Raw genomic sequence first — 72,089 nt, forward strand, 5'->3', positions numbered from 1 at the left:
TTCTGTGATTTTAGTCGCAAGTGCTTGTGGGTTGTGGGTGTGTGTGTTATATAGTGCTGTGTATGGGTGTGTCTGGTGTGTGTCAGGTGTGGGGTCTTCAAACCGTGGTGTTGTGTTCTGACAGGAGTATGTTCAGTCCACAGTGGGTCAGACAGCCATTGGTTTTCCACCAGGGAAGTACTGGTGTGCTGATTTGTGAATCATAATATGGTGGGCGAAATGTTGTTGGTGTGGTGGTGCTGGAACCTCATCTTTCCCACCTGCCTGTGTCCTGGCAGTGTCGGATTTGTGGTTTCTTGGCTGTCTTCATTCTGGCCTCTTAATACGGTGGGTGGGATACCGTCAACCCTGGCGGTCTTTTTTTGTCGCCTGCAACCGCGGCGGTTTTGCCTAAAGACCGCCAAACTCATCATGAGGGCTTAAGTGATTTGCCCAGAATCACAGGATGTCGAGCTGATGCTGAAACCTGAACCTGGTTCCCAGTTGCAAAGTCTGCAGCTCTGGCCAAAATTCCACATCCTCTCCCGTAAGTGAAACATATATTGAAGTGCTCGACTGGATAAAAAAAACATAAAGATAGCAAATAATTTAAAAGTGCTTTGTTAGTATTTGGGAACTCAGACAAAATGTCCTCATTTTAGTTTTTTAGAGCACTAACCTTAATGTCTATGGAAATAAGACACTCTCATTTTTATTATTTCTAAAGGAAATGCTTTAGGTATTACAATTTTGATTACATCAAGAAGATGCCAGGCATGCCACACTTTTGTAATAAATATAGAATGTTAGCAATCTAGTTGTTCATTACAATACTATCGTGTGACAGAGGTTAGGGGCACAAACTCAGATAACTGAGGGCATGGAGGCGGGTACTGAGGCAACAAGTTGACCACCATGGGCAGGCAGGAGGGGCAGTGGCGCCACCCCGACCATGGAGGGCAGGTGAAAGGGTCAGGGGCAACAAACCAACCATGCAGGATAGGCAAGAGAGACTGTGGCAATATAATAGACCACTGAGGGCAGAAGGAAGGGGCACTGGCAGTACAACCATACATGGCAACAGACCCGATTCAGACTGGAGACTCCTGATGTTTTTAAGTCAAAAAGGGCTTTATTTTATGTGTTCCACTCTAAAATGTCCTCTTTTTCAATGTAAGTCAAGTTCAAGATGTTGGTAAGTATGGTACATTGGATCACAGAGGGAAGATGGAATGGGGTCAGGACATGGACTTGGATAACAGGGGGCAGGAGGGAAATGGGCAGGGTCACAAAACTGACATTACAGGGCAGGTGTCAGGGATTGCAGCAGCACAATACACCACACGAGGCAAGCAGGACTGCGGTGCATGGAAAGCAATAGGGAGGGGACAGGGCCATGCACATGGACATCAGAGAGCAGAGGGGATGGAGGGAAGGGCAGGAAGCTGCCCATACCAGGTAGACAGAGGGACAGTTGTAGCATAGTGGACTATGAAGGGCAGGAGGGAGGAGACAAAGGCATGACAACAGACCAGACAAGGCAGGAGGGAGGGTATAGGGGCCGACACATGGTAAAAGGAGGGATGGGGTAATGAGGCAGGAGTAGCAAGCTGACCATGGAGGGAAGGTGGGTTGGACATTGGAAGCACAACGCACCTTGGAGGGCAACAGTGAGACTATAATGGCATACACGCAGTCAACAGAGGGAAGGTAGAAGGGTTCAGTGGCAGCAAGCAGACCACACAGGGCAGATGGGTGGGGCTCTGGCAGCTCAGAAGACCATGAATGGCAAGCGACAGGGGTAGTTGCAGCACAACAGACATGGTGGGTAAGAGGGAGTGGGAAGGGGCATGCACAAAGGACCATGGGGGACAGAAGGGTGGGGGTAGGGGCTGGACATAGACAAGAGAGGGCAGGCGAAGTGGCTTCCCAACAGACCACGCAGGGTAGGCAGGAGGAGCAGTTGTCACACAACAGAGCATGGAGGGCAGAAGGGAGTGGCAGCAAAATGGATCATGGAGGAGAGGAAGAAGGGGCTAGAGGCATGGAACACGGACCGGCAGGGTAGTGGTAGCAGGGACAGGCAGCAGCCTTTTGACCATGCTAGGAAGGTGGGAGGAGCAGTGGCAGCTCAACAGAACACTCAGAATAGATGGGAAGAGCAGTGGCAGGTCTAGGTAATATGGTGGGCAAAAAGGAGTGAGCAGGAGCATTCACACAGACATCAGAGGGCCAGGGAAGGAGGGTAGGGACAGCAAGCTAAGTACAGAGGGCAATGATGGGGCATAGAATTGGGCAATAAAGGACAGGAGGAGTGGGCAGGGACATCAAGCTAAATGCAGGACAGTAGGGCCAGGATTAGTCCTTTTCAGGGCAGTAGGCCTGGATTTGTGGCCCTTAGGATTGGTGACAGTGCTGTGTCTGTGTTTGGGCAAGTTTGGCATTGTGTAGTGCCATTCCATTGCTGTCATTGCCATGTAGTGGTCCTCAGTCGAAGCATCAAGTTGTTGTAGCTAGCGCAATAGTCATACATGCAAGAGGTGTGATGTGACATGCCCATTGCAGGTTTTGATGAGGATGCACTAGTGCATTGTGGGAGTCATAGTGATTGTACTTGGCAATGCTATCTGTGCACATGGAAGGGAGTGTGTGGGCATTGGGGTGGGTGGTGGTTTGACATCCAGGAGAGGGGCATTAGGTGACTGGGTTGGGGGTGCCGTGGGAGATGGAGTGAATTGGGGAGTGTTTGGGTTGTGAGGAAGCATGCTCGACAGGACGAATTAGTGCCATGGGAGTGTTAGTTACTCGCCAGAGTCCAGTCCTCCAGGTGTTCCAGTCAGGCCCTCTGGATGCAGAATGTCCAAGACCTCCTCCTCTCAAGATGTGAACTCTGGGGGAGGAGGTACCGGCCCACCGCCAATCTTCTTTCATCGACCATGACCCTCAACTCCTTGTCAGTGAAGTGTGGGTGCGTTTGACGGAACATGGTGGTTGTGTTGTGGATGGGGGTGGGTGTTGTGTGTGTAGGGTGCAGTATAGTGTGCTTGGTGGGGTTTGGAGTATTTGGGTGAGAGTGCTAGTAGGTTGTTGTGTTTGTGTGTAGTTGTTATGTGTGTATAGTGTAGGTGATGCAGTTGTGTGGCGTGTGATGAGTGTGAAGTGTATATGTGCCTCGTGTGTAGATGTTACGTTTGTGATTGTGGCTGCTCTCGTCTCTCGTTCTGTGATTTTAGTCGCAAGTGCTTGTGGGTTGTGGGTTTGTGTGTTATATAGTGCTGTGTGTGGGTGTGTCTGGTGTGTGTCAGGTGTGGGGTCTTTGAACCGTGGTGTTGTGTTCTGACAGGAGTATATTCATTCCACGGTGGGTCGGACAGCCATTGGTTTTCCACCAGGGAAGGACCGGTGTGCTGATTTGTGAATCATAATATGGTGGGCGAAATATTGTTGGTGTGGTGGTGCTGGAACCTCATCTTTCCCGCCTGCCTGTGTCCTGGCGGTGTCGTATTTGTGGTTTCTTGGCTGTCTTCATTCTGGCCTCTTAATACGGTGGGTGGGATACCGTCAATCCTGGTGGTCTTTTTTTGTCGCCTGCAACCGCGGAGGTCTTGCCTAAAGACCGCCAAACTCATAATGAGGGCTTAAGTGATTTGCCCAGAACCACAGGATGTCGAGCTGATGCTGAAACCTGAACCTGGTTCCCAGTTGCAAAGTCTGCAGCTCTGACCAAAATTCCACATCCTTTCCCGTAAGTGAAACATATATTGAAGTGATCATCTGGATAAAAAAACCATAAAGATAGCAAATAATTTAAAAGTGCTTTGTTAGTATTTGGGAACTCAGACAAAATGTCCTCATTTTAGTTTTTTAGAGCAGTAACCTTAATGTCTATGGAAATAAGACCCTCTCATTTTTATTATTTCTAAAGGAAATGCTTTAGGTATTACAGTTTTGATTACATCAAGAAGATGCCAGGCATGCCACACTTTTGTAATAAATATAGAATGATAGCAATCTAGTTGTTCATTACAATACTATCGTGTGGCAGAGGTTAGGGGCACAAACTCAGATAAGTGAGGGCATGGAGGCGGGTAAGGAGGCAACAAGTTGACCACCATGGGCAGGCAGGAGGGGCAGTGGCACCACCCCGACCATGGAGGGCAGGTGAAAGGGGCAGGGGCAACAAACCAACCATGCAGGATAGGCAAGAGAGGCTGTGGCAATATAATAGACCACTGAGGGCAGAAGGAAGGGGCAGTGGCAATACAACCATACATGCCTACAGACCCGATTCAGACTGGAGACTCCTGATGTTTTTAAGTCAAAAAGGGCTTTATTTTATGTGTTCCACTCTAAAATGTCCTCTTTTTCAATGTAAGTCAAGTTCAAGATGTTGGTAAGTATGGTACATTGGATCACAGAGGGAAGATGGAATGGGGTCAGGACATGGACTTGGATAACGGGGGGAAGGAGGGAAATGGGCAGGGTCACAAAACTGACATTACAGGGCAGGTGTCAGGGATTGCAGCAGCCCAATACACCACACGAGGCAAGCAGGACTGCAGTGCATGGAAAGCAATAGGGAGGGGACAGGGCCATGCACATGGACATCAGAGAGCAGAGGGGATGGAGGGAAGGGCAGCAAGCTGACCATACCAGGCAGACAGAGGGACAGTTGTAGCATAGCGGACTATGAAGGGCAGGAGGGAGGAGACAAAGGCATGACAACAGACCAGACAAGGCAGGAGGGAGGGTATAGGGGCCGACACATGGAAAAAGGAGGGATGGGGTAATGAGGCAGGAGTAGCAAGCTGACCATGGAGGGAAGGTGGGTTGGACATTGGAAGCACAACGCATCTTGGAGGGCAACAGTGAGACTATAATGGCATACACGCAGTCAACAGAGGGAAGGTAGAAGGGGTCAGTGGCAGCAAGCAGACCACACAGGGCAGATGGGAGGGGCTCTGGCAGCACAGAAGACCATGAATGGCAAGCGACAGGGGTAGTTGCAGCACAACAGCCATGGTGGGCAAGAGGGAGTGGGAAGGGGCATGCACAAAGGACCATGGGGGACAGAAGGGAGGGGGTAGGGGCTGGACATAGACAAGAGAGGGCAGGCGAAGTGGCTTCCCAACAGACCATGCAGGGTAGGCAGGAGGAGCAGTTGTCACACAACAGAGCATGGAGGGCAGAAGGGAGTGGCAGCAAAATGGATCATGGAGGAGAGGAAGAAGAGGCTAGAGGCATGGAACAGGGACAGACAGGGTAGTGGTTGCAGGGACAGGCAGCAGGCTTTTGACCATGCTAGGAAGGTGGGAGGAGCAGTGGCAGCTCAACAGAACACTCAGAATAGATGGGAAGAGCAGTGGCAGGTCTAGGTAATATGGTGGGCAAACAGGAGTGAGCAGGAGCATTCACACAGACTTCAGAGGGCAAGGGAAGGAAGGTAGGGACAGCAAGCTAAGTACAGAGGGCAATGATGGGGCATAGAATTGGGCAATAAAGGACGGGAGGAGTGGGCAGGGCCATCAAGCTAAATGCAGGACAGTAGGGCCAGGATTAGTCCTTTTCAGGGCAGTAGGCCTGGATTTGTGGCCCTTAGGATTGGTGACAGTGCTGTGTCTGTGTTTGGGCAAGTTTGGCATTGTGTAGTGCCATTCCATTGCTGTCATTGCCATGTAGTGGTCCTCAGTCGAAGCATCCAGTTGTTGTAGCTAGCGCAATAGTCATACATGCAAGAGGTGTGATGTGACATGCCCATTGCAGGTTTTGATGAGGATGCACTAGTGCATTGTGGGAGTCGTAGTGATTGTACTTGGCAGTGCTATCTGTGCACATGGAAGGGAGTGTGTGGGCATTGGGGTGGGTGGTGGTGTGGCATACAAGAGAGGGGCATTAGGTGACTGGGTTGGGGGTGTCATGGGAGATCGAGTGAATTGGGGAGTGTTTGGGTTGTGAGGAAGCATGCTGGACAGGACGAATTAGTGCCATGGGAGTGTTAGTTACTCGCCAGAGTCCAGTCCTCCAGGTGTTCCAGTCAGGCCCTCTGGATGCAGAATGTCCAAGACCTTCTCCTCTCAAGATGTGAACTCCTGGGGAGGAGGTTCCGGCCCACCGCCAATCTTCTTTCATCGACCATGACCCTCAACTCCTTGTCAGTGAAGTGTGGGTGCGTTTGACGGAACATGGTGGTTGTGTTGTGGGTGGGGGTGGGTGTTGTGTGTGTAGGGTGCAGTATAGTGTTCTTGGTGGGGTTGGAGTATTTGGTTGTCAGTGCTGGTAGGTTGTTGTGTTTGTGTGTAGTTGTTATGTGTGTATAGTGTAGGTGGTGCAGTTGTGTGGCGTGTGATGAGTGTGAAGTGTATATGTGCCTCTTGTGTGTAGATGTTATGTTTGTGATTGTGGCTGCTCTCGTCTCTTGTTCTGTGATTTTAGTTGCAAGTACTTGTGGGTTGTGGGTTTGTGTGTTACATAGTGCTGTGTGTGGGTGTGTCTGGTGTGTGTCAGGTGTGGGGTCTTTGAACCGTGGTGTTGTGTTCTGACAGGAGTATATTCAGTCCATGGTGGGTCGGACAGCCATTAGTTTTCCACCAGGGAAGGACCGGTGTGCTGATTTGTGAATCATAATATGGTGGGCGAAATGCTGTTGGTGTGGTGGTGCTGGAACCTCATCTTTCCCACCTGCCTGTGTCCTGGCGGTGTCGGATTTGTGGTTTCTTCGCTGTCTTCATTCTAGCCTCTTAATACGGTGGGTGGGAGACCGTCAACCCTGGCGGTCTTTTTTTGTTGCCTGCAACCGCAGCGGTCTTGCCTAAAGACCGCCAAACTCATAATGAGGGCTTAAGTGATTTGCCCAGAATCACAGGATGTCGAGCTGATGCTGAAACCTGAACCTGGTTCCCAGTTGCAAAGTCTGCAGCTCTGGCCAAAATTCCACATCCTCTCCTGTATGTGAAACATATACTGAAGTGATCAACTGGATAAAAAAAACATAAAGATAGCAAATAATTTAAAAGTGCTTTGTTAGTATTTGGGAACTCAGACAAAATGTCCTCATTTTAGTTTTTTAGAGCACTAAACTTAATGTCTATGGAAATAAGACCATCTCATTTTATTTCTAATGGAAATGCTTTAGGTATTACAGTTTTGATTACATCAAGAAGATGCCAGGCATGCCACACTTTTGTAATAAACATAGAATGTTAGCAATCTAGTTGTTCATTACAATACTATCGTGTGGCAGAGGTTAGGGGCACAAACTCAGATAACTCGGGGCATGGAGGCGGGTACTGAGGCAACAAGTTGACCACCATCAGCAGGCAGGAGGGGCAGTGGCACCACCCCGACCATGGAGGGCAGGTGAAAGGGGCAGGGGCAACAAACCAACCATGCAGGATAGGCAAGAGAGGCTGTGGCAATATAATAGACCACTGAGGGCAGAAGGAAGAGGCAGTGGCAATACAACCATACATGCCAACAGACCCGATCAGACTGGAGACTCCTGATGTTTTTAAGTCAAAAAGGGATTTATTTTATGTGCTCCACTCTAAAATGTCCTCTTTTTCAATGTAAGTCAAGTTTAAGATATTGGTAAGCATGGTACATTGGATCACAGAGGGCAGATGGAATGGGGTCAGAACATGGACTTGGATAACAGGGGGCAGGAGGGAAATGGGCAGGGTTACAAAACTGACATTACAGGGCAGGTGTCGGGGCTTGCAGCAGTACAATACATCACACGAGGCAAGCAGGACTGCAGTGCATGGAAAGCAATAGGGAGGGGACAGGGCCATGCACATGGACATCAGAGAGCAGAGGGGATGGAGGGAAGGGCAGCAAGCTGACCATACCAGGCAGACAGAGGGACAGTTGTAGCAAAGCAGACTATGAAGGGCAGGAGGGAGGAGACAGAGGCATGACAACAGACCAGACAAGGCAGGAGGGAGGGTATAGGGGCCGACACATGGAAAAAGGAGGGATGGGGTAATGAGGCAGGAGTAGCAAGCTGACCATGGAGGGAAGGTGGGTTGGGCATTGGAAGCACAACGCACCTTGGAGGGCAACAGTGAGACTATAATGGCATACACACAGTCAACAGAGGGAAGGTAGAAGGGGTCAGTGGCAGCAAGCAGACCACACAGGGTAGATGGGAGGGGCTCTGGCAGCACAGAAGACCATGAATGGCAAGCGACAGGGGTAGTTGCAGCACAACAGCCATGGTGGGCAAGAGGGAGTGGGAAGGGGCATGCACAAAGGACCATCGGGGACAGAATGGAGGGGGTAGGGGCTGGACATAGACAAGAGAGGGCAGGCGAAGTGGCTTCCCAACAGACCACGCAGGGTAGGCAGGAGGAGCAGTTGTCACACAACAGAGCATGGAAGGCAGAATGGAGTGGCAGCAAAATGGATCATGGAGGAGAGGAAGAAGGGTCTAGAGGCATGGAACACGGACAGGCAGGGTAGTGGTTGCAGGGACAGGCAGCAGCCTTTTGACCATGCTAGGAAGGTGGGAGGAGCAGTGGCAGCTCAACAGAACACTCAGAATAGATGGGAAGAGCAGTGGCAGGTCTAGGTAATATGGTGGGCAAAAAGGAATGAGCAGGAGCATTCACACAGACATCAGAGGGCAAGGGAAGGAGGGTAGGGACAGCAAGCTAAGTACAGAGGGCAATGATGGGGCATAGAATTGGGCAATAAAGGGCAGGAGGAGTGGGCAGGGACATCAAGCTAAATGCAGGACAGTAGCAGCACATCTGTCCAGGCAGGGCAGAGGGGGGTGGGCTGGCGCATGGACTCAGACAACAGAGGGTAGGGATGAGGTGGATGGGGCAGCAAGCCAACTGTTCAGGGCAGTTGGGAATGGCAGTGGCAGAACAACGGCCACACAGGACTGTAATGAAGGAGCAGGGGTATGGACATGGACAATGATGGCAAGGAAGAGATGGGCAGGAGCAGCAAGCTTGGGTGGAGGCAGCACAATACCCCAAGAGTCAAATATCCAATGGTGTAATGAATGCTGCCAGTTTAGTTCATTTGCATTCAGCTGTATTTAACTAAGTAACCATGATATTTGAGTGAGAATGCTCTTGGCTCCCATATAAAGTACCTGACAAACATTTCTGCTGAGAGAATCCCTACAAAGAGAAGACTTTAAGGAAGGCCCCACTCATTAAAAAAACACTTGAATCTGAAAAAGACTATGGTGGTCATTCTGACCCTGGCGGTTGAAAACTGCCCCTTACCCCTGCCCCAAAGAATCCTCCATGGCGGCGCTGCTTGCAGCACCGCCATGGGGATTCCGACCCCCTTCCCGCCATCCTGGTCCTGGCGGTAAAAACCGCCAGGAACAGGATGGTGGGAACAGGTGTCGTGGGGCCCCTGGGGGCCCCTGCACTGCCCATGCCACAGGCATGGGCAGTGCAGGGGCCCCCTAACAGGGCCCCATAATGATTTTCAGTGTCTGCCTAGCAGACACTGAAAATCGCGACGGGTGCCACTGCACCCGTCGCACACGAGCAACTCAGCCGGCTCCATTCGGAGCCGGCTTCATCGTTGCTGGGGCATTCCCGCTGGGCGGGCGGGCGGCCTTTTGGCGGTCGCCCGCCCGCCCAGCGGGAAAGTCAGAATGACCGCTGCGGTCATTTGACCGCGGTGCGGTCTTCTGGCGGTCTCCGCCCGGCGGGTGGTGCCCGCCGCCCGCCGGAGTCGGAATGACCCCCTATGTTTCCCAAGATGCCTCGTTCTTTTGTAAACCAACATGAACAAACATGTGTTCTGCGGACACGAGGATGGAAACCTCTGTATAAAAGTGGTTCAACCCACGTGCATGACGCTTGTTATTGCTTGGTCAGCACTGGTGAAGGTTTGGAGCCTTGGTGGAGTATCATGTTGATTCATGATGATCATTATAGTGTGGTAAGGATGCACTTGCACAGCTTCCATTCTTCATTGCATTTCCGCTGCTGAAAGTGCTTTGGAATAGATTTCAGAGAGCCTAATAGAATCACTCTTGTGTCTGCACAATTCTACAGAACCATAGTACGAGGGTGGGCTCTGCCAACTCCACATTTCTTGTTGACACTTGAGGTGAAAATTGTAACTGGGGATACATTGTCATCACGTGGGTGGGCTCCACTTTTGTGCCTTGGCGTTTGTTGATGTAGCAGTTGTATTTTAAAGTTGTATTTCAAAGAATTTATGCAGCAACATTGTAATGTGGGTGGGCTCTGCTATCAAGAACAACTAATTTGCACATGTTTCAAGAAAGAACCAATTTTCAAAATAATCATGCACTACAAGGAGAATAAAGGAACTCTTCTGACAATTCAAGGGCTCAATAACTTTGCTACAAAGAGGATTTGATTGTGATTATTATTGACAGAAGCTATTTGTTACAATCATTCTGGCCCGTATTTATACTTTTTGACGCTAAACTGCGCTAACGCAGTTTAGCGTCAAAAAGTTTAGCGCCGGCTAACGCCATTCTGAAGCGCCATGCGGGCGCCGTATTTATTGAATGGCGTTAGCCGGCGCTAGCAGACCGGCGCTGCCTGGTGTGCGTGGAAAAAAACCACGCACACCAGGCAGCGCCGGCGTTGGGGAAAATGGCGTTAGGGCGTCTTAAAAATGGTGCAAGTCAGGTTGACGCTAAAAAATCGCCTCCACCCGAATTGCGCCATTTTTAACGACGCCCAGGCGCCATTTACATGACTCCTGTCTTAGTAAAGACAGGAGTCATGCCCCCTTGCCCAATGGCCATGCCCAGGGGACTTATGTCCCCTGGGCATGGTCATTGGGCATTGAGGCATGTAGGGGGGCACAAATCAGGCCCCCCTATGCCAAAAAAAAATATAAACAAATAAAAATGTATACTTACCTGAACTTACCTGAATGTCCCTGGGATGGGTCCCTCCATCCTTGGGTGTCCTCCTGGGGTGGGCAAGGGTGGCAGGGGGGGTCCCTGGGGGCATGGGAGGGCAGCTGTGGGCTCATTTTGAGCCCACAGGTCCCTTAACGCCTGCCCTGACCCAGGCGTTAAAAAGAGGCGCAAATGCGGGGTTTTTTGCCCCGCCTACTCCCGGGCGTGATTTTTGCCCGGGAGTATAAATACGACGCATTTGTGTTGCAGTCATTTTTTTGGACGGGAACGCCTACCTTGCATCTCATTAACGCAAGGAAGGCGTTCACGCAAAAAAATGACGCTCTTTCCTCATACTTTGGCGCTAGACGCGTCTAACGCCAAAGTATAAATATGGCGTTGGTTTTGCGCCGAATTTGCGTCGAAAAAAACGACGCTAATTCGGCGCAAACGGAGTATAAATATGCCCCTCTGTGTCTTTATGGTACTTATCAGGGTAATTGACAATACAAAAGAATCCCTCTGTGACACACACGCCCTTGATCAATAGGTGGGTTTAGTACATATAACTCTTTTTGAAAATACCAAGTGTGTATTGTGGTGATTCATTAATTAGTACATGAATATTCTTTGTTATAGCAAAGTGATCAAATTTAGGCAAGGGACATAAAGACACAAGAGTATGTTAATTTTCCTTTGCAGCTAAGGTAGTAGAATATAGAATACAGAGTTAGTGTTTGAGAAAAGGAAGTAACAAAGTATTGAGTTTATAATAGTGCATTTCTTCTATTTTAGGTCTCTCTTCCAGCAGTCCCCTTCCTTCCTCCCTTTCCCTTGCTTGATCACCGTCACTGTCTGTGCTGTAAAAGCAATCCAGAAGTGAATAATATCAAGAGGTGGACTCATTTGGCAGATGAGATTAGATGAGGTGGCATAACATTTTAGCAAAAATTCAAGACTTTCTACATTACGAGAAACGTTTCTCAGAGAATTCTCAGGACTCAATTAATGTATTGTGAAAAATCGAAAATACATGAACTTTGCTCATTCTCCAATGCAAACATCTATTCACATGTCATTTGGAGCACAACTACAAAAAACAATAGATTTCTTCACTATTGAACTGTATCCACTCACTTAATGAAATACTATAACTGCTAAACTGGCATACGGTTGCAGTGGTAAAATCATATACTAATTTAGGAAAATTCAAAATCGTATTCTATTTGCAACAGAGTTTATTTAAAAGAGAGGAGTACAAGTCTTGCTTTAAAGGGGGATGGAACATTGATGTACATGTAATAGAAATAGAGTTTAGTAACATTAGAATATGAATTGAAAAGCAAATTGCATGGTTGTGTTTGTCTTCCCTTACAGGTAGCTGCCATTTATAACATCAGGCAAAAACAAAGTATAGCTGCAAAGATTCCCCTGCAAGGCAGTCTCTCTTATTTCTCTGTCAACTTCCCCCCGTTGATATTTCACACTGGTAATAGTCAAAAGGTCAGTGTGGATATTAGTGGAGGGGTGTTGGGACTCACTTCTGCCCCTGAGGAATCCATCTGTCCAGTACTTAACACTCCTGACACACCCAGGTTCAGCTAGATTTTACCTGTAAGCCAAGAGCCTTCCCGACAGAACAGTCCAGAGTAGCATTTTTGATTTCTTACCTAGAAGGCGATGCTGCTCAATGGACAGTTCCCTATATTTGTCATAATAATCCTATACTAACTGATTGGGATATTTTTCAAGCAGAATTTGAAAAAGTATTCAATCACCCAGCCATGTTCTTCTCAGCAGACCATTAGTTAATAGAACTGACACAGGGCACCAAAGTGTTAGTGACATATCTAAACCCCTTCCAACTAAGAGTCGCCAAAACTTATTGGCCAGAGACTAAACAAGTGGCCTTGTTCCAAAAGGGTCTGTGGGAAGAACTTAAGGATATCATTGCTCAAATTGATCCTCAATCTAAAACTTGCACAGATCTAATAAACCTGACCCTGAGGTTAGACCATTGTCTAACAAACAAAAATGTGATAAAAGAAGAGGAGACAGCCCCCAGCAAGGTTTGAACGCAATAGAAACTTGTCAATTAATGTAGACAATTTGACTGAGCCAATGGAGATTGGGACAATCATAGCTTCATTGTCCAAAGAAGAGAAAGAACAACAGTGAAAAACTGGCCTCTGTCTTTATTGTGAACAGAAAGTTACTTTTGTAAAAGATTGTATGGTAAAACCCAAGGGCAAGACTATGGTTCCAAAGGTAGCAATAGACACTATGGAAGCCACGAGTTTACAGGAAAACAAGTGAGCTCAAGAGAAAATGAAGAGAAACCCTTGAGCAGTATGCACATCCCTTCTTTGAATACAGGCCAGGTTTCAGGCATTGTTCGTCTTAAACTGACCTTACAATTAAATATCAGAAGTGAATGGGTACAAGTTGAAGCCATGCTTGATTCAGGGGCCACTGGATACTTTGTAGATAAAGTCCTACCTACCACTGTACAAATTCTGTTGATAACTAAGACAAATCCTGAGATAGTGCTCGCAGTGAATGGAAGTATGCTTCCTTCGGGTCCCATCAAGTATTATACCGAGGAATTAGACACTATCATTGAGGAAAACATTTTGAAAGTCTACAACTAAATGTTATAGACTCTCCTAGGTAAGGATTGATCTTCGGTATTCCATAGATGGAAACGCATAATCCTGCTATAAATTGGGTCACAAAAACAATTCACTTCCAACTTCTGTAAGAACTTCTGTAACAAAGGAATCAAGTCAATCAATAGAGTTTTACCCATGTATCATAATATTGCCACTGCAGCAGTAAAGGATATTGAACTTCCAGCTCAACATGCAGAATTTCAGGATGTATTTAGCAATCGATAAGCTGAACAGTTACCACCACATAGACAGTATGACTGTCAAATTGACTTGATACCAGGGGTCATCGTGTGTGGTGACTGAATATACGCTCTTTCTGAAAGTGAAAATGAACATTTGAGATAGTATTTAGACACTTATTTGGCAAATGGGTTCATTAGACCCTCCAAATCCACTGCAGCATCATCTCTGTTCTTTATACCCAAGGCGTCTAAGGAATTAAGGTTCTGTATTGATTGACGTTCCTTAAATAAGGTAACAGTAAAGAACAGGTATCCTTTACCATTAATACCTGTATTATTAGACCAAGTAACAAAAGCAGTGATATACACAAAATTGGATATCAAAGGGTTATACCATTTGGTCAGAATTCACAGAGGAGATGAATGGAAGACAGCCTTCCCCACTCACTATGGTTTATCTGAATATAGGGCAAAGCCCTTTGGATTCTCTAATGCACCCGCCGCATTTCAATTTTTTCAAAATGATGTCTCAAGGAACATACAGACTGGACAGCTGCATCCAAATGCATTTATGTCTCAAAAACTGAATGAGGCAGGAACATGTTATACCATTGCAGAGAAGGCGCTTTAGCAATCTGGGATGCTCTCCGTAAATGGAGGCATTATTTGATGGGTGTCAAACATACAGTCACTGTGTACTCCAACCACTGAAACTTACAGTTCATGAAATCTGTGTGGTTGCTGTCTCCGTTGGATGATGTTCTTTGCTGAATTTGATTTTGTCGTTACATATAGGCCAGAAGTAGACAACAGAAAAGCTGATACTTTGATTTGACAAAACAGCGCATTAGTCTTACAAGATGACTGATCAAGAGCAATTATCAACCCAAATAAAGTGCTGTGTCTAACACAAGTAGATGACTTTTGTCTGGTGATCAAACAAGCAGCTCAATCTTCCAAATGGAAAAAATTGAGGGCCGTATTTATACTCTGGTTGCGCCGAATTTGCGTCGTTTTTTTCGACGCAAATTCGACGCTAAACTAACGCCAACTAACGCCATATTTATACTATGGCGTTAGACGCTTCGGGCGCCAAAGTGCCCGGAGAGCGTCATTTTGTAGCGTGAACCCCTTCCTTGCGTTAATGATATGCAAGGGAGGCGTTCCCGTCTTAAAAAATGACTCCCAGGCCTTTACGTGGTATTTATACTCCCGGGCAAAAATGACGCCCGGGAGTGGGCGTGGCCAAAAACGGCGCATTTGCGCCGCTTTTTAACGCCTGGGTCAGGCATGGCGTTAAGGGACAAGTGGGCTCAAAATGAGCCCAGAGTGCCCTCCCCTGCCCTCCCCTGCCCCCAGGGACCCCCCCTGCCACCCTTGCCCACCCCAGGAGGACACCCAAGGACGGAGGGACCCATCCCATGGACATTAAGGTAAGTTCAGGTAAGTATTTTTTTTTTTTTTTTGTGGCATAGGGGGGCCTGATTTGTGCCCCCCTACATGCCACTATGCCCAATGACCATGCCCAGGGGACAGAAGTCCCCTGGGCATGGCCATTGGGCAAGGGGGCATGACTCCTATCTTTACAATGATAGGAGTCATGTTGATGGGGGATGGGCGTCGTTAAAAAATGGGGCAAGTCGGGTTAAGACGATTTTTTCGACGCAACCTGACTTGCCCCATTTTAAGACGCCCATACGCCATTTTCCCCCTACGCCGGCGCTGTCTGGTGTACGTGGTTTTTTTCCACACACACCAGGCAGCGCCGGTCTGGTAGCGCCGGCTAACGCCATTCAATAAATACGGCACCCGTATGGCGCTTCAGAATGGCGTTAGACGGTGCTAAATTTTTTGACGCTAAACTGCGTTAGCGCAGTTTTGCGTCAAAAAGTATAAATATGGCCCTGAGTTCAAGTCCTCCTGATTAAAAAATTATACAAGGAATTCCAATGAAACAATCTCAAGTGTTAGCACCTACCAAGGAGTTTCAAAAGAAAGTGCTTTAGTGTATCATTCAGCAGCAGGTGCTGGACACAATGGACTCAACAAAAACTTTAGAAAAAGTAAGCAGACAGTTTTGGTGGCTGGCAATGCACAAAGAAGTGGAATCTTTTGTACGAACAAGTGAAATCTGTGCTCAAGCAAAATCCAATCATAATAATCCACATGGACTATTATATCCATTACTCAGAGCAGAACTGCCTTGGGAAAACATGTCACTAGATTTTTATTGTAGTTCTTCTTAAAGACAGAGGATGTTCGGTTGTGTTAGTAGTAGTGGATAGCTTGACTAAAATTGGACACTTTATTGCTTGTTCAAAATTGCCCACTGCTGGACAATTGGCACTCCTACTTTTGATTCATGTTATCCGTTTACATGGTTTACCTAGAGTAATAGTATCAGATCGAGAGCCTCAATCCACAGCTCGTTTTTGGAAAATTTGGTGTTCTACCGTGCAAATGTCCCATGCATTGTCTACCAGTTTCCATCCACAAACTGATGGACAAACCGAACGCCTCAATCAAACACTCAAGCAATATTTGAGGTGTTATGTGGATGAAGTGAAAGAAGCTTGGATGGAAATGCTTTGGCTAGCAGAAATAGCTTATAACAGTGCTCAGCATGACTCTCAAAGGTCACGCCCTTTTACAGTACCTATGGTTTCCATCCTTGATTTTTACTGCTGATACATCCTCATGTAACCAACAGGAATCCTGATGTACAAAACAGAATTATTCACATTAAACTAATATGGAATAAAGCAAAAGAAAATTTACATCAACTAAAATTACAATACAAGGAGCAGGCAGGCAATCCAACGTACTGTCAGGGTGACAGGGTTTGGTTGTCCACCAGAAATTTAAAATTTTTAAAACACCGAATGTTTCATCCTAGGTTTGTTGTGCCATATAAGGTAATACGTCAAGTAACTCCTGTGATAGTCAAATTGGCTTTGCCTAAAATTCTAAAGATCCATCTTGTATTCCATACCTGTCTAATCAAACCAGCTCATGTACAGCTTCATCGAAAACCTCCTCCCATTTGGATAAATGGTAAAGAAGATTATGAAGTACAGCAAACACTTGATTCCAGAAAGAGGGGGCCTAAAGTACGGTATTTGGTGGCATGGAAAGGCTATGGTCCTGAGGAGAATTCCTGGAAACCAGCTTCCAATGTGCATGCCTCACAATTACAAAAGTTGTTCCATACACGCTATCCATCTAAACCAGGATCCTGTCAGCGTTCTCAAAAAGGGGGGTGCACTGTCAGAACTATGCACCCCAAGAGTCAGACATTCAATAATCTAAATGAACGCTGCCAGTTTAGTTCTTTCGCATTCAGCTGTTTTCAACCAAGTATCCACGATATTTGAGTGGGCACGCTCTTGGCTCCAATATAAATTACTTGACAGACACTGAGGGGCATAATTATAAGTATTTCTTCATGCTGGGAGAATCCCCATCCAGGAGAAGTCTTTAAGAAAGGCCTCACTTCCAAAAAGCATGTTAATCTGATAAAGACATAGGGGCAGATTTAAAAAAGAGGAGCTGCACATAGTGCAGGGCCACTTTTCTTGTGCCCCTTAGCGACCCCTACCTCCACCATGTATGCGCTGTATTTAAAATACAGCGCACCGTGGTGCAGGCTAGGGGGCAATAGTGTCAACATTTTTGACACTATTAATGTACTGTTCAGGGTTCGCAACAACATTTTGGTGCTAACTCTGAACAGTACATAGTGGCCCATTGTAATCAATGGTGTGCCCCCTTTTAACGCCTGCTCTGGGCAGGTGTTAAAAATGCTGGAAAAAATTTCACAATTTTTTTTGGTTGATTTTTTTGTGCCATTTTTTCAAACCCCCTTGGTGGGGGAACATCCCTCTTGCATACATTATGCCTGGTGCAGGCATAATATGGCGCAAGGAGTTACAAAGTGGTGCAATACATACATTTCACCACTTTGCAAATCTGGCATGGCGATTTTGGCCTCGTCAGGGCCACACTAGCATAAAAAGAAATTACGCTAATGTGGCGCAAGTAGGCACTAGGCACTCTTAAGTCTGGGCTTACGATTCCTGTGTTACCCTTGTTCTTTTATAGGCCAAGATCAACAAGCTCATATTCTGTAGACAAAAGGACAGAAGCCTCTGTATAAAAGCTGCTCCGCCCATGCGCATGATGCTTGTTATTGCTTGGTCGGCACTGGTGGAAGTTTGGAGCCTTAGCAGAGAATCACTTTGATTTCTGATGATGGTTATGGTGCGGCAAGGGAACACTTGCACCACTTCTATTCTTCATTACATTTCTGCTGGTGAAAGTGCTTTGGACTAAATTTCGGAGAGCTTAATAGACTCGCTCTTGTGTCTGCAGAATTCTGCAGAACCATAGTACACAGGTGGGCTCTACCAACTCTGCATTTCTTGTTGACACTTAAGGTTAAAATTGTGACTGGTGATACATTGTAATTATGTGGGTAGGCTCCGCTTTTGTACGTTGGCATTTGTTGGCTCAGCAGTTGTATTTGAAAGTATTTACGCAGAAACATTATAAAACAGGTGGGGTCCATTATCAAGAACGAATAATTGGCACATGTTTCTACAGAGAAACAATTTTCAAAATAATCATGCTATACAAGTAGAGTGAAGGAACTCTTCTTGTGACAATTGAAGGAATCAATAACTTTGCTACAAAGAGGATTTGATTGTGATTATTATTGGCAGTGAAGCTATTTGTTACAGTCATTCTCTATCTTTATGTTACTTTTCAGGGGAATTGACAATATGAAAGAATCCCTCTGTGATGCACAAACCCTTGATCATGAGGTGGGTTTAGTACATACAACTCTTTTTGAAAATACCAAGGCCCATATTTATACTTTTTGACGCTAAACTGCGCTAACGCAGTTTAGCTTCAAAAAATTTTGCGCCGTCTAACGCCATTCTGAAGCGCCATGCGGGCGCCGTATTTATGGAATGGCGTTAGCCGGCGCAAGCAGACCGGCGCTGCCTGGTGTGCGTGGAAAAAAACCACGTAGACCAGGCAGCGCCGGCGTTGGGCAAAAATGACGTTAGGGCGTCTTAAAATGGGGCAAGTCAGGTTGAGGCAAAAAAATCGTCTTAACCCGACTTGCGCCATTTTTTAACGACGCCCATCCCCCATCAACATGACTCCTATCATTGTAAAGATAGGAGTCATGCCCCCTTGCCCAATGGCCATGCCCAGGGGACTTCTGTCCCCTGGGCATGGTCATTGGGCATAGTGGCATGTAGGGGGGCACAAATCAGGCCCCCCTATGCCAAAAAAAATTATTAGAAAAAAAAAAAAAATACTTACCTGAACTTACCTGAATGTCCCTGGGGTGGGTCCCTCCAGCCTTGGGTGTCCTCCTGGGGTGGCCAAGGGTGGCAGGGGGGGTCCCTGGGGGCAGGGGAGGGCACTCTGGGCTCATTTTGAGCCCACTTGTCCCTTAACGCCATGCCTGACCCAGGCGTTAAAAAGCGGCGCAAATGCGCCGTTTTTAGCCACGCCCACTCCCGGGCGTCTCTTTTGCCCGGGAGTATAAATACCACGTAAAGGCCTGGGAGTCATTTTTTAAGACGGGAACGCCTCCCTTGCATATCATTAACGCAACGAAGGGGTTCACGCTAAAAAATGACGCACATTCCGGGAACTTTGGCGCTAGACGCCTCTAACGCCATAGTATAAATATGGCGTTAGTTGGCGTTAGTTTAGCGTCGAATTTGCGTCGAAAAAAACAACGCAAATTCGGCGCAAACGGAGTATAAATACGGGCCCAAGTGTGTATTGTGGTGATTCATTAATCAGTACATGAACATCAAATTCAGGCAACGGGCATAAAGACATAAGAGTATGTTATTTTTTCTTTGTAGGTAAGGTAGTAGAAAATAGAATGTAAAGGTAGCAGTTGAGAAAGGGAAGTAGCAAAGTATTGAGTTTATAATAGTGCATTTCTTCTCTTTTAGGTCACCCTCCCCGCAGTCTCCTTCCCGTCCTCCCTCTCTCTCGCTTGATCACCTTCACTACCTGTGCTGTAAAAGCAATTCAGCAGTGAATGATATCAAGAGGTGGACCAATTTGGCTACGTGTTGATCCTGAGGATTTCATCTAGGTGACAATGCCAAGCCAGTTCAACCCACCCACCACCAAACCCCCACAGTAAGGTTACAGGGACATCATAGTTAGAAAATAGAATAAAAAACCTTAGAAACTCACTACGAAATTGAAAGTTACAGAGAGGTTATAGTTAGGCTCAGATTTTACACACACAAAACCATAGAAATTCAGCTGTTATAGTTATAGTTATTTGAAGTAACTAAAACCTGTGCCCTAAGGTAATAATAACTATGACTTGCACCTTCACCATGCACTGCTAGTCACCCCAGATATTAGATCATTCATGACATCTTCTATGTTGTCATTGATAATATCACTGTAACATTTGCAAAAATTATTGATGGAAAAACTGTGCATGGCGGGGGCACGGGCTATAGTTACCTCAGGGCATGAGTTATAGCTACTTGAAATAACTCTAAAAACTGAATTTGTATGGTTGTGTGCGTGTAAAATCTGAACCTAACCTTTGTTTTTTTTAGCTAATATATACATAGATAAAAAAATTTAAAATGAAATTGACGGATGGGGGTCCCCTGCAGGCAGTGCTGACCCTCTGTGGGGTCATTTTTGTTTTTTTAATAGATGTGTGGTTTCCCTGGGGCCATGATCACCACCCTAAGGTAAACCACACAGCTATTAAAAAAAAATATATATATATATATATATATATCTAGAGAGAGAGAAAGAGACTTTATCGAGGGAGAGAAAACCCTCTCTCTCACATGTATATATTTTATATATATATATATTTGTATATGTGCTTGGCTTAAGCCGAGTCCCTCAAAAAGAAGTGAAAAAAAAGAAAAGGGGCCAGGGTAGGAATACCATGACCTCCCAGCTTTGTTCTTGGGGTCCCAGTGGTGCCCAGCAAGTCAAAAAAGCATTTTTTTTAAAACTGTTACGCAAATTTGTGAAATTCATGGATTTGCGGCACAAAAATAAAAAAAAATAAAAGTCAGGCTACCGTGATTGTTTTTTAAAAAGCTCCCAGGTAGGCCAGGTCCTGGGTGCATACTAAAAAATGAGGAGCAGATGCATGGGGCCCCCGTCCTGGGCTTATTGTTGTAAACAAATGCAGGGGTGTCTGCCCCTCTGTCAACACCAGAGCAGTATGCGCTCTATTGGCGACAAAAATGCAAAAACCCAGACCTCTCAAAACAAAGTAATTTATGCATTGTGCTGATATGTTGTGGTTTAACCTTTTGCATTGCAGAGATCAATCCTGAAAACGTATTTTTAATATGCTTACAAATACTGTTCCTTTGCAATGTATTGCTGCAGGTTTTTAGAGTGTGTTAGTGAGTGGCCCCTTTCCAGGGCCTTCCAGAGACTTTCCCTGCAACATGCCTGGGCGTGGTTCTGGGCTGGGCCAAGACTCTATAAAAGAGAGCCAGCCCAACTCCCAGTGCTCACTATTCAGAGGTCCTGGTGCAGAGCAGCAGCTTCTTCCTGAGCTCCTGTCCCGGCGGCCTATTTGGATCTTCCAGTCTTCTGCCCTAATCCATTATTGGTGATCATTGTTCCAGGCGGTAAGACGGTGGTTGGACTGTCCCGACACCGTTATTTAGAATTTTCATATTCTTGGTTTAAATTCTTAAATGAGTAACAGATTACTTGCGCTACCATTTCTTGACATTTATATGGTAGTTTACAAATAGGCAAGACGCGCAATTTATTTCATAAAGGTTTGACTTTGTTATTCATTGCGCGCTACCATTTCTTGACATTTACATGGTGGCTTAAGAATCGGCATGACGCGCGATTCGTTTTATGGTGTTTAAACATTGTTGTCCATTGCGCGCTACTATTTCTTGACATTTACATGATGTTTTACGAATTGGCAAGACGCACAACTCGTTTCATGAGCATTTAACTTTGTTGTTCATTGCGCACTACCATTTCCTGACATTTGCATGGTGGCTTAAGAATCGGCAAAAGAAGCGTGATTCGTTTCATTGTACTTTGATCTTGTTATTTATTGTGAGCTGTTATTCCTTGACATTTACATCGTGTTTTACGAATCGGCAAGACGCGCGATTCTATTAATGATGATTTGACTTTGATATTCATTGCGTGCTACCATTTCTTGGTATTTTACATGTTAACACTCGAACTGGCAAGACGCACGATTCTCTTCTCGAGTTTAATTCATGTTGTTTATTGTATGCCACTATTCTAAGATATTTATTATGTAATATTCATATCTGCAATATGCGCAATTTGTGTTGAAACATTTTAAGAGTACACAGAAGGCCAGAGTTTCTATATGCAATATTGTATGGTCCTAGTATACATTCTCAAAACAGGATTTATATGACTGGTTTAAAATTTAGTCAGAATGTTTTTTCTGATTCTCGTGTAAAGGAAAGTACTTGAATAAGAAAGTTTTCATTTAATTCATCTTGATTCCCCTACAGGTATCCGGCCATCTTGAAACTTAGTCATTTTAAACTTAACTCTTAGATTGTTCATGTTTTCAGAGTGACTAGGCTTAGAATCATAGTCTAGTATTGATTTCAGGAGATATAATTTTCATATTGTGTGTTCTAACCTTTTTCTTACTACAGGTCTCCTTCCCAGCTGTTCCCTTCCTAATCCCCTCTTCCCCTCTTGAACTCTCTCAGTCTCTGTGATTTATCTATCAGAGTCTTGGAGCTGTTCAGTGGTGGACGTGTTGGGAACGTGCACAGACCCCGAGGATCTGGTGACTCTGACACCCTCCCTGCAGCCCCAGGGACCCCCACCTCCCTGGGACACAACAGTAAATTGAAGCAAGGGTCCACGCAACCCCCAGAGCCTTCAGGGTCTGCCACCTTCTCAGGGCTATTCATTTAAATTAAGGGATGGCCTGCCCCTCTGCCCCCCACCCCCCCACCCCCCGAAGCCCTGGGGACTGCCACCTCCCCAGGGCTTATTCCAAAAATAATCAAAGGGGTCCATTTTGGACACCCTGCCCTGGGCATTGTCACATCCCCAGGGCTAAATTGTGAAGTTGGAGGGGTCCACACAGTCCCCCTCGTGGACCCTACCATGCCCCTAGGGACGTCCACCCCCAGGGCCAGGACAAAGCAGCTTGTTCTGACTTGGCGGGAGCTTTGACACCAAGTCAGAGCAAACATTCCTCTTGCAGTGAGGGAGAGCTGTCAAACAACTCTCCATTACTGCGAGCTGAGGTTTCCCCTGGTTCCCTGCCTGCGGAGATGTAGGCAGGGAAATAGAATAACATTGCTCTCACAGACAGGGCGCTGCCCTGAGGGGCACCCAGGTCACATGGCAGGGCCCCTGGGGATGGGGTCCCCATGACCGAGATTGGCCTAGGGAGGGGGCTGCTTGGCCCCCTCCACCCCAAATATATTAAATGTTTGGGCTGGGCCTTGGGGGATAGGATTACCAGGGACGGGATCAGCCTGGGGATGGGAGCTGCATGGCCCCTCTCCCCTAAATGTTTTGGCCAGGCCTCGGGGGATGGGGTCCTGGGGCTGAGATCAGCTTGGGTATAGGGGGCATGCGCCTCCAATCAGCCGAAGAAATTAATATATTTATGCTGGGCCCCGGGTAATGGGGTCCCTGGGGCTGAAATTGGCCAGGGGAATGGGCCCACGTGGTCCCCTTCCCCAAAGACAATTTTTAGAAGTCTGGGTTCTGGGGGCTAGGGTCCCAGGGCTGAAATCAGCAGGAGGGGGGGCCACACTGTTCTGCGGCCAGCTCAATCAAAACAAAAATAAAATGTTTAGGCTGGGCTCTGGGGGGTGGGGTACCCGGGGACGAGATCGGCCTGGGAAGGGGGCTGCATGGCCCCCCAACTCCCACCAAAAAATTGTTTGGCCAGGTCTCGGGATAGGGTCCCTGGGACTGAGATCAGCCCAGGGAGGGGGGCCACGCGGTTCCTCTTCTGAAAAAAAAAAATGTTTAGGCCGGGTCTCGGGGCCAAGATCAGCATGTGAAAGGGGGGCGAACTACCCCCTTCCCTCCCCAAAAATATATGAAGGTTGTGCCTCGGGGGATGAGGTCCCTGGGGCTGAAATCAGCTGGGGTAGTGGGGCTTTGTGGTCCCCTTACCCCCCCAAAAAAGGGCAGGCCTCAGGGGATGGGGTCCCTGAGGCTGAGATCAGTGTAGGGAGGGGGGCCATGCGGCCCCATCATCCCAAAAAATAAATATATTAATGCTGGACACTGGGTGATGGGGTCCCTGGGGTTGAAATTGGCTAGGGGAAGGGGCCCACGTGCCCCCCCCAAGAAAATGTTATGAAGGCCGGGTTCAGGGGATGGGGTCCACAGGGCTGAAATCAGCAGGGGGAGAGGGGCCACATGGACCTGCTGGCAACTCCGACACATGGCAAAGGCCGTGTGCATCATGGAGTTCGGTGGTTAGGGGGGGTTGGCTTCGACAGTACATCGCACAGGGATGGGTGGTTATAGGCCCTGCAGCCAACTGCCGCTGAGCATGGCCAAAGGCCGTGTGCAGCAGTGGTTTGATTAACGTATAGTAATGAAAATTACAAAATTCACTTAAAAAAAAAACAAAGATTACAGGGACCTTATAGTTATCTCAAGTAAATATAACTCATTCCCTGAGGTAACTATAACACATGCCCTTGCCATGCACTGCTAATTACTGTACAAATTACGACACTCATGACATTTTTGATAATAGCATTGATAATATCAATGAAATATTTGCAGTAAACTTTTTGATGAAAAACTGTGCATGGCGGGGGCCGAGTTATAATTACCTTATGGAACAAGTTATAAATACTTGAGATAACTATAACTATAACATGTGAATTTCTTTGTCCCTGCAACCTTTGTTTTTTAGTTTTTAAGTGAATTTCTATGTTTCTTTTAAAATTCTATTTCCTAACTATAACGTACCAGTAACCTTTGTTTTTTTAGTGAATACATATATATATATATATATATATTTTTTTTTATTTTTTTTTCACCAAAAAGGTCAAATGCAAAAGTGATGCTGTAGTTAGGTTAGGTGCTACGACCTTAATTATGTAAATAGAAATTCAGAAATTCACTGAAAAAAACCATGGTGAAAGTGATGTTATCGTTTGGTGTTGGAATGATTCACAATTTAACGTTAAAAAAACTAGTACTGAAAAATTACAGTTATAATCTAGTCAGCTAACTATAATTTACCCCCTCCCATACTCTGCATATGACCTCACATATTACATCGCTCATGACATGTTAAATGAAACAATTGAGAACATTGCTCATAACATCTCAGCCATACCCTCTAGCCAGACTCCGCATCCAATCTACATCCAGATTTGGACAAATTGCTTAGGCTCTGGCAAGGGCCTGCACCCAACCCTTCGCAAGCATCAAACTTCCACTGCACAAAATCTTCAGCCATATGTAGGACAAGTTTGACACATTGCTTAGCCTGTGGCCATGGTCTGCATGCACCCCCCTCCAAGAGGCCAAACTCCACCATGCACAGACTTTAGATATAAACAGAGGAGGTTGTCGGCAAGATCTGGTTTTGCACCAGACCTTGCATCACATCCAATATGCAATAGGGGTCAGGTTGTGGACTTGCCCTTTGGCCAGACCCAATTCCCAACTGTCCAAATGTGGCTCACCCCCACTGAGCCACAAGGCCTCACCTGTAGCCAGGTCCTGCGACCACCCCTACATGATCACCTAGCACCCCAATTGTTCAGCCCCCTGCCCTTCACACCAAATATTGACCAAAGGGTGTATTGTATAATGATGTTCAAGGCCCAACTCTATGCAAGTGACCTACCTCCACTTAATCCTCTGGGTGAATACATGTAAAAAGACAATGACATCTATCGAAAGTGCTTCATTTTTTACTTATTCCATCTCTTTTGAATCTTTCAAAAGCTTACAAACAAGCTTATGAGAGTACAACCATAGATTTAGGTTGTTGTATTAATCTACTTTCACAAAGCCTAAAGAATAGTGTCAGAATCATTGGCTGGTATTTATCTCTCTCATTTTCTTGCTCTCTCTCTCTGTGAATATATATATATATATATATATATATATATATATATATATATATATATATATATATATATATATATATATATATATATATATGTTTGGGTGTTTTGGAGGAAATTTATACTTTCTAAAAGGTCCCATTGGATTTTGGCTTTTGCTGGACCCTCAATTTTTATTGGCTGTAGAACTCTGTGCACTTTATTCCTGCTACCCAGTGATAAAGTTCCTGCGGTCCCCCTTTCAAAATGGTGAAATTGGCATAAACCTAATTGGCATATTTGACTTACCTGTAAGTTCCTAGTATATTGTACAAAGGGTACCTCGGCCTGTTAGTTAAATGTCATAGTGGACTGCAGCACTCATAGTACTATCCACTACAACAACAGTGCAAACATGACTACACGCTTACCATTTTAGAATGGATATAGCAGTTTTTGACTGCAAATTTGACTGGTCAAAATAACCCCTTTTGACAGGTCAAAACCTTGCTTTTAAATATTCATAAGTCACCCCTATGTAGGCCTTACTGCCATAGGGGAGAGGACATGGCATTTACAAGTAGGGTATAAAGGAGCTTAGTGTATAATATGTCTTCACATTGATAAAGCTCCAAAAGCTATTGTAACACTGGCTTACATTAGTACATCTAAAAATTGTGAAATTGTTAGGAAACAGCTTGAATAATAATTAAAAATACATAATAATTAAATATCTATTTTTAATACTTCTTAAAATCCAATTAAATGTTGAAGTTTGATTTTTTTTTATAAGTATTAAGGAAAGGGTATTTTTAAAAAGTTACCTTATCCCTGCCTAAAGCCTCCGGAGGTCTATTAGTATTTGCTCTCCTATGTCTGCTAGGCAGTAATTAGCATTTGCATAGGTGTGAATGGGTGTGAAATGCCTTCCAGGAGCAAACAATAGATTAACCTGAATGGGCAAAGATGACTCCTCTGATATGACATAATGTGCAGGGTGGGGCTGTGAGCATCCTTTTTTGAAATTGCAGTGCTAAATCATGCTTTAATGTCAATTTCTGCTTGGCAGGTCTGCTGAGTTTACATACAACACTAGGGATGCACTTGAAAGGACGAGAAATAGGATGCCATGACAATTCTTGTGTATTCACGTTCTGGTTGATGGAAACAATGCTTTGTTCTACCAGACTTTGTCTCTGGGTTTATTGGGGGTAAAATTACTGTCCTGAGTATATTTTAGCACTAGATGTAAGAGGACACTAAGATTACCTTACTATGCATGATTTTCTGCACTATTTCTACCTACAACTTTAAAATTCATACCTCCGGTTCCCCTTATTGGATTTTTTGTCATTTTAGTGTCACATATACCACGGGGTAGAGCTCAGGTTAATTTGGTCACTTTAAGGTTCACTCAGACATGGCTTGTGATTACTTCGTGAGATGGGTAGTCACTGCCACATTTAATAATATCATTGATTACAAATGTATAAAAATTTATTGAAACACACAAAGCTTAAAGTGATTTTATAGATCGGTGAAAGTGTCAGTTAAAATGTAACATTTTAATCTGAAATAGCACTCAAATTCACCAGTTATAGGTTTTTAACATCTTTATTGAAATTCATCAGTTATAGTTAACTGACGTAACTGTAACTCGCACACTCACCATGCACATCAACGATGTTATTCAAGATGTCATCAGCGATGGTATCAGTGTTTTCATAGAACATGCCATGACTGATGTAATATTGGTGTCATAAGCAGTTCATGACTAGGGCATGAATTATAGTTACTTCAGTTAAGTATAGCTGGTGAATGTCAGTGATCATTGAGTTTAAAATGTTACATTTTCACTTACATTTTCACCTATCTATGACATCTCGTTAGCCCTTGTTTTTTTCAGTTAATTTCTGAGATTCTTTTAATGTAAAGTAAGATATTGTTACCAGTCCTAACTATAACGTCACTTACACCTTTGCTTTTTTTAACATAAAAATACAAAGAGGTGTCATTTTAAGTAGGGTAGAGCTACTAGCTTTGTCAAAGGCTAGAACACCAAAATATAAAAGGATAGCATATTAACTTTAGCAGGGGGTCAGCTCATAAACCTATATAAAACAGACCTATTGACTTTTTCAAGTCACAATAATTTATCAAAACCATATTGAAAAGTATTTCTTATAAATACACACATGGCATGCATAATAGTTATTGTCCCAAACATATTCAAAATCAAACCTAATTTCAAACATCCATAAGTGTGTGTTTGAGTCTTTCTTTGGCACTCTTCATGCCACAAAATACAGCCAAAAAAACAACCTCAAGGGGTTCAGCCACACCAGCTGAAGGGCATACAAGTCTAGATCAGAGTGTTTTAAAAATGATGGTAGGCATTTTATGTCCCAAGAGACTTACAGTGTTTTTCTTTTAAAAAACATTTCTGGGAGGCTGCTGTGTTCCTTGAAGTCCCCCAACAACACTTAAATTAAAGGGTGGTGGTGCCCCTGTCCCTCCTTGGACACCACAAGAACTTCAATATTAAAAAACAAAGCACATGCAGGGCATTATGGGGCACTCCAGCAGTAAACTGTCTAATGAGATGCCTTGCTGCTTCAGTATTGAAGCAGTGAGGCTACATCTTATTTTCTTTTTTTTATCTGGATGTCCCAGCCCCACCATGGCCACCTAGAGGTTTATTTTTATTTTTTAAGCTAATGGCAGCATGCAGTGCCCACTACAGTATTGCCATGCCATTTTTATTTTTTTGTCTTCAGTGCCCCAGTCCCACCCAGCAGCCCACTCCCAAGCTGCCTCACTGTCTGGCCAGCACAGTCTATGCTACTGTGGGAGCCAGCACCATTCTGCTCTCTACCTTCTCTTTGTAGTCAGGGAGTGAAAGTGGAGTGCTCTCTGACAAGTAACACACACCCCCTGTCCCAAATATTATTTAAAAATGTGCCATTTCTCCAGGCCCTTCCCCACCCCTGGAGGAATTACACTCCTTTTTTAAAACAAATGCTACTGCAGTACCAGCAAAACAAATAATGATATTGTGCCCCCACCCCCGCAAGGCACAGGGGGCAAGGAATCCCTAGCCTGATCTCCTATATGTTTTTCCCTTTTTTTCCAGAAATTCTAAAATGGCTGCCAAAACGTTTTTGTTGAGGTGAGGTGGTCAAACAGATCTTATTTTTGATCTGCAGGCCCCCCAGTAGTACCGCAGCCAGGTATATCTATACATTTTGAACCTTAATTTCTCAAAAGCTACTAAATGGATTTACCCCAAATCACACCCAAAAAAACTTTCAGGGTAAAGGTCTAGCTTTCTGCCAAATTTAGGGGCATATTTATACTCTGTTTGCGCCGGATTTGCATCGATTTTTTTGACGCAAATCTGACGCAAAGCTACTCCATATTTATACTTTGACGCTAGACCCATCTAGCGTCAAAATTCTTGGAGTTTGGAGAGTTTGCGCCCTCCCATGCCCCCAGGGACACCCCCTGCCACCCTCGCCCACCCCTGGAGGACACCCATGGATGGGGGGACTCATCTCAGGTAAGTACAGGTAAGTAGAGGTAAGTATTTTTTAAAAATAATTTAAGTGGCATAGGGGGGCCTAACTTGCCCAATGGCCACTGTGCCCAATGGCCATGCCCAGGGGACAGAAGTCCCCTGGGCATGGCCATTGGGCAGTGGGGCATGACCCCTGTCTTTACTAAGACAGGAGTCATTTCCATGGTGGTTGTGCGTCATAAAATGACGCAAGTAAGGTTAGCGTCAAAATTTTTGACTCTAACCTGACTTGCACCATTTTTTGACGCACAACCCCCATTATTCCCTACGCCAGCGCTGCCAGGTTCGCAGAATTTTTTTTTACGCTCACCTGGCAGCAGCGCCGGCTAGCGTCATTCCATAAATATGACGCCCGGCTGGCACGTTGGAATGGGGTTAGCCCGCGTTAAATTTTTTGACGCAAAACTGGGTTTGCGCAGTTTTGCTTCAAAAAAGTACAAATATGGCCCTTGGTGTAATCCCGTTCAGCCGCTAATAACTCATTGGCAGAGGATTATTGTATCAATTATTGCTTATTTATGCTAAAACTGAACATTTTAAGATGGCCGCCGCGTTGTAATCTCAATGGTGTGTAAATTGTGGTTTTGTCCGTTTTTTATGTTTATGATAAATTTGGGTTATTTATTTGTAGCACCATAGCAACAATCTATCCGTGACAAAGGCTGCGGGCGAAACGCGTTGGATTTTTTGCTGAAAGAAATTGTTTTTTTCACTTCGGAGGTGTCCTGGTTCTCCTGATATGTTAAGGGAGCGTTGAAGGATATTTTGGGCATCTCGGAGCCCGTCCATGACCGCTGTGCTGAGCACCCACATTCCGGAACTTATGTATATGTGATATATATATATATATATATATATATATATATATATATATATATATATATATATATATGTGTGTGTGTTCATATATATATATATATATAAATCTATATATATATATATATATATATATATATATATATATATCTATACCTAACATTTCCTTGTGATCAAAGAAAAGGTCAGGACACTTCCAGCCAGTTGCAAAAAAGTTTACTATCACACAGAAAGTTCCTCCCAACGCGTTTCAGCCGTAGCCTTGTTCACGGATGGGGGGAATGGGCACATTAACCCCTCAAATACCTGAATACATCAACACAAAAGACAGACTCCTTAAATAAACCCAAACAAACTACTCAAAAAGGCGGTGGTCATATTAGAATGGTATATAGTTCCCAATTTGCTCAAACCAGAGGATCAAAATTAAAAGATTTTAGCATTTTATGCTTTTTCTCAAAAGCTTTTTAAAGAACTCTTTGTGGAAAATTCCTCGGAACTAAAAGACATCAGCATCTTAAAATTATAGTTTAAAATATTACATTGATATTATCAGTGATGTTATCAAAGATGACATGAGTGCCATAATTGTGGGTTAATTAGCAGTGCATGGTGAGGGCATGAGTTATAGTTACTCGGTGTGAGAATAGGTGTGAGAGGGTGTATCTGGGCATGAGGGTGGCTGTGACAGTGCCTGTCTGGGTATGAGACTGCATACATCAGTGTTTTAGTGGGTGCGTCAGTGTGTGCGTGGGCCTGTGAGTGGGTGCATGAGGCTGTCAATAGGTCTGTGATTGGGAGTGTAAGAGTCTGAGTGGGTCTGTGAGTGGGTGCATAACTATCTGAGTGGGTCTGTGAGTGGGTGCGTGAAGGTCTGACTGGGGCTGTGAGTGGGTGCACGAGGATCTGAGTGGGTCTCTGAGTGGGTGCGTAAGTGTCTGAAAGGGTCTGTGAGTGGGTGCATAAGTGTCTGAGTGGGTGTGTGAGTGGGAGAAATTGATTGAAAGAGAGACAGAGAGAGCGAGAGAGAGAATAAAGTGATAGGGAGAGCGATAGCAAGTTTTTTTAGGCTTTAAAGTAGGATATACTTAGAATGCAATATTTCTACACAATTTAACATTAAAAAATGTAACCATCATTTTTTTAAAATTTAAAATAATTTGTAATTTAAAAAAAAAAGAGGGCAGGGAGTTTGGCTGTACTCGAACCCTGAATGCTCAGTGGGAAGGTCTGCCACATTCAGTTACACTGAGTTATTGGTTTCTATTTTTTTCCTATTTTTTTAGCCCTTTATGGATTATCTGGGACCGCGAGGGAGCCCTCAAGAGCTCCCTACGATCCTTATATATTTATTTATTTATATATTTTAACAAAATGCCCTATTTGGCACCGCGGGGGAAGCCTTAAGGCTTTCCTCACAGTGTCTTTGCTCCAGCAAGCAGGGAGCTGCTTTAACAGCTGGCACAGGCAGAATATAGCACAAAGAGTTACAAAGTGGTCAATGCATGCATTACGTCACTTTGTAAATTTTGGCCTCGTTGGGACACATTGGGGGCGGTGGTATCTATGCTGAGAGATGAGTCACCCCTGATGGAGCTTTCATGATCTTTGCTCACAGTTATCGTGACTAGAGCACAATCAAGAACACACAACAGTGCCACATGATTGCAATTGTGTATTTGAACAGAAGGCTACTGGCAGTGTTTTTTCCTGCCCTCTTGCTCTGATTGTCTGCCACTCTGCCCCCCCTCAGTGCTAGTGGTAAGTGGTGCACCAGGAGCCCTTTGTTATGGAGTAGAAAAGCTGTCCCCCATCTTCCAGGCCATGAAAGTTTCCATCTTTCCTGCCTTGATTGGCCTCCTCGAAGACCACATGATGGGGTCAGCTGATTGAGAGTAGGTTGAAATGTCTGCTGGCTGTGTGTTCTTCACCCAGGCATACATTCAAAGGCTGCCTTTCTAAAGATCAGCGGTAAGGCCTGGTTGACCTTGTGTGACTCTGGATGAGTAAATTAAGTGGTTGAGATATCTTTTTGTTTAGTGGAAGTTATGGGTGAGATTTGTCTAATGCACCTAATTGCTTTGCTAGCTGGCACAAATTAGCTTGCCAAACATGGATAATCTGTTGTCAGTAATAAGAATATGCAGCATGTTGGTTCAAGCACTATTTAAAACAACTATCATTAGCAAAGACAAAAGGTCTCACCCCTGAGAACGATTGACTTTGGCAATGATTTTTAGCAGTGCTGCACAGCAGTGTATCTGCTATGCAGAATGGCTCGAAATAGTTGTAAAAACAAACAAACAGCGGAGTGAGTTGGGTGATGGGACAACACAGAGTAAAGGCAGGAGAGAAGAACACCGGTGGTGAGAGAGGGCAGGTGAGAAACAATGGGGAAGCACACAGACAACAAGGGTTGGGCAGGAAGGGCTGGGGAGGCAAACAGATAACAGAGGGTAGGTGGTGAGAGAGGGCATGCGAGAGACAACGGGGAAGCACACAGACAACAAAGGGTGGGGGAGAGGGGCTGGGGAAGCTTACAGATAAAACAAGGTGGGTGGGAGGGTTCTGGGAAAGCAAACAGACAATGATGGGTAGGTGTGAGGATATAGGTAAACAAGATGACAATAGAGGGGGTGAAAAGGCCTTGGACAGCTAGCTGACAATAAAGGGTGGGCAGGAGAGGCTGGGTACACAAGCTGACGATGGAGGGTGGGCTAGAGCGGCTGGAGCAGCAAATTAACAACGGATGGTAAATGGGATGGGATGGGATGTACGCTGACACTGTAGAATGGTCGAGGAGTGGCTGGGGCAGCAAGCTGGCAATTGAGGGCAAGTAGGAGTGGCTGGGAAAGCAAGCTGACAATGGAAGACAGGTGGATGGGAGCATCAGTGGCTGGTAACTGACAACGTAGGGCAGAGAGGAGAGGTTGGGAAGCTAGCTGACAATGGAGGGTGGATGGGGAGATGGGGCAGTACGCTGAGGGCAGGTGAGGGAGCTGGGGGAGCAAGATGAAAATGGAGGGAGCACATGAAGGGTAGGAGAAGCAAGAAAACAATGATGGGTGGGAGATGAGTAAGAAAGCTGACAACAGCGAGAGGGAGGGGGCAGGATAACAGATGTGGGAGCAAACAGAGAAGTGAGTGATGGGGAAGCAAGAACGGCAAGGGAAGATTGGTGGGGAGAAAGTATGAATGGCAACTGAGAGAAGGTGAGAAAGAGAAACGGGGGAGAAATACACAAGGAAGACAGCTGGAAAGCACACAGGCTCTTGTAGAGTGCTTAAACAAAAAGAAAAAAAGAAAGCCTGAATAATGAGCAAGGGAAGGATACACGTCCATGCTCTAGGGGACAGATAAACTAATAAACAATAAGCAAGCGAATGAGAGTGATAATGAAGCCAACCAGTGGTAGGCAATGGGCACGTGCTAAGCCCACTGTAAGCTAAGAAAATGTCTTGCAATAGACAGCTCGTGCATTGTCCTGGGCGAGACCTAAAAATGGGACTAGTTCTGCATAGCATTGTTGAACGTTACAGTTGCTATAAATTTCCATTATCTTATTCAAGATTAAGAAATGAAGCTTGGGTTTTGGTTAAATTCTGCTTCTCGCATGATTGTTCAATTATTTTTAACTCTATACCTCTTTACAAGTTACAAAGCTTTCATCCATAATGGGACTGCTAGTTTGAAGAGTTTATTTTCCTTTACAAGACTATTTGTTATGTGCAGAAGTGATCACAACGACTTCCTCCAGTTGTGAACATTCACGTATTATGGGGCATATTTATACTCCGTTTGCGCCGAATTAGCGTCGTTTTTTTCGACGCAAAATCGGCGCAAAACCAACGCCATATTTATACTTTGGCGTTAGACACGTCTAGCGCCAAAGTATGAGGAAAGAGCGTCATTTTTTTGCGTGAACGCCTTCCTTGCGTTAATGAGATGCAAGGTAGGCGTTCCCGTCCAAAAAAATGACTGCGACACAAATGCGTCGTATTTATACTCCCGGGCAAAAATCACGCCCGGGAGTAGGCGGGGCAAAAAACCCTGCATTTGCGCCTCTTTTTAACGCCTGGGTCAGGGCAGGCGTTAAGGGACCTGTGGGCTCAAAATGAGCCCACAGCTGCCCTCCCATGCCCCCAGGGACCCCCCCTGCCACCCTTGCCCACCCCAGGAGGACACCCAAGGATGGAGGGACCCATCCCAGGGACATTCAGGTAAGTTCAGGTAAGTATACATTTTTATTTTTTTTATATTTTTTTAGGCATAGGGTGGCCTGATTTGTGCCCCCCTACATGCCTCAATGCCCAATGACCATGCCCAGGGGACATAAGTCCCCTGGGCATGGCCATTGGGCAAGGGGGCATGACTCCTGTCTTTACTAAGACAGGAGTCATGTAAATGGCGTCTGGGCGTCGTTAAAAATGGCGCAAATCGGGTGGAGGCGATTTTTTAGCGTCAACCTGACTTGCACTGTTTTTAAGACGCCCTAACACCATTTTCCCCAACGCCGGCGCTGCCTGGTGTACGTGGTTTTTTTCCACGCACACCAGGCAGCGCCGGTCTGCTAGCGCCGGCTAATGCCATTCAATAAATACGGCGCCCGCATGGCGCTTCAGAATGGCGTTAGCCGGTGCTAAACTTTTTGACGCTAGACTGCGTTAGCGCAGTTTAGCGTCAAAAAGTATAAATACGGGCCTATGTGTGTTGCTGATGAAGATTCTTTCACCCAGTTTTCAGTTATGTTTCTTTTCCCAGGTACGATGAAGACTATTTCTTTCTAAAGTCCCCGTAGGTATTTGTATTTGTTTTCATCTTTAATGCAGCATATCAAAATTGTGTTCCTACATTACTAAACCTCACTGTCGGCAGGATCAAACTTTGCGCAATGTCTTTGTGCCCCAACACCTCCCATTACATATCTCACATATGCCCCTCTGAATCTGTTCTTTAAGGAGGGGTGGCCAACTCACCGCTTCATGCATAGGTTCTCGAACTTCCGGGTGCATCCTCTCCTCTCCTAGGTCACTCACTCTGTCTCCAGGCAGTAATCTGTCTGTACACTATTCTTCCATTTGTGGAACTCATTTGCTACCCCATTGCCGTCCTATATTCTGTTTGCTACCACAAATGCTAATTTAATAAATAGTTTGCTATAGTTATTAATTATGAGATTCTCCATAATCCAAGCAGCAGCAACCGGCGGGACAGTATTATGGGCTTTTCTGACTGACTCTCATCCACTATCCCTCTATGGAAAATTATATTTTCTGACGTGTCCAAAGATGTGGTGGAATGAGCCCTCGTGGCTGCTGGCAGACAGGCTGAGGATTCTAAAATAGTACAGCGTCTGTGGTACTGTAGGTTGGATCCGTGGAAATGTAATCCTTATGGTCACTATCCTGGATAGATTAAGACATTTGTCCACTCTTTGCCAGTCACATATATCCCTCTCCTCTTTTTTCAGCATGTCCACTGTGAAATTGTTTATTAACGTTTTGTGTCGTTGAAATCCCTCCATTTATCAGTTTACCAACATTATTTTCCTATTTTTCTTTCAGCTTCTACAGTTATGTGTGGCATTATGTACTAATGTTTTGTGTCGTTGAAATCCCTCTTGATTGTCACTTCAGCTACATTCCTCTCCTATTTTTCTTTCAGTTTCTCCAGTATATGTGTTGCATTATTTTCTGTTTTGTGTAGTTGAAATCCTTCTTGTTTTTCAGTTCACCTACATTTTTCTGCTATTTTTCTTTCACCTTGCCCAGTGTATGTGTGGCATTATTTACTAATGTTTTATGCATCATAGAAATCCCTCTCATCCTTATATATTCTGTGAGTGGTCTACTTTCGAGTGGGGGCTATTCGGACTATTCGGTCCTGGGGAGTATGTCTTGCTAATGCGTGTCGTAACTGTAGATAGTTAAGGCACTTGCTTTGCGCAGTTCACATTCTTAATTTACCTAAGCAAATAACACAGTCTTCTTCACTCCCCCACATTGCTCAACTTTCCTATACCAAATACATGCCACTTTTTAAATCCTACCAGGTCACTTTTCCTCCTTCAAGACTGTACGTTCCCACAGAGAAGTTTCTCTTGGTTCTGGTCTCTATTGTCCATGCCTGAATAACCTTTACTGTGGGAGCGGGTAGCTCAATCGGGGCCTGGACGCCCTCGTATTTAATGAGGATATCCTATTGTTCCCATATTGTGTCTGCCAATCCTTAAAGAAGATTCTTCTTGGGATTCCGCTACCTGACCCTCATTGTTTTCACTACTGGAAGCAATAGGCGTGTGTAAATTATCGTAGTTTAAAAAATGCAGATTTTCAAGCTTCTGGACTTTACAGCTTCGTGGCACATTTTTAAAATTCTCAGAACTGGAATGCTGATATTTTGTTAGACATCACCGGAAATCACGATGTGCATCTGTACCACTTTAACACTAAAACGGAGTTGTTTTAGGTGCTATGATCCCTAAAAAGAGCAAAACCCTTTTCTCTAGGAAAGCATAAAATACTATGGTTATTCCACCATTTAACAAAAACTAAAAGAGGGTAGAAGAAAATAGGATGAATGTTCTCGGAGAAAATGTATATCTTGATCCAGTAATAAAAAGTAAATAAGCCACATCCTAAATATGAAAAACGTTATTTTACAACTACTCTTTCCCTCGGAAAACAGCACCAAGTCACAGTTGGAGGCTGGCAAAGTATTTACCTTTGTCCACAAAGTTTGGTGACTTGAAAAACTTTTCATTTGCAAAGATTTGTGAAACTGCCAGAATTCACAGATGCAAAATTTATTTACTGGCAACCCACACAGATGGGTTGATTTTCTCGCCACAATAGACGCACTCCACGTAAGGAGAGGTGTGCTGTCACTGCAAAACAGACGCACAGAAAAGTACTGGTGTGAGATGGGGCAGCATCAGAATGCGGGTTCAATCAATCTGAGACTGTGTGTGGCAGCAGTGGTGACATACAGGAAACTGGGAGAATTAGCAGGAAGGGAGGAGGGGGTAATGTTGCACGGGCAATGCAAGGAGTGAAGGATGGAACAAGAGATGTGCCCAGTTGTGGTCCCTGAAGTGGTTCTGCTACTGAGCAGCAGCAGTTTGCCACTCGCCGAAGTGAGGACTGTTTCCACCTACCACAGCTTGAGAAGCTGAAACACGTTTTGCACGTTCATGTGCATTGCAACTTAGCACACTTCTGCATGGACATTCCAGACTGATAGAAAGGTTCAATCAAATTAAAAACAGCCCCTGAAAACCACAGAACACAACAGGTATAGTCAGACAAGGGAAGGGCTCTCCGAAGTGACAGCCCAGGGTAAGACCCTAGCAAGCACACAGTGTCCCAGTAATTGCCAACTCTACAGATGTCAATGCACAAAACAGCAAGCAGTGTTGAGTTTCCTATAGTAACACATCACAGGTTATAAAGTGAATGTCATGTTCGTATTCTTTTGGAACAGTGACACACACGAAGAATGTGGTGCACTGTTGCAGGGCGTGGATACTGCACTGATCCAACAGCAATGTGTGTAAAATAAAGACTTGTCACTGTAAATTCGGATGTACGGTGGTAATAGAAGTTGGATCATACAGACATCTGTTTTGCTACTGTGGTCCCCTCAATGCCATGTAACTACACTGTGTGAAAACATGTGCCTAGGTCCAGAACAAAGATAATCCCCCTTCACGTTTTACTGATGTCACATTATTGACAGTGTTAGCACCAGCTTGCAGGCTCATCTTCTGACCAACTGAAAAGGCTGCGGTTGCAAAAGTTTGACAGATGCCGGATACCGACCAAAAAACGGTGGATAACCTGTCTGCCAAACTCCTGGTTGACCTGCCATGTTTAGAGGTAAGGGCCCCTGGATTACTGGCGGTGGAGCCTCAGCTGGCTGTACTGTTTAAAACTTTTGACCGCATGGCCTGTCCACCACAGTGCTGGTCGCTCCGCCTATTTACTATTCATCTTTATGCAAGCTCAAGTGGGAGAGAGAGTCTTGCTCGATTCACCAATGAGCTGTATAATCGCTTTGTATCATAACAATCTACCTGGTGGCAGTAACCAAGAAACTAGTGAAGTTGTCTCATTTCTCCTGGTATTTACATAAATAATGAAGTGTGTGTGGTAGAGTGGGTTTATGCATATGTCTTAGCATACCGTCACCCAAACAAATACCGATCTCCTCTGGTAAGTGTCAATCTCAAAGAGGTGCTGGGTGGCAGTTGTCTGACTTTCTCTTGTGTCAGAATGAGAATGGTTATTTTGGCTAAGGTTGTCTGTGCCTGTTTGTAAATCTGCTGTACAGTATTATGGACGTTAGTTTCAGTTCGCCAGTAACCAGTGGATGCACTCAACACTTGCTTGATGCACGCACGCGCGTTTTAGTGGAGCTCCCAAATGAGCAGGTGAGTGCTGTTGGACACAGAAATGGGCAGTGTTATTTCTCCTTTGCTGTTTGGTGGGAGGATTGTGGTGAAGCATCATCGATCATGTCAACAGTGGATTAGAGGAAGAAAGGAAGGACAACGTTTTGTTTGTTTCCTGATATGAGAACAGTGTTGTGCATTTATGCACATGTGGCACTCATCTAGCAGTACACAGATTCTGTATTTTTGCTGCTGCATTGCTCTTGACATTTGGCTTGCATCCAGGATGGCAGCATCATGCCATGACCCAGAGAAGCATTTCAAGTAGGCAATGAGATGTAGATGGACATCATATGCCAATTCAACGTGGCAACTATTGTAGACTTTGTAGCTGTACTTTGCCAAGGGGCATGTTGATGTCACCTGGTGACAGCTACTTATTTTGTAGACGTCTCTCTATTTTGTCTAACAATCTGTGATGTCCACAAAACAATTATGGACTGCACCTCATGTGACTTGCAAAATTGTTTTGTAGATGGATTCTCATGAAAAGCTAACTGTGACCCTGGTGATTCTGGGTGTGAATTTCTAATACTTGTGAGGTAGACCAGAATGCATGCTTATTTTAGCTGCATTGAAATGTGGTGCAGCTTTTCTAACAATATGTAAGCACCTCTATTAGAAATTGGATTTCTAGTTCACGGAGGTATGCACCCTGATCGAGCAGAAACCACAATCAGTCAGAGTAAATCTGAAACACACCCAAAGTGTACCTGTTCTCCTTTCCTTGTTGCTTGGCACAGAGCAGTCAGGCTTAACTTAAGAGGCAATGCAGTAAGTATTTGTGCAACACATCAAAGAGTAAAACAGTGAAAGCACTGCACAATAAGATACCACACCTGGTTAGAAAAATAGTACTTAATTTAATAAATAAAACAAGACCAAAATGACAAAAATCCACTAAGTAGAACTTGGGTTATGAATTTTTAAACCATAAATTGTAGAAAAGGGCTCAAAAGCAAAAAAGCACCAGCCGAAGCTATCTGGTCACACCAGACTGGGACAGAGTCAAAAGTTCAGACCAACAGCGATAGCATGCGGGCTGGCTATAGGGACCATGCTGGGCCCGCTGAACCAAGGCCCATATTTATACTTTTTTAGCGCCGGATTTGCGTCTTTTTTTAACGCAAAATCGGCGCAAACTTACAAAATACAATTGTATTTTGCAAGTTTGCGCCGATTTTGCGTCAAAAAACGACGTAAATGCGGCACTAAAAAAGTATAAATATGGGCCCAAGTACCTTAAATCTTAGTGAGGGAGCGTTGCATTGGTTCTGAACCATGCCGTCGGAGAGATGCCTTGATTTTCCCTATGTAGTTGAGGACATGCATCAGAGTTCTGTAATAAAAATGAAGATACACTGCCAAACATTTGAATAAAGATCCTTTTTAATCGACCTACTGCAGCAAACTTTTCTTTTTCAGGAACGCTCCAACAGCTTTATAGATTCAAAGAACAACATTCTAAATAACATGTTTAGAACACAAGCACTCTTGAACAGGAGACAGGCGCTCGTGAATATCAAAGTTCCACATATGACACATCCTTCTCCGTCATCAATTTACACTACAAATGATAAACAATGTGTAATACATAAAAGTCACCAAGTTGTGGATAACATAATTAAGGAAAACAGACACAATGTAAAACAAAAAACAAAAAAATACAAGAAAAGCAAAATATCATAGAGATTACATACAAATATAACTACAAGCTTTAAAATATAACGAGCAGAAGAAATGCAGCAGGCTCAATGACAACGTACCAATCCCTATAAGTACCCTATTATCCACGATAGAAAGAAAGAAAAATAATTAATTTGGATATCTGTAGTGTGCAGCTCCACCAGGGCCCCTGCTGCAAAAGGAGCCTAAGAGGCAAAAAGAGACCTCAATGATATAAAATATGAAGGGGGTGCACCACTCCAAAACCAATTGTTAAAGCAAAGTATACAGAGAGAGTCCAGTTCTCCTATAGTAGTAATGACACAAATCTTCTATTTATTCATTTCCAATTCCAGAGACTTTTATTTGCACAGTGATCTTGTTACGGCATAAAGTACATAGAAAAGACAGCCAACACGTTTCACCCTTCAACATGGGGCTTCTTCAGGGCTGTATCAATAATACAAAACATATCAACGATTACTACATCCATATTACAAAAAAACAAATTCATTTGACGGAACATAAAAGTACATGAACATGTATGTGTCAAGGTGAAAAGTATATTAAAATTCCCTAATGTATGAAAAATACAGTGTAATAGAGGGAACCGGCAAGGAAGAGGAATTTAGAACCAGGATGTGAGGGAGCAGATCCATGATTAAATGAAGTGCACGAGTAATATGAAATACCGGGGAAAAGACCTTTTACCCAGTGTGAGACTATAGTTAGTGCCCAAAAGGCAGTATAAACAGATAATGTAAAGGAAGACAAGCGTACCTAAGTGGCATCCAGTCGGTCATAATTTGTCATTTGTAATATTCAGTTACACAATCATGTGTAATGAGCCTAATTAAGAGACAAAGAGCAAAAACTGAAAAGATGGAAAAAGTAAAATCCAAAGGTACTTAATACTAAACAAATTGTAGACATATGTATTCTAATAACTAAGAAAGGTACTGATAGGAATAGGTCATAAACTTCCATTAGTGGATTGTAATTGGATTAAGCCAAAAATCAAGAGAGAAAAAATTTATATATAGCTACTAAATAACCATAAAACAGCAGTTTCATAAAGCACCCCAAAGTAATTATCAAATAAGTTACGCCGCAAAAAACGGAAGAACAAAATTATCGAAATAAGTATAATCATAGATCAAACAGTCCAAGGAAATAACACAAAAATAGTACCACCACTGGTTTTGGAGTGGTGCACCCCCTTCATATTTTATAGCTTTAAAAAATATAATATTCAACCTAAAACTAAAGTATTTTCAATTCAACAATTACTTATAATAACTTCAATTCAAAATTGTTTTTGAGAAAGATTTGGTTTGACATTTGATTCTCTAATATAATCATCCAAATATGCAGGTGGTCTTCTGTCTACCACTGCTCTGATTTCCCTTCTGCTTCCACCCTTCTTTGTAGCTATTTGCTCACTCACCCCATTTCTTACATTACTACTCGGAGACAAACCTGGAGATTTGTCACAAAGTGGTTTCTCAACTTCTCTCTCAGTAAGCATAAAGCCACTGCAACCCTCCTCAACATCACTGAAATTTTTCCTTGATTCCTCACTTGCACTTCCCTTCTGATACAAAGCCACTCTGTGTTTATTCCACTTGGTTCCATTGTATAATACCACATAATAATCACTCACTTGCCTAACCTCAAAAGGAGCCCGGAACTTAAACCAACCCAAACCCTTACGTCCAGCCTTGACTTTCGCTCATGAACACGAGACAGACGCTCGTGAATATCTACTTTTCACAAATGACAAGTTCCTATGCATCAGTGACAATACATCAGAGCTGTGATGCAATGGAGTTCGAGTGTGGGTGGCGGCTGCATTGATGTCGAGGTGATGCGCTAATTCCGAGGAGCACAGTGGCTATGATGCAGAGTTCATCATCGAGGCTGTGGAGATGCAAGGACCTTGTGCTGAGGGAACCACCATAGTACTGGTTTCAAAAGTGATGTGACAGTTTTATCCACACAATAGCAGAGATGTGTGGATCTGTTCCCTCAACAACAGAGATACAATGGTTGTGCTGGAGAAACACCTGAAGATCTACCTCTCAAGGCCCAGGACCAGGGTGGCACCACTTGGCAGGTCGGGCTCATAGCTGGCAGATTCCAGTTGCAGTGTTGGGTTGGTTGAAAGTTTTTTATGTCCCTGAGACTGGAAATCAGGAAACCAGTCAGATGGCCCGTGGTGTCACTCTGGGTTGGGGAGTTGCAGGTCCAGTCCTTCTCACCCAGGCAAGGGGGCAGCAGGCAGCAGGTCAGCACAGCCAGGCACAGTTCTTTCAGAGCAGCAGTCCAGCAGGGTGGCAGTCCTTGTAGCAGCACAGTCGTCCTTATTTTTGGCTGGGTATCCACAGGTCCAGAAGTATACTGAAGTAGTAGGATCTGAGGTCATGTCCTTATACCCAGTGGTGCCCTTGAAGTGAGGGAGACCTCATGGAAGTCCTTGAAATGCACAGAGATCCTCCCTTTCTGCCCTGGCTCTAGACTCACTACAGGAGGTATGCAGCCCTTTGTGTGGGTACAGGACACAGCCTATTCAGGTATAAGTGTGAGGCTGTGGCCATCTCCTAATGCCCATCCTGCTGGGATGGCCATCAGGGCCCATTAAGTCACACCTAAGCTCCCATTGTGTGTGGCTGTCTAGAGAGAATAAACAAAGCCCAGCTGTCACCTACCGGACACAAGTGATCAGAGACATGCTGCAGGGAAATGCCAAATTTCTAAATGTGGCATTTTCAAAACTGTAACAATAAATCCAACTTTGCCATTAAAGAGGAGTTATCATTAACATTCCATAGGTACTAAACATGACAGTTCTACCACCTCTCAATCTGGAATTGCAGCTTATTAAATGTTTTCCTGTGAGAGGGGAAGGCCTCACAGTAGTAAAAAATGAATTTATGAGTTTTTCACTACCATGACATGTAAAACTGAAAGGCACATGTCCTACCTTTTAAATACATACCACCGTGCCCTATGGGCTACCTAGGGCCTACCTTAGGGGTGAGTTATAGGTATAAAAAGGGGGGGGGGAATTTAAGACTTGTCAAGGGATTTTAAATGCCAAGTTGACATGGCAGTGTGGCACTGCATTCAGGCTGCAATGGCAGGTCTGGGACAGGTGTAAAGGGGTACTTCAGTGGGTGGCACAATCAGTGCTGCAGGCCGACTAGTAGCATTTAAGTTATAGGCCCTGGGCACATGTAGAGCGATTTACTAGGAACTTGTAAGTACATTAAATACATTTAGGTATTTACCAATCAAACTATGTTTAGGGGAGTGAGCACAAGCACTTTAGCACTGATTAGCAGTGGTAAAGAGCACAGAGTCCTAGGGCCAATAAAAACAAATTCAGCAAAATTGGAGGCTAGCAGGCAAAAAGTTTGGAGGAAAAACCACCCTAACGCTGACAGGTCTAACAACCTCCAGATCCATTGCAGGAAACATTTTTTTATCTTAGAGTGTGTGGGTGGATACTCCTCTATAACTATCTCAATTTGATTTGTGAGGAATGTGCTTACTTTGAATGCCACATGTTCTGTATGTTGTGCCGTGACTGGAATGTTTTCACCTACTCACGTGTTTGCCGTATTGTTTTGCATTGATAGTTGCTAATTGAGCTTTAGTTTGCTGCATGACTAGTCCACATGTAGGCAGGGACACCAGTTAGGAGTAACCAGAGGTAAAAGGTATTATATCTGGCTCCATTTTTGGTATCTCTGGCACTACCTATTTAATCTCAGATTCAGACATTTCAGGGTTAGTGTCAGGTGCAAGGGGGAACCAAATTCATAACCTTGTTTACAATAGTTCCTTCTTCACCAATCCTCAGTTTTAATACAAGGCTGCTTGGAAAAAAAAGATCAACCTGTACCTGTAACCTGTACTTTCCTAGTCATTCTATAGTCTCTCTTGATGGGCCTGGGAAGGAAACCTGGATTAGGAATAGCATTTTCTGTATCATATCACTGGAACACAGCAAAAGGAAGACAAACCTACCAGGATCACTCAACCACATTCATTATTGCACTGCGTAGCAGTGCCTGCCAAGACTCTTTTGAGGTCCTGGACCATCCTGTGGGCACTGGGCAAAATCTTTGAAGCATACTGTAATTTACCATTTAGAAGAAGATGTTGTGTGTGGTATAGTTGCTGACTTTGAACCCTGGTGATCTGGGTTCTAACAGGGCAAATCACTATATCTCCTGTGCCTCAAATTGTAAATACGCGTGAAATAAAATGATATTGGCAATGTGTGGAATATAATGTCACTGTGAAGGTCAAATGTGTGATTCCCCAATTGATGTCTGCCATCTTGTATCATCCCTCAGCACCCCTCAATGTCTCCCTTCATCTTCCCCATCTATGTATAGCACTCTTTCACCACCCAGCTAGATTTTTCCTCAATACAATAAAAATGCATAACACCATATGTACCACAGTTCTCTTTAACTGTCTAGATTCAATTTGTTTTCTTGATTCTTCAAACATAACAAGACTGTAAATGCTTCAAAACTAAGAAGTATATGTTTGGAATTTGAATGTAGTATGGCACTATAACCACACAACAAAGGTCAGTGCCCACACAGGTATACAAATAGGACTTTATTTATAATTATCGATGTGTGAAATTCACATAATTTGCTTTTAAGTAATTATGTGAAATTTCAGGAAAATATGTGAAATAACATGTGAAGTGCAAAATTTAGTGGTATATTTTAGCACATAATGCAACCTCATGTCCATTTTGAATGTGAGGATGCATTAAGTGTAAAAGATAGTGCCAGAGCACATGTACCACAAATGACAGCAGTTCGTGTTCTAGTTGTAGAGACCTAAACGAGGCCTATGTTCATGCACTAGTTGGCGCATACCAAGATAGACACACACTTGTATTCTGGTTAGAACTAAGGACCATAAGCGATCTCATCCCCTTTATTTTATGGTCTCTGGCCACGCCTAGCCAGAGCATGTCATGGACCCCTTCCAATGTCAAAGTAAACTGGGATAAATACTAGAGCATCACCCTACGGTTCATTACATCCCTCCCCAACTTGGTTCTAAACTTTCTTTTATTTGGTCACAAAACACATGAAGTCTCCGAGTCTCTGACTGGGCTGTGGATTCAGCCGAAGTCCTTGACGCTGGAGAGGGAGATGGCTGGTGTCCTTCTATCCCAGCCTCCTGACTCCGATGATCACATGATCTCCTGGACCTAACCATCGAATGGTTGCAGGCCACCTCTTCCTGGCTCATGCATTGGTCTCATACCTTCTTGATTGAGCCCTTTCAGAGTTGTAGGCAGCCGGTACCCATCCAGGGCACGTCAGTATTGTATCTCGCCTTATCCTATTTAGCATGAGCAACCACGGGGACTGTTCATGCTGTAGTGTGGGGTGCCACGGCATTCTTTCAGAAATTGTTGCAAAACCACCTCGGGGTTGGTGCCTTCCAGAGTGGCAATCCATAGGACCTTGTTCAGGACGAGCATAAACCGGTCAACCTCCCTATTTGCTTGTGGTCACTGCGGGGTGACGCACTGGTGTCTTATCCCTAAATGTTTTAGCAGGTCCCTGAACTCTGCCTCTTGAATTGTCGGGCGTTTGTCAGGTTTTATCTCTTCAGGGAGGCCGAGCATCGCAAAAGATTTTTCTAACATTGGTGCGACGTTTACAAACGCAGTAGACTCTCTGACTTCAACGATCGGGCATTTTGAGTAGCTGTCCACAATTACGAAGGTGGTCCTCCCATCTGGGAAACTTCCAAAGTCAAGGTTCACCTTAGACCAGGGTGTGTCACACAGCCCTTCAGTTAGGACAGGAGCTGGGGCCTCAAAGTTGCTCGTCAGTTGGCATGGCGGGCCCAGTTTGACATGCTTGTCCACCATCTCCTCCAGGTGGGGGAACCATACCTTTTCGCACAGGGGCAACTTAATTTTCGCAGTGACTTCGTGACCTCCGTGTGCCAACATGCCCACCTGTTGTTGGAGGCTAAACAGGATCACTTGCTGATGCCCCCTCAGTACAAGGCCATCTGGTGTTTTGCTCATTTTATTGCGTGCTCTCCATACTTTTGTCAGCTGTTCTCTTTCTAGATCAGTCCAGCTGATGGAATCTTTCAGAATCCCTCCCAGGATTCTCAGGCAAGGGCCGCCTTCACCTTTGGCAGCACTGCATCTTTGGCAATTGTATCAGCAATTCCCTCCAGGTTAAGCACTTTGGGGCAATCACCTTGCGCTAGTGTTCAGATGTACTCGTCTGCTGCTTCATGAGTGGGTGTGTCCTTGTCATCCAGATGCGGTGGATGGTGTGACAGGAAGTCTGCAGGATTCTTAACACCAAGCAGTATATGACATCCATGTGATAATGTTGTAGTTGAATAGCCCAGTGTTCTATACATGGTGGGGGGTATGGTACTGTGCCCGTGAATAGAGGGACACGGGCTGCTGGTCAGTAATCACATTCAACAAACTTTCACAGAGGTAAAGGGAGAAGAGTCTACAGGCCCACTTGATCACTAGGGCCTCTTGTTTAAACTGTACGTTGCGCTTCTCGGTCAGCATTAGTGCTTTGTTTGCAAACACCAGTGGGGCCCATCTGCCAGGTTCACTTTCCTGAGTCAAGACGGACCCAAGGCCTACTGGGCTGGCATCTACCACCAATTTCGTTTTGTTTTTTAGGTCGAAGTAGAGCATGGCGGTCTTGCGAAGGAGTGCCTCCCTGAGAGCGTGAAACGTGTCTTCTTCTCTGCGGCCCCACAACCATAGTCTCTCTGTTTTGGTGAGGGCCCGGAGGGGTTCTGCTATGGTGGCTAGGTTTGATATAAATCGGCTGCAGTGGGTGGCCATCCCCAGGAAACTGCATACTTCGCCCACTGTTTTTGGTGCATGGGGTTGCTTAATTGCTTGGGATTTCCTTGGGTCAACTTGCACCCTGTCCTGATTGAAGATGTAGTGAAAATAATTGATAGATGTTTGTTAAAATGAGCACTTCTCTTTGTGGAGGGTTAGGCTGTGGTCTGCAAGTCGCTGTAGCGTAGCTTGTGGGTGCTGGTGGTGTTCTTTGGCCGCGGCAGAGTGGATAAGAATGTCGTCACTCACATATATGATCTCAGGTAGTCCGGACAAGGTCTCCCTGATGACGTCCTGGAAAACCTTGGCAGCAGACGAGATGCCTAAATTCAATTGCTTGTATTGTCAGAGTCCTATGTGGGTGGAGGAAGTGGTTATGTACCCACTCTCCTCAGCCAAGCTTAGCTGGTGGTAACCATTTGGAGCCATTTAGGTGCTGCTAAGCAGTGAGTCGCTTCTTTTTCCACCATGTGGAAAACGGCCGGTATTTCCTCATCATCTGATTTTATCTGTGGTGTCATTTTGCCCTTCATTGGTAGTGGCTTGTGGCTTCCGTACGTGAAGATCTTCGTACTGGATGGTACTAATAGAAGGCAAGGTTAGAGGCAACAGTATTGCTGGACGCTCATTAGATTTACTGAGGCACCTGGGTAAATTAGCACCTTTACCAGCTATTTCGAACACACAGGTTGGTCGAGGCCTCCTGTGTCCTTTCAGGTTGTCCGTGAACGAGATGAGAAACATCTCATCCAGCGATGAGTCTTTGGGTGTGTACTTCCATCTCCCAGCTCTTTGGTCACGTTCTGGGTGTTCAGGGTCTTCAAGCGATATGTGTCTCACTGCTGTTAGTGGTCGAGCACCTCCCTCTGGTGCCTCTGGCCCCTCCGCGGCAGATAGTTGCAAAATGGTTCATTTTTCCACAGTTTGAGCACTGCCATTCTTGCGCCCACAGTACATGCACCGTGGTCCTTGTTTTGCAGATGATGACACTTTGGGGTGCATCAACCCATTCTGTTTTTATGGTGGAGCCATTCTCCAGTGTTTGACTTATGGTAGCGTCCATCTCAGTTGCTCTGGCTGCTGAGAGGTTGTGTGACCTGGCCATTATGAGGATGTCATCTAGGCTGGTGTTAAGTTGCATTAAGATGAGCCCTCTAGGTGTCTTGTTGCAAGAGCATTGGATTATGTATGAGTGTATCTCCTTGGGTTGGTCATCGGCTTTGCATGTGTTGGCTAGCTCTCTCAGCCACGCATAGAACTGGTCTATGGATGCTCCTTCTCGCTGGCATGCCTGGCGGAGCTTAAATGTCTCAAAGTCTGGGTTCAATTGCAGGTCAAACTGACCGCTAAGTGCTCTTACTGCCACGTCGCAGTTGTCGGTGGCGCTAGTGTTGTCACCACCGAAGTGCAGTAACAGAGTCCTTTTGACAGCTCAATTGGAATCTCGGGTGGCGATGAAGTAGTTTTCTAGTCACCCGACCCATATTTTCACCGTTGGGCGGTTGTTGCTAGGTCAGCAAGTTCACAGAACGGTGGTAACGCCCCTACTATGGTGTGCTGTTGTGGGAACTGAACGATGCTGCAAGCTCTGAGTGGTCATCTGCCTTGTAGGTTCGGGTGAGAGATGCGCATACGGTTGGGAGCGCTTAGGATCTGGTGTGCTGGAGGGTGCTGAGACTGCTTCCCTTCGTGCTGTATTTTCTGCCCTTTTCAATTTGCTTATTTCTGCGTACTTATTTTTCTCCCTTTTTTTATCCTCTCTCCACAGGTGTTGTAATGTTATTGCTGTGTAGCTGGTGGTAAGTATATTCAGGCAACTGTACCTCACAGCATTTTCTCTTGCTGACGTGAGGAGAAGATGATGAGCAGGGCGGGATAGGAGCACTCCGTACGTGTCAGTCTCGGAGGCCGTGAGGCTAGACTTCGGTGCGGGTGGGCATGGCTTCAGGCCGACTCGGTGCCAGGGAGGATGAGCTGAGTTGGCGGCAGCTGCTGGTCCCTTATATTCGCCTTGGGAAGGAAGCAGGAGGTGAGCCAGGGCGCGCCGACGGGGGCGTGTCCTCCATCTCAGCCAGTATGAGGCAAATCAGCACAATTCAGGGTGCGGTCTAGGTGAATACACTGCCCTGGAGGTAGATTGTGGCAGTAAGAGGATGCGAAGGTCATAAAATCCTCGTCGCCAGTGTAGAGCCTTGAATGAGGCCTAGGTTTGTGCACTAGCTGGCCCATAACGCTATAGACACAAGCTTGTATTCTGGTTGGGACTAAAGACCAGGAGCGATCTTGTCCCCTTTATTTTACAGCCTCTGGACAGGCCTGGCCAGAGGATGTCATGAACCCCCTCTGCTGTCAGAGCAAACTGGGACACATACTAGACCGTCTCCCCACTGTTCGTTACACTAGTCATTCACATAGTTCCAGCACTCCTGCTTCTGCTGTGAATGTGGCATAATTACGGGACGAGGTGTAATGGTATAGTTTCAGGAATTTCAGATAGTAAGCCTAATACGAAATGACCAAAATTATGCAAACTATACAGCATAATTGAAGTCCCACTCGGGCCATTATATAATAAAGAAATGTAGAAAACATAGAGCAGCTGAAATGATGCATCGCAAAGAAAACCAAAAGGTTCCAGTACATTCCAGGGCCATTTTAATGCGTTTAGATGCAAAAAAGTTAACCATTTTATATTACCGTCTATGGCTAACATTATCACGTGACTGGGAATCACAACATCTTGGTGATTTATAATTCAAAATGAACTACTGTTCGATATTTTAAAGGCAATAAAAGGCTTGCAATGTATCTTTACCTGTATAAACTTTCTGCCAGCTCCTACACTGGCAAGCGAGTCATAGTCAAAAGGTTCAATTTGAGACACTCTTGAGAAATTCTCAAACCCCATTCCCAAAGGCCCACTATTGAAAAAAAACGCTACGCTTTCATCATCCAAAATGGAGTACTTTGACTGGCAAAGATTACTGAAACTGGTCCAAGCTAAATAAATGGGCAGCCCATCTGGAACTGCCGGGCCACACCCCACTCCCCCCACTGAATAGGAACATAAACAGCACCAGATGATCTCTGTCCCTTGTGGCCTTTTGTGTGAGGTGTGGTGTGGTGTGATCCCCTATAGCACATCAATTTAGAGACTGATAGAGCAGAACGTGGTAACAAATTTACCTGCGTTCGGACGCTCTTTAGGTCGATGAATCTTTTGACTAAGTGGGAACTCTCTGTACTCTTAATCAATCAACTTCATCAAATCGATAATCAATAACGAACATAAGCAACACCTTGAACAACATAACACTTAACAATTAATCCAGAATACATTTCGGCGAACCCTGACCTTTCAGTCAGGAATAACCACACTAGTTTATTGCAAAGTTAGTGAATTTATTTCCCTATATTAACAAGGCTAGCACGATATAGATGTGTCTCAACACCAAATGATAAACATAAATGAACATTAATAGCTGTCCATATCGTCGAAACAAGTGTAATCTATGTAGCATTTGAATCACAAGGCATTCGATAGTGGCAATGCAAAGCACTAATACGATAATCTGCAATGGGCTAATTGCGTACATTTAGTCAGCATAACAAGATCTCAAATTGCATCGTGCGACATATGGAATCCTCGTCTAACCTCAAATTAGCATCAGCATGTGGGACTTCATGCTAAAACAATTTGGCAACATCAATTTAGAAAACTCCTAGCTAGGGTCCTTATCAAAATCAGCAGTTGGTTACCTAAAAGAAACACAATGCAATTTTACAATTTCCTTTCATAATTACCAATTCCAATCAACAATCAATGAAGTCTTCGTCTCACAGGTATTGTTTCTCGATCAGCATAGGGCCGGGACAAAGGGGTAGGGGTGAACGGGGCAATTGCCTCACGGCGGCAAAGTAAGATTACTACTTCATGCAAAGGGGCAAATCAAAGTTAAAGTCTCTAGGGCAAGAATCATTAAAGTCTCTTTCTCTTCGACTAGAGAAAGCATCAAAGTCTCTCAAAATGGCGTCGCAGCAAAATGGGTCATAGTAGCTACGAAGTCAAAATGGCGGGATGTCCGAAGATAGCGAGCGCTTTCCTCTCGTGCACCTGGGTTTTATAGACAACAGTTCAAGTCCAGTAGGGTCTCCATTGGAGGGTTCATAGGTTAGCTTCAAATTGACCAATCGAAAACGACAATTCTCAAGCTTTTACTTAAGCATACATTATCCTTGGAGATGGGTACACAAGTTGCAACATTGTTTCTCGATTAGCTTACTCTCAGAGCCTCCATTGTCCGCACCTGCAAGCCGACCTTGAATTAAAGAGAAAATATGCCATGCTGGCACCAACTTTAAGATAAGCATGTGAGCAGTTTCTGTGGAAAAGTACAGCTTCAAGCAGAAATACACGTTTAATAGCACAGTGGAAAAATACGAACATTTAAACCGTGAGACCAGGCAACTAGGCCAAAGCCTCCGCTAAAGTAATGCTAAGCTAAGACATTTCAAATAAGCAAAATCGTAGCATACGTTTATGATTATGTCGGATTAGTGCAATTCTAATACACCACGTTATATGAAGCACGCATATAAATGTTGGCAAACTACTCTGAGGGCACATTTTGTCCCCGTACAATCTTTATTAGTTCGGTTAATGTCACACATGATTATTTCAGCACTACGTTTATGCGTTAATAAATCAAAACCTTCATTTTCTGCTTCATCAAGACTCACGTCTGGGCACACCCACGCCACATAAGGTGACTCACTTAGCACAAATGTGATGATTATAAACATTTGATTCAATCTGAAATACTGTAATCATTGCAGGTACTTGCCTTCCCAGTCCATTTTTTTTTGTTGCTTGTTTGCACCATTACAAACAGGGATCAACCATATTCAAATCAGTTTGTGCCCCAGACCAAAAGAAAAATACCTAGCCAAAACTGTGAGGCCATACCACTTCTGAACTGGAGCACAAACATCTCTATTGAGGCTTTTTGATGAAGTGCAGCCTGAATCCCAGTGGCACAGGAAACTTGGAACCCATGTCTGAACACATCTAGGGAACTTGGGGCAACCTGAATAACTAGCAAAAAATAACAGTGGATGTCTGAATCAGTCTGCACCATTGGAAAACGCTCTAGTCATTTCCATGCCATTCTCGGCACATACATCATAGAATTATTATTTAACTTCTTTCACACGACCTGCAAATCTCTTCTATACTCCAGCAAGACCCCAAAATCCATGGTAATTAAGTAAATCCACTATATTGTGCAAGCTCAAACGCTCCTTCGCCACCACTATACAGGATTCAGGCCAACCAAAATCAAGACAGTCATCCTAACTGACATCAGGGAAGCACTTCTTGCAGATTTAGATTATCGTATTTTAGGAGTGCAACTGTACCTGTCTGCTGATTATATGCAAAGTGGACCATGAAATGCTTCAAGGCAGGGTTTTCAAGAAAGGTCATCATATGAAGTTGAGCTTTCATCACCGATTGTAACCAAGAATGCTAATTTCTACCTTAGAATCAGGAGAATCCTACTCTGCTCCAAACCGACCGACAAGTACAACTTAGGCAAGTATTCTTGCTTTAAAGTCTTTACTGCAGCAACTACCATAGCATCATCATCAGACACAATAAACAAGCATTTGTAATGCAGTGGGTCTCGCATTTGCTTGAGTTAGAGCTATTAGTGTTGCAAACTCCTAACTGGACTTTTCTTGCCACATAAACTGATAATGTGTAAAACAGTTTCACATATGCAAACCGACGGTCGCCATGAGTATGAAAGAAATACAGAAAAGGAAACAGAAGTTGGCTTGCAGTGAAAAGTATTGGCAAAAGTGCAATTATCCATGTAAGCAGCAAAAGTAGAATTATCCATGTAACCAGCAAAAGTAGAATTATCCATGTAACAGGGTCGATGTTATGCAAAGCGCTCGACTACTGCCCAGCGAGATCGCACTGCATAGGAAATAAAAAGAAAAAGTAGTGCAGAAGCCATTTGGAAAACTCGGAGCCTCGTATGTTTTCAGTAGTTTACCAGTGCTCTGGAGGAAGGCTAAACACCAGATAAGGCATGACGTATGCATGCCTTTCACTAATGAAATCAAGCGAATTTTGAAAGTCAAGCCCACGTACCAACCAAACTGATGGGTGTGACGTGGGCGTGGTTAAAAGCCCACAGAGAGATTACAACAGGGGCCAGAGTGCCGGTGCGTGCTCAACCCTAAAAAGGAAATTGTAAAAAACTAATGGATCCAAAATACGATCGCCAGTCACAGCTCAAATCTCCCGCAAATATAACATCATAACACTCACTCTGGAGTGACTCACACCTGAAAGAGCACAGACTCAAATTCAAAATGTTGTACACTATTCACAGAGCCTAGTGGACTAAATTACCTACGGAAGCTAGAACCCCATTTTACATAGCCAAAGCCTAAAAAATATGTTCATTTACGGAGAGAATGAGAAAGCAACTTCTAGCAAAGCAACCAGTTCCATTTAAGTAGTACTGTGCCAACCACATGTAACAGTAACGAGACCAGCATTCCCACTCACCTGCTGTGCACAAGAGTCAATCTAATGGGCTTAAGAACATTTGGCACTTTGAGACCATTACGATCTTTGAGAGTTTTGCGTGGATAATTTTCACTCGGTCTTACCTGGATGTATCTGTGCATTGAATACTGCGCAGTAGTGGTAATAATAGGAACAAATGATTGTGAAAACATTTAATGCCCGTTATTACCCATCGTGCACTGAAAAAAGTAATAACATAAGCTGCCCTAATAATGTACTATTTGAGTCAAGTTGTTTTTGGGATGCAGTTTATACTCTCATGCAAACATATCTATTTTGGTGTTATTTCATTTTCGATGTAATTCAACAAAAGCAATGCATGCATGGATGGGCTGGCCAACAGGGAAAACATTCAACCGGCTTGTTTCCCTGAAAGGCCATGGAAGAGTCAGTCACTGACTTTCTCTCAGGAGTGGTGACCTTGATTTTGCAGAAGGAATGCCCGCCTCGGAATGAATGGCCCCTATCAGATTCGTTGGCATTTTGCCCGCACTTTCACGGTGTATGTAAGCCCTCACATGACTTGTACTGAGGATCCTTAGCAAAGTTTGCCAACAGGATTTTGCATTCCCCGAATTAGGTCATGAGATGTTGCTTTTCTTAAACAAATGAGTTGATTCATAGCTCTGCTTAAGTATCTGCAGTAATTTCAGCTGCGGGAGCATGAGTGCGCTGGCAGCAGTTAGCAGATATCAGCTGCCCAAAGCCGGACAAATTTGTTATGACACAAAGAACTTGGACAGAAAAGCCACGGAGGGATGATGATCTGAATTTAGAAATCTCCCCGCCCTCCACTCTCCCTCCCTCTTTCTGTCTTACCACTATTTCCCCCTTTTGCCCCGTGGCTAATTCTGGTTCTCTCTCGACACATGTAGGTATGTTTTGTGCTCCTTCACACTCCCTCTTTTTTCTCTCTCTAAATTCCTCTGTCTACCTCCCCTTCAGAGATTTATCTCTCGACCTCCCTTTGCCCCCATCTCTCCCTATGCTTGAATATCTCTTCCAAACTTTCACATGCACTCTATTGCATCACACTCAAACACAGTCCCTCTGTGCGTTCTCTCTCACACACTTTATTCTTCCGTCTGCTCTTTTGCTGTCATTTCTTCTAATTTATTCTGTTTCAGTTTCCTTTACTTGCCTATTTTTTACAGACACCCACACTCACTCCATCACTCTCTTTTTCCCTCTCTCTCGTTTTTCTCAACTCTGTATCGTTCCCATAAATGGTCCCAATTCCACCCTCCCCGCCCCACTCGATTTCTTTCTTCATGGCTCTTTATGCTACTCTTCTTCTTTGTCCTCCATCGCTCAGTACCGCACAAGAAACCAAAATCATCCATATCACAAATGTTCATACCAGTCCCACTCTGTAGGAGGACACAACAGTAATGGAGCAATGATGCATAGTTGCCTAATGGTGGCCCGTCTGGCTCTGAAATCAGACCACTAGCCTGCAATCCACCAGGAAACTGCCAGCCCTCATCTCCAACTGTCTCTCTTTCTTGGTCGAATTACCATGTCATTGTCCTCCCTCGTTGCGTGGAATGCATTAATCTTGAATACGTCTTTCTCATCCTATCATAGATATCTGCTGGCCTCATGCTCAGGGAGTCAAAAGGTGGTGCCTATTTTGTCCCAACTGTAGTATCCCAGCCAGCACCACAGAATGACACAAGTGGAGACACTTGCAATTCAGGGCAAGACTTGACCCAAGATAGTTAATAAAAGGGACTTCAGGGCCCCTGTACAGACCTCTTGTGTGATAAAGAAGGACCCGGTGGTGAGGGTGGTGGAAGGGAGAATGTCTCTAAGACATCTCCTACCGGGGTGCTTTGGGCATGTGGTGCAGTCCAGGAGAGCTTGGTGTCATAATAGGTGGTTAGGGCAAGGGGCAGGGCTTAGGTTTCAGTTAGTAGGGTCAATGATATTGCACCAGTGTGACAGTTGCTGTGGTGCTGTAGGGAGGTATTGTGGTTGCCAGTTAGAGATTATCGATGGGCATGGAAGTGATTTGTAGAATATGAAGTCTAACGCTGCGGGAATGTAGGTGAAATGCATCCTTGGGGATACAGGCAGCCAAGACCCTCATTAAATCTGGGGTGCTGGCCCAGGCTTGGGTGGGCCTGGCCAGGCCCAGGAGAGAGGTAGCTGGTGACATGGTAAGCGCTGTATTGGATTTCTCACTGCCACAGGGGCACCTTAAATAAGATCTGGATTAGGAAGAATGCACTGTTTGCAATGACACCATGAGGGGAGGTGCCAGAGAAGTGCACAGCCTCACCTTGCACGACTCTAGGCCCATATGGAGATATGGCAAGGGGAAGGCTAAGGCTGGAGATCACATGCAGGGGATGTGCTGACATATATGGTGATAAGGTGGTGATGGGTGTCATCACCAGGACAGCCACAGCTGCAGTCACAGCTGACGAGAGGGAGTGAAGCTTAAGAAAGGCGAGCTGCATCCGTTCCCAAAAGGGAGAGTGCAGCGTGGCACATTGTCCAACAGGCGGCAAAGGTGGGTGCTGGCAGGCCAAAGCTAAAAGACCAATTGAACTTGTGGGCAACATACTCAGGGATGAAGAACTTTCTGCCCAGTTTACAAAAAACATAAAATACCCCAGTTAATTGGGCAGGAAAAGGGGTTTAAATATATTTTAAAAGGGGTAACATCTATCATCAGAGGCAAAAGGAGGGTGGTAAAGAGATAAGAGAGCAGACAGTAGAGGACAAAACGAGGGCAATATGGCAAGAGCTGGTGAAGGGCAAAGGGAGAGGTAACAGTACAGTTTTCCCAGGGACAGAAATGTTGGTTAAGGAAGAGCAATTCAAAGTACAAGAGAGAGGTGAATGGATATGGATTCCAGAAGAACAGGTGAGGGCAGAGCAATTGCAGCTGGCTAGTGTGCCTGAGACTGGCAACAGGAACACAGCAGACTGAGATGTGTATGATGGAGGAGTGGAAGATGGAGACTGTCCAGAAGTGGATGGTAAGAAAGTGGAAGGTGAGGGTGGAGGAGATATTGAAGAGCTAGAGCGTGACTTTGAAGAGGAAGATGAGGAATTACAAGAAGGAGAGATACCACACTGGCAATGTGAGGTGAAAGATCATGGGAAGACTGGCGCTCCCAGAAGGGAGAGAGAGGTAACAATTGCAAACAGAATGTTTTTAAGGAAGTAACTTGCATGAAAAAGCGAAGTTGAAAGTGAGGGATTTGAACTTAAAGCAGATGGATAGCATGAGAAGCTGGGAATGTCCCAAGGAAATGTCAAATTTTCAAATGGGTAGATTTAAGTGGTAGAAATGTTGTGAGGGAGTGGAGGATGGGGAAGGTACAGTAAAAAGAGGTGTATGCTCTATTGGAGTTGGAAAGTAGGTTAAAGGGGGAGGTTTTGGGGTAGTCAGGACAAATTGGTGGAAAGATGTAAAGGACAAAGATGCAAGGGACACAAAGAACAAGGATTTGAAATCTAAAAAACCCTGTTTAGACTCATCATATGTTGTGTTTTTATTGTTTTGTATGTTGTTCGAATCGTCTTCCCTGTGGCCATTTTAGAGGTCCATCCTTTGCAGAGAGATTAGGGCTCTAGTCTATCAGGGAGACTGTCCCATGCTCCTGGCTAGGTACCTTTAAGCACAGCTGTGAGGTGGACGCACCACTGGCACGCCAAAGGCAAGCCATCTGCAATTGTCTGCACCTGAGCGGGACTAGGGGCCAGGAATTATGGCCTACCCGCACCAGACAGGTTAGTCTATTCACCATCATACATACTCGTACTCTGTCCCAGTTTGCCAGCTGCCTGTTTTTCCTCTATTGACCTAGGTGCCAACCAGTTGTGCACACTGTGACTTCAGAACTGCAACATCTGGTACAACACATTTGTACCTTGCTGTTAACTTTAGGGCTCAGAAAAAAGTTCCTATATACAAGCTAGAATCAGCTTAATACCATTTCTTTACTGTGAACTGTCACTCCCTAGTAAAACACCAAAGAGGAATCTTTGACTTCCTAATTTACCATAATCTGGGCGCTCTTTTTCTAACCAAAATCTGGTTTAATGAAGCCTCGGTTACAGACATAATTGCCACCTTACCCTCTACGTATAGTATGATCAGATTGGAGCATCAGGGTAGGGTGGGGGGAATTGTGATAATTTTTAAATCTTTATATCAATACAAATTGTGAATGTAGAAATCCCTGACTGCAAGAGCCTCCTGTTCTCTCTATCTCTATCAAGCAACTTTGCTTTGTCAGGCGTCTTAATGTATCGCCCCCCGTAAACCAGTTGCTAATTGGTATTTCCATCTCTTACAGGTACTTTGGATATATATTGTGATTTATGCTAATTTCACAATAGTCACTTTGATAGCAAGGAGTGTTACATAGCTACAGCAATTATAGAAGATCTTGAAGCCTTAGGTATGAAACTCATCAACAGCGCCCCTACACATAATGCTTGCCATTTTCTCGACCCTCTGTTTCAAATTTAAAGATAATTCACACTAAGGGGGTGATTCTAATTCTGGCGGGCGGCGGAGGCCGCCCGCCAGAATTCCGCCCCATAATACCGCTCCGCAGTCAGAAGACCGCGGAGGGTATTATGAGTTTTTCCCTGGGCTGGCGGGCGGTCTCCAAAAGACCGCCCGCCAGCCCAGGGAAAAACTCCCTTCCCACGAGGATGCCGGCTCGTAATCGAGCCGGCGGAGTGGGAAGGTGCGACGGGTGCAGTAGCACCCGTCGCGTATTTCAGTGTCTGCAAGGCAGACACTGAAATACCTTGCGGGGCCCTCTTACGGGGGCCCCTGCCGTGCCCATGCCATTGGCATGGGCACGGCAGGGGCCCCCAGGGGCCCCGCGACCCCCCCTACCGCCATCCTGTTCATGGCGGCTTTCCCGCCATGAACAGGATGGCGGTAGGGGGGGTCAGAATCCCCCATGGCGGTGCAGCAAGCTGCGCCGCCATGGGGGATTCTGAGGGCAGCGGTAAACCGGCGGGAGACCGCCGGTTTACCCTTTCTGACCGCGGCCAAAGCGCCGCGGTCAGAATGCCCTGCGGGGCATCGCCGGCCTGTCGGCGGTGCTCCCGCCGACCCTCGCCCCGGCGGTCAAAGACCGCCGGGGTTAGAATCAGCCCCTAAATCCCCAATTCCCCGGGTGTGGTCAGACCACCTTACAGTATAATTCTTCTGTGATATTCCATACACACACAGCAAACAAAAATCTGACATATCTATAACTCTGAGGAAATGGTCCAAAAATGATATGTCAACTTTAAACCGTAAGTTTAGGATGAGTGGTCCAAACTTAAGTCAATCAGTGGAAGTGCAGTCTACTATCATTGATGACTTTCTCCGATCCTCGATTGATACCGTACTGCCTCTAACCTAAGTTACATATCACAGAATACTTCCCTCACCAACATGGTTTAGCGAAGCGCTCTATGAAGAGAAAAAGAAGTGCAAACACCTAAAAAGAATTTGGCAGAAATCACAGGCTTATAGTGATAGAACAGCATATAAAATAGCTCTGAAGGGCTATCATAAAAACTGCTGTACTTCTTGAGCCACTTTTCGTCTTGGACAAGATCATTCAAGCTCAAAGCAGCGATAAGACGTTCTTTCAAGTGGTGAACGGTTTATCAGACCCCACTAAGATTGGCCCCCCAGTTTTTCTCTCACAACCCCATTGTGTTGAATTGGCCTGTTTTTTCTTTAAAAAGACGTAGCTAATATTCAAGCCTCCCTTACTCTGGCAGCAGTGCTTAATTTGTAAATAAAAAGGTGGCGGTACTCAAAGCCCTCCTCTTAAACAGGTGGCTGCTGCAATTAAATGTGTGAACAGGGAATCCTGAGGTGGTGTAATCCTGAAGCCATCTCAGGCCTCTTCAAACCATATAAAGCCACTCCCTGCTCCTTCAGCTCACTCTAGCAGCTTTCTACTTCCTCCCTTTGTGACGCTTTTTCGTTTTTCACTTCCTCCGTCTTTCCCATATGTGTCTTTTGCCTGCAGCAAATGCTTGAGGCAGAAGAATAAGCCCCGGCCCTCAAAAATAAGTGCTGGTGCTCAGCACCGGAAACAAGCACAAATTAAGCACTGTCTGGTGGACTCCTCAGATAGCCCGAGAGGGATAGAAAAAATAGTAGACTCCCTGATCCTTCCCGCTTCCTCCACCACCCAAGACAACTCTGGGGGTAGTGCAAGAAAAGCTACAACTCTGAATTGATTAGGAAACCCACAGAAGATGACTAATGGAGATTACCCCATAAGCCCTGACCTCACTTGTTGGCTGAGTACATTTGCTCCCCTAGACCTGGGGACATCATTCATAGTGATTCTACCATAAAATCCGATTATCTGCTGGACCCACTGCCTCCCTTGTTTCTGGGCAAGCTGGACCCACAGGTGTTGGAACGTCTAATACACGTTTGAATGCATCTCTAATGGAAGGGCCTGTCCCCAAGGAATGGAAGCATGCAGTGGTTAGACTATTGCTGAAAAAGCCAGACCTCGACATTGCTAAATGGGTAAACTATAGACCTATTTCCCTTCTTCTTATAATGACCAAGATCTTGGAAAAACACATAAATAAGCAGCTCACAGTGTTTATTGAGTCTAATGATCTTCTCCAGCAGTCACAATCAGGTCTTAGAGCTGGACATAGTACTGAGACAGCCCTATTAGGAGTGAAGGAAAATCTTAAAGCACAGTTGGACAGAGGCGGTACTTCTGCACTGATTTTATTGGACTTAAGTGCTGCCTTTGACACGATGAGTCACAATTTCTTACAACAGAGATTAGAAGAGATAGCGGTGAGTGGCACTGTGTTGCAATAGTTCAAACCCTTTTAGCAGGACTGCAGATTTCAAGTTCATACAAACAACACAGCTCACAGACATATCCATTATCCTGTGGGGTACCGCAACGATCAAATACTCTCAGCCCTACTATGTTCAATATCTATGTTCGTCCTCTGGCTGATCTTGTAAAGAGCTGTGGTTTGACTCTGTTTTCATATGCAGATGACACCCGATCGTTGTGTCTCTGAAAACCCAGGAAAACCAGAATAGAGGTGTCTTAAATACCTGCATATCAAAAGTGCTGGCATGGATGAATACCAACCATCTCAAACTGAATGGGGACAACATCGAAGTCTTGGTGGTAGGCAACCAACCCCAGTTGCAGGGCCCCCAGCTATGGACTGAGAGTATCGGGATTTGCCCCACACGTATGCTTTTTGTCAAGAATCTGGGCATTGGATAGACAGTAAGCTGTCAATGAACACCCAGATTACCAAAGTAGTAGCTCCCTGCTTTGGAATGCTCAGATGGATGAGAAAGATTTTCAGCTGCTTGCTGCCCACAGCTTAAAGAACAGGGATACAGGCGATGATACTCTCCAATCTTGATTACAGCAACATTCTATATCTGGGTGTTACCAAGGGTGCTACCAAGTGACTGCAGCTAGTACAAAATGCTGCAGCAATACTGCTTTTAAACCAGTCAAAATTCACCTCCGCAGCTAAACGTTTGTATGGACTCCACTGGCTGTCGGTGGGAAAAAAAACACTCTGCTATATGCACAAATTACAATCAGACACTGGCCCTAAATATCTCAGACATCTGGTCTCACCTTACAAACCATTTTGCTCCCTTTGGTTCCTCAATGCCAACCTTTCTTCAGTTCCTAGAATCAAAAGAACACACCTTAGTGGAAGTGCGTTCTTATACCTAGGACCCAAATTATAGAGATCTTGTCAGTCTCTTTCCATCTTCTGAAAAAACTGAAAATGTGGCTGAGTAAACCAGACGTTCTTATTGGAGAACGTACCTTGGGATGGCCTACCACCAGGAAACCCATTATTGGGTAGCTGAGTGCTTTAACAAAGGTGGATGATAAAAATAAAGATGAAGCTACCATACATGAGATTGTCCAAGCCATTGTGGGCACACTTGTCTAAAGCAACCAAAGACAACATTTGTAATGGGAAATTTGTAGATGTATATAAGCTTCTTCATTGACAGATTCGAGCTTAGGAGGGATCGATGGAAGGAAGCTGGTATACACTCAGTGCCAGTGAACATAGAGCATAGAAACCTGGACTTGGCCATTCCTCATTTATGCAATGATTTATTGTGAAAAGTACCCAGAGAGGTTGGTGGCAATAATTAAAGACATAGACAAAACAAGGAAAGCACAGAAGTATTTTGGAGGGGGGGGGGGTTGCCTAGCTGCATTATGATAAGGAGCTAGTAGCTTTTCCGAACAAACCTAGGTGGGTGGTTAACAGCGAACTGTGGCTGTAATGGATGGCTCCCATGAGGCCATCTCACGCTTTGCAGAACCAGAGGGGGTTACAGGTACAATTCAGACACTATCTGGGATGTTCCACACTCAGGGGGAGGGCACATGGGGCTGGAGGCAAGGACTTAATGCAGGAGTGTGCTAGGGATAAAACAGGGGCGTCTACAACAGACATTCATGTATATACAAGCACATATTTTCCAAACGTGGGCAGAGGCACCCAAACACATTGGCTTGTCTGTTGTAATCAATGTGAAAGTTCCTGTTTAAGTCTGTGTTATTTTTATTCTGTACTTGCTTGCAGAGTCTTGTATTTCTTTTTAGAAAGTGTGAACTTTTTAGACACGTACACAAACATTGCCATCATGTCTGCTTGCTGTTTAGGGTGACACATTTTATTGTTTCCAGTTATGGAAGCTGACATAACATCATAAGTTCACCGTGTATGTTATTTTTTGTTTTTAATTATAGGAGTATATAAACATTAGGTGAATCAAGATGACACATTTATTGCCATAATTGTTTAGTCTTGTTGACACTTTGGTGTCTGCAGGTGAAGGTTTGTTTTATAAATATAAAGATAAGATTGGCAATCAGATTCTTCAAAAACTCAGTTGTCAGACTACAGGTTATAGGGTCTTCGTGCTAAGACAATCAAGCCAGCCAGCCCCAGTCGGTGGCCATGCTGGGAGCAGTGTAGACAAGTGCCCTTCAGCACAGCACTGTTTGTTATTCTTGGCAAAAATGTGATAGACAATACCAGTGTCGCTATTTTTTTAATGAAAAATGTATGCTTTGTGATGAATCTCAAGAAACTCGAACCTTAGGCTTTCTATTTATTGCTTCTGCTAAAATACAACATAGTGCTTGGAAATAGCTTTAAGGTGTTGGGAAGTTAGGAACTCGCTAACCATGTGTTTTCTTTCACTGACCATGACATGCACTGCTACATTCCCTTTTGGCTTCTGTGTGGTTATCATTCATATTTTATGCACTAGACTAGGATTTGAAAATAAACATTTTAAAAAACATTCCCTTTTTCTTAGTGCAATTTTGAGCATGTTTTTGAATAACAAAAGCGAGTCCTGTTCCATTGAACTAACGGTGTGTGATTGATCATTACCAGAAAAGCTTCTTGTACAGTATTGCTCAGTGGGTTGTGTATGTGTTGTAATCCAATTGGATTTTTAATTTGCATTGGTACATTGTTTGAGTCCTTGCACCAGGCGGTTAGAAATCCAACCTCTGTGGCTCTGGCGGAAGGCCAGATGGTATCACAGTGACCTATACTTTGCAAGTCAATACTCTTAAAGGAGAGGACAGGGTTACAGCAACTATCTGGGAGCAAGGCCGGTTGACTCTATCAAAACAAAGAGGTTGGTTGCATGGCTTTCTTTCTATCCAAAGATGTGGCAATGGTTTGGAACATGTTTTCAAAGAGGGGTTGATGTATAATGGCCCTGGGGAAAGAAAAGTTACTTACAAATTACAGTCTGCCAGAAAGATCCCAGGAATGGTAAGGGACAAACTATGCAGGAGATGAAGTTCGATAGAATGGCAAGTCTGTCTGATTTTTGGCCTTTGCAGGATTCAATGATTTCTCCTCTATGTGGGAACAGGAATATTTGCCAAGATGTTGCAGAATTTTGAAGAGTTCACACTTGATATGGATGTGCTGTTGACACCAGGGAAGATGGAGGGCACCAGCTTGGCATTGATCTTCCTGTGTATTGAGTTGAATACTGGGAAAGAAAGTGGATGAAATTAAAGATTTCCTGTAAGAGACAGTAAAAACTGATAATCAGGAGTTGAGGACAGTGCAGAGGTTGGTGAGTCACCAAAACATTGCATGTAGAGTGGTAAAAGGACAGAAAGATTGCTTTGTAGCCACCTAGGCTTTGCTATGTCAGGTGCAAATTTGTTGTACCAGAGAGTGTGGACCTCTGCAGCTCTGAGGGTGTATTTAAAGCTGTGGTTAATGTTCCTGAGAAATTTCAAAGGAGTGACAACTTGGTCTTTGGATGATAAGCTTTTCTGGCAGAAACAAATGTGCTTCGATGCAGCTGGGTTGATGGTTGTGGTCTTTTCTGGGATGGAATCTGCTGCTGGGTGCTTTGGGCTAAAGAATTTCAGATCAAGGTCGGAGCATAGCATTTTTGGAGTTCTTTCTCTTGCACTTTGGGGCAAAGACCTAGTAAACAGAAAGGTTACTTTCATTGTTGATAGCCAAACTGTTGTGTTGCTGGTGAATAGCCTGAGGGTAAAGGATAAATGTGTTAAAATTGTTTTAGGATTTTATGTTACGTTTTTTGATTTAGAATATTGTTTTCAGAGCCAGACATGCGGTAGAAGTAAACAATAACAATGCAGACACTTTGCTCATTCATCATGGCAGAGATTCCGTGGATTGGCACTGTGAGCGTATGCACAGAAGAAGTCAGTTGTTCAAGAGGTCTGGGCTTTGGGAGGCTGAGGGCATTACAACTAGTAGAGAAATCTTTAGCTGCCTTTATGAAGAAGGCATATAGACAAGCATAGCCAGCAGTGCAACGGAGAGGGGCCAGTTATTGTGTGAAAGGATGGCTCGAAGGGAAGATGTGGGTAATTTCATAATGTGGTTGATTTACAAGAATGTATTAGTAGTAAGCACAGCAGGAAAGTGGTCTTGAGTTGCATTTTATAGTACGTTTTTCTGGGGCTAGCACCCACTGTAGGGGAGTTGGGCGGAAGGAGTATACAGGGGTGGACATTGGTGCAAAGGACAATGCAGATGGCACAGGAGCCCATAAGGATGGTGGTTGTGATGTGGATGGTATCCAAATTGAGGTGGGTGTGTACATCAGATTTTGAGCTTTGCCTGTTCAGATTATGTGTGCTGTGGTTGCTTTTTGGGTTTTTAGAGTTTCAGAACTACTGGGTAACACAATGGCTGGTGGGATTTACATGAGAGACTTGACGGTGGAGGTACAGTGTTGAAATTCTGGCTGCATTGGTCCAAAACGGATCAGACACATAAAAGAGAAATGTTGGCGATGAAGGCTTTTAGTCGGGGTTTTGCATCCAGCTGACACCTGGAATAGATTTAAGGAACTGGACAGTAGAAAAAAGGGTGTTCATTTTTTTGTCATGCTGATGGCAGATGACTGACAGTCTATTAATTGTTGGCAGTGATGCCTAAGGTTTTAAAAAGATTAGAGGGAAAAGCAAAAACGTTTGGGACCCATTCCTTCTGGATAGGCACCTCCATAGAAGTGAATAATATGGGGTTTTCAGTGAACTGCATTATGAGACTGGACAGGTGGTCACCAGATTGATGATTGACGTACATTAGGCATAAGGAGGATGGTTAACTACATGAGTGTTAAGTTTGTTTGTGTTATGTTTTTTACAGCTTGCATAGCTGGTGCTAGGTCTGCGATATTCACTATTTGGATCATTGGTCACTCTTTTATGTGGCGCACAGAAAAACAGATGAAGAAGCGACCGTTTGGACTGAGAATGGATGGCTTTTTTGGTTGACTGGAGGAAAAAGAGTGGCATGTGGTGGGAGAAATTATTGCCTTTTTTGGGTTTGGGTGTGGCATGTCCTGATTTTTACTAATTTACCTTGGAGAAAACTACTCATTTCCAATATTGAGTCTAGCATTGTTGAAAGTCATTATGAACAATTGGAGTACAATGTAATGGAGAAAGGGCTGGCAGAAAAAATCCTGTGCAGGGATTTCCTGGGTGTCAAGAAAAATCAGGACTGAGGCACTTGCGGCATTGCAGGACAAAGGCTTGAAGATGGGCCGCATAGAGTGTAACTTTGGTAAGGCTTGAAAGCATGTGGTTGCAGAGAAAGCAGGATGTTAGTGGATGTTGTAGTGGTTTGGTTGGGGGAATCATAATTTGGGGTAGGTTTAATGGTGGGAAATAGGTTGTTAAATGTATGATTGAGGTGGGAATTGTTCATTGTTTTATAATGATGGAAGTGAGCTGCAAACCTGACCTAATAAAGTGTGTTTTTCTCTCTAGTGGTGTCCTCATCATAGCACAATCTTGCCCAGTGGGGCACATGGAGAGACTAATTCCCTAAAACATCTCATCCTTGGGTGCGTCAGGCATGTGGTGCAGTTTGAGGAGGTCTTGTTGCCATAATAGGTGGTTAGGGCATGGGGAGGACTTAGGTGGTGTGTAGTAAGACCAAGGAATTTTGTGCCAGTTTGATGGTTGATGTGGTCCTTTAAGGAGGTATAGTGGCTGCCTCAGCCCTCTCTCCCAGATTAGTCGGAGGTTTAGGGTGGGATATGTTACAAATATTTTAAGGTCGCTTTGTGGATTTAAGTTTTGGGAGCTATTTTTCTCTGCTGTATCTAGGGGAGGTTGTGGCAAAGGAAATTAAGATTGAGGCACTAAGATTGAATGGTTAGGGCATCACAGGGTCAATGCTTGAAGATGTGGCACGTGGAATACAATAATTGGTTAGATTTGAAATCACTGTTGTTGGAGAGAAAGATTCTAGTGGATGCTGTAGTGGTTTGCATGGGGGAGTTATAAGTGTTTGGAATTATGAAGTTTGAGTTGGATTGGTTGTTAAATGTATTAGCGAGGCAGGGTGTGTAGGATGTAATGTAATGTTTAAAATGTGCTGAAAACCTGTTCTAATGAAGCTGCCTTTTTCTTTCTTATGGTGTCCTGGTCATTGCACAATCTTGTCCGAGTCCTCTTTAGGTCGAAGCCTACCAAACAGCAAGAATGCTAATGACATCTTGGGAAACTTCGGGAAGCTTCCCTAGGAATGCATTCTGCCCATTGCTTACCATTGTCTTTGTAGTTTGTAACACATTGTGTTGCTTTCTATTTGCTGGCTTTATTTGTTATAGGTAATCCAGCTTGAGTTTATCCCTTCCATTGTACAAACTTATTTACTGTATCCTTCAGAGTTCTCCCTTTTCATAAACAGGCCTTTAAATCGTGTTCTTGTCACATTTGCTGTGCATTGAAAGACAGAGGTCAAATGTCAGACTCTGCCTTCCAAGGAGCTTGGTGCTTATTTTTCCTTCTCTGACTTCAAAGTGAGAACATGTATGTGACAGTCTTGCTGGGTAGTGAAAGTCTGTTTTCTAGTACACAAAAAAATGTAATGTGCTCATAGTTAAGAATATATCAGAATTAGGAAAGTGTAAAATGTAATGGAAACAAATACTTGAATATGATCAATACACTAAGGGATGACATTCCCATACATTATCTATTCTGCACTGTATACTTTTATCAGTAAAACTGTATGTCTGATAAAATGTAATGGTCATTTCAATTGAAGATGTGTTGTCTGTAACGCAGTGCACTACTACACCAAGCATACTCCTCTTTACCCCACTCGACTCTATTTGGCACCACTCCATGCCACTGCACTCTACTCTGCACTACTCAACACTATACCTCTCCACACTCCACCACTCCACACTGTGTCACTGCACTCTATTCTGCACTATTCCACTCTCTGCCTCTCCACCTGTCTACTCTACTCTACATCACTCTATGCCTAGGCACTCTACCCCTCTCTACTATGCACCACTCTGCTCCTCACATGCATACTCCACTTTATCCCACTACACTCGATCCTGCACCACTCCATGCTACTGCACTCTACTTTGCACTACTCCATGCTACACTACACCACTCCACACTGTATCACTGCACTCTTTTCTGCACTATTCCATCCTCCGTCTCTCCACCTGTCCACTCTACCGTGCATCACTCTATGTCAATGCACTCTACCCCACTCTACTCTACTATGCAGCACTGCTCTCCTCACCACTGCTCTGCACACCACTTCCATATAGGCCATTCTAGTCTACTCTGCAACTCCACGTTGCTCAGCACCACTCCACTCTATGCTACTACACTTTATGCCACTCTACCTTGTAACACTGTACTCTATTCCACTACACTCTACACTACTCCAGTCTATGGCACTCCAGTCTATTCTTCACCACGCCACTCTGAGCCACTCCATTCTATGCCACTGTACTCTGCAACACTGCACTGTATGCCACTGCACTCTACTCTGTACCACTCCACTCTACACCAGCACACTCTATGCCAATCCACTCTACACCACTCTATTCTACAATGCACCTCTCCACTCTATGCCACTCTACTCTATGCCATTGCACTCTATCCTGCACCTCTCCACTCTATTGTTCACCACTTCACTCTACGCCACTTCACTGTACTCAGAAATAATCAACTCTGACCCACTCCACTCTGCGCCACTGTAATATACGTGGCACCACTCCACTGTGCGCCACTCTTTACTCTGTACCACCCTACTCTAACCACTGCACTCTATGCCAATGCACTCTGCACCACTTTACTCAAAAACAATGCACTCTATGCCACTGCACTCTGTACCAATCTAATTTGCACCACTACACTCTCCGCCACTATATTCTACTCTGCAACACTCTACACCATTGCAATCTACATAATTGTACTCTATGTCACTGCACTCTATGCCACTCTGTTCTACTCTATACCACTGTACTCAATGCCACTCTTCTGCACTCTATGCACATTCACTGTATGCCACTACACTCTATGCCACTCTACTCTGCATTGCTCCAATCTACACCACTGAATTCTGCGCCAACAGCCTCTAAAACACTTTGGGGGTTATTCTAACTTTGGAGGAGGTGTTAATCCGTCCCAAAAGTGACGGAAAAGTGACGGATTTACCACCAGCCGTATTACGAGTCCATTATATCCTATGGAACTCGTAATACGGCTGGTGGTATATCCGTCACTTTACCGTCACTTTTGGGACGGATTAACACTCCTCCAAAGGTAGAATAACCCCCTTTATCTACTCTGCACCACTACACTTTATGACACTGCACTCTATGGCACTCTACATGGTGCAACTGCACTCTACACCACTTTACTCTACTCTGAAACAATTTACTCTATGCCACTGCACTCTGCGCCACTCTAATCCACTCTGTGATATGACACGCTACACTCTACTCTACACCACCCTATGCCACTGCACTCTATGCCACTCCAATCTACCCTCTGCCACTCCACTCCACTCTACACCACTGTACTCTACACCACTGGACTCTACACTAATGCACTACACCAATGCACTCTCCATGTTACTCAAAATCATTACACTCTACACCACTGCACTGTATGGTACTATAATCTACTCTGAAGCAGTCTACTCTATGCCACTTCATGCTATGCTGTGCCGCTCCACTCTAACCTTTACCACTCTACACCAATGCACTCTACTCTACACCACTACACTCTGTCAATGCACTGTACACACTACACTCTATGCCAATGCACTCTACACCACTTTACTCAAAATCAGTAAAATCTATGCCACTTAACTGTATGGTACTATACTCTACTCTGCAACATTCTGGTCTACACCACTGCAATCTATGCCACTGTAGTCAACACCAAATGCTCTATATGACACTCTATTCTGCAATACTGCACTCTATACGAGGGAACTCTGTGCCACTGCAGTCTATGCCATGGCACTCTATGCTGCTGCACCACTCAATGCCAATACCATTGCACTGTACACCACTGTATGCCACTGCACTCTGTCACTATACTCTATGCCACTGCCCTCTGCACCAATCCACTCTACACCTCTCTACTCTGTACCACTGTACTGTATGCCAATGTACTCTACTCTATGCACCACTGCACTTTTGCCACTAAACTCTACACCACTTCAGCCTAGTCCACCCCATTCTACACTGCACGACTCCACTTTACGCCACTCCACTCTATGCTGCGCCACTCTAGTCTATGCCACTGTGCTCTTTGCCACTCTAAACTGCTGCACTCTACGCCAATGTACTCTACACCATTTTACTCCAATTCACTCTACACCACTGCACTCTATGACAACTACTCTGCACCACTGCACTCTATGCCACTGTTAGAAATGGGGTCTCTGGTTGTCAGTCAATTTGGACTCTGTCCAAGCAGGACCCCCACTCTAGTCATGTTAATGTAGATACACACTAAAGATTACCCCTGCTCACCCCCTTGGTAGCTTGGCACAAGCAGTCAGGCCTATCTCAAAGGCAATGTGTAAAGTATTTGCACCAACACACACAGTAATACAGTGAAAACACTATAAAATGGACACCACACCAGTTTTAAAAAATAGGTAATATTTATCTAAATCAAATAAGACCAAAATGACAAAACTGCAACATACACAAGTCAAGATATGAATTTTCAAAAGATTAAGTGGGTCATTATGACCCCGGCGGTCTGCGATAATATGGAGGAAAGTATTCCAACAGGCTGGCGGTACGTTCCTCTATATTATGACATTGGCGGGTTTGGCTGAAGCCAAACCACCAATGTACCACACCTACCGCCACAGCGGTAACGGCCGTTGGGCTGGAGACATAAATCTCCAGCCCGGCGGCCATCACTTGGCTGCATGCGGGATTATGACCCCGCCTACCGCCATGGTTTCCGTGGCTTCCTTAACGCCATGAAAACCATGGCGGTAGGCACCATCAATGACAGGGAATCCCTTCCCGGTCACTGATAGGGGTCTCCCCTGCCCCTCTCCCCCTCCACAGGTTCCCATCTACCCCCCTTCCTCTCCAGACCCCCCCCTCATACACACCCCTCCTTTCACACATGCACACACGCATACACACACCCATTCCCACATTCATCCATGCATGCAAACATCCATTCACACACACATCCACACACACTTACATACATACACGCAAACATGCATTCACACACTTACATGCATACACGCACTCACACCCCCGAACATGCACACACATGCAACACACACTTGCATACACTCACGCACAGACATACACACAAACCCCCCAGCACACACAACACCCCCCACCCCGTCCCCTGTCAGAGCACCCACTTACCTGTGTCCAGGGGGTCCTCTAACAGGAAACGGGATGGGGCGCTGCTGCCAGCAGCAGCGTCTGCCAGCAGAACACCGCCAGGCCGTATTAATTCTCATAATATGGCCGGTGGCGGTCTACTGGCGTGGCACTGCTGCTGGTAGCAGCGCCACCTTACCGCCATCCGCCAGCAGGGCCACAGCCAGATTTCCGCCATCATTCTGGCGGAATTCTGGCTGTGGTCATAATTTGGCATATGGCTGGAAGCCGCGGTGATGGTCTTTTGGTGGCCGTCACCGCGGCGGTAGGCGGTTCTTACCGCCAATGTTCTAATTAGGGCCTAAGAGTCTTACTTCATAGAAAACAATGGAAACTTTGATTTTACACAAAGTATCTAGTTTGCGTCGAAAATATAGCCACACGGGTGAACCTGTGTCGGAAAAGTCAGCGATGCATCGATTCTTTACTCACAAGTGAGGCCGTGCGTTGTTTCTTCTCTGGTCGGGTAGGCGATGCGTAGTTTTTCTCCCTTGCAAGAGAGTGATGCGTCAATATCCGGAAAGGGCACCTCAGATCAGCGCAGGTTCACAATGACTTTGATGCCCAGCGATGATGCATGAGACATCCGGTAGCACGGTGTTAGAAAATAACGCTGCATGGAGTTTGCATCGTAATAAGCAGCCTCAAGCGGATGTTGTGTAGTTTCCCCAGCTGTGATGCATCGATCTCCCAGCTGGGATACAAGTGGAGCATCAATTTTAGCCGCAAAGCAGGTGGCGCGTCATTTATCATGTTGCAGATGGTGATTTAAAAAATTTCCCCTCACGATGTTCTGTGCATGGATTTCAGCTCTTGTTCTGCCAACTTCATCTTTCAAGGGCTCAGGGACTGGATAGGGCACTACTTGGCAGGGAAGGAGTCTGCGAAGAGAGTCTAGGTGCTGGCAGAGGAAGTCTTTGATGGCCCTGAGACTTCAAAACAGGAGGCAAGCTCAGTTCAAGCTCTTGGAGGTTCTTCTCAAGCAGGAATGCATAAAAAAGTCCAGTCTTGGTTCCCTTTCACAGGCAGAAGCAGTAACTACAGGTTAGCCCAACAAA

This window comes from Pleurodeles waltl, chromosome 2_1 (genome assembly GCF_031143425.1).
Source record: "Pleurodeles waltl isolate 20211129_DDA chromosome 2_1, aPleWal1.hap1.20221129, whole genome shotgun sequence".
Lineage (NCBI taxonomy): Eukaryota > Metazoa > Chordata > Amphibia > Caudata > Salamandridae > Pleurodeles > Pleurodeles waltl.